General features: G+C 47.3%; 1 protein-coding gene across 3 annotated transcripts; it reads right to left on the bottom strand.

The window, feature by feature from the left end:
* Window positions 1-38,149: 38,149 nt before the first annotated feature.
* On the bottom strand, window positions 38,150-64,392 carry atoh8 (atonal bHLH transcription factor 8). Of its 3 annotated transcripts, XM_072576124.1 has the most exons (4): window positions 63,512-64,392; window positions 61,760-61,951; window positions 44,069-44,159; window positions 38,150-38,393 (listed from the first exon to the last, which is right to left on the bottom strand). In XM_072576124.1, the coding sequence occupies exons 1-3, from the start codon at window positions 64,133-64,135 to the stop codon at window positions 44,124-44,126; spliced, it is 852 nt and encodes a 283-aa protein (XP_072432225.1). In that variant the 5' UTR covers window positions 64,136-64,392; the 3' UTR covers window positions 38,150-38,393; window positions 44,069-44,123. The 3 variants fall into 3 exon arrangements, with proteins under 3 accessions (XP_072432225.1, XP_072432235.1, XP_072432217.1); XM_072576134.1 differs by lacking the exons at window positions 38,150-38,393; window positions 44,069-44,159 and adding an exon at window positions 48,009-48,877 and having other exon boundaries at window positions 63,512-64,376; XM_072576116.1 differs by lacking the exons at window positions 38,150-38,393; window positions 44,069-44,159 and adding an exon at window positions 61,279-61,630 and having other exon boundaries at window positions 63,512-64,391.
* Between the last annotated feature and the right edge of the window lie 7,546 nt (window positions 64,393-71,938).

Below are 71,938 nucleotides of genomic sequence, written 5' to 3'. Positions count from 1 at the left end.
GTCCTCTCCAAAATGGGCTTTGGGGAGGGAATCGGAAATTGGATCAGACTGCTCTACACCAACATTGTCAGTGCAGTCTCAATCAATGGGTGGGAATCAGATAGCTTCCCTGTAAGATCTGGAGTCAGGCAGGGATGCCCCCTCTCACCCGCCTTGTTTGTGTGTTGCATAGAGCCATTTGCCGAATCCATCAGGAAGGATGCGAGCCTGAGAGGGGTGACTATTCCTGGCAGCGGGGGCCTGCAGGTTAAGGCCTCCCTGTACATGGATGACGTCGCTGTTTTCTGCTCGGATCCGCTGTCCGTGCACAGACTCGTGTGCATCTGCGACCAGTTCGAACGGGCCTCGGGGGCCAAGGTAAACCGAGGCAAGAGCGAGGCCATGCTCTTCGGGAACTGGGCCGACCAATCCTCTATCCCCTTCACCGTCAGGACTGACCACCTGAAGGTGCTGGGTATTTGGTTCGGGGGGGCTGGGGCGTGCGCCAAGACCTGGGAGGAGCGGATCAGGAAGATGAGACAGAAACTAGGCAGATGGGGGCAACGGTCGCTCTCCATCGCGGGAAAAAACCTGGTCATCAGGTGTGAGGTACTCTCAGTATTGCTATATGTGGCACAGGTCTGGCCTATCCCCAGGACCTGTGCCGCCGCAGTCACCCGGGCCATCTTCCAATTCATTTGGAGATCAAAGATGGACCGGGTCCGAAGAGACTCTATGTACAAAGACCGGTGCAATGGGGGAAAAAACACGCCCAATGCCACCCTCACCCTGATGGCCACCTTTGTGTGTGGCTGCATCAAGCTGTGCGTGGATCCCCGGTACGCAAACACCAAGTGTCACTACGTACTGAGGTTCTACCTGTCCCCGGTGTTGCGAAGGATGGGCCTGGCCTCGCTGCCGCGGAACGCTCCGAGTAGTTGGACCGTTCCGTATCACCTGTCCTTCGTGGAGAAATTTATGAGGAAAAACACCTTTGACCACAAGTCCATCAGGAAGTGGTCAGCACGTAGCGTCCTTGAGACCCTTCGGGAAAAGGAGAGGGCGGATCCTGTCGAGCGGTTCCCTGAGCAGACTGTCAAAGCCATTTGGCAGAATGCCTCATCGCCAGAACTTTCCAACAAGCACCAAGACGTGGCTTGGCTGGTGGTGAGAAGGGCTCTGCCTGTGAGATCCTTTATGCACGCCCGGACTCTCTGCCGCACCGCACGCTGCCCTCGAAGTGGCTGCGGGGGGGACGAGACTGTCACACACCTCCTTCTGGAATGTGCCTATGCAGAGGAAGTCTGGAGAGGAATGCAGTGGTGCTTGTCGAGGTTCGTCCCGAGCAGCGCCGTGACGCGGGACTCCGTGCTCTACGGCCTGTTCCCCGGGACTCACACCGAGACGAACATTAACTGCGCCTGGAGGATCATCAACTCGGTGAAGGACGCTCTCTGGGCGGTCCGAAACCTGTTGATCTTCCAGCTGAAGGAGTTGACCCCGACCGAGTGTTGCAGACTGGCACATTCCAAGGTCCAAGACTACGTGTTGAGGGACGCGCTGAAGCTTGGGGCAGCTGCCGCCAAGGCGCGGTGGGGAAAGACCACTGTGTAAGATCGGCCTGCCGAAAGAAGAACAGGGGGCCCATACAGATGTTTTTTTGGGCTCTGCTGATGCCTCAGCCAAATATATGTATATATACAAGATTGAAAAAATGCACAGGATTGTAAAGGACAAGAATAAAGTCGAATCTGTGTTTGTAAATATGGACATATGTATGGCATGATCCAATGTACAGACCATCAAATCATTTATGAATAAAGTATATTTTTGAAATAAAAAAAAAAAGTGGACGTGTACTGCCTGTAGGATTTCCCTGGGGCAGGCTACTTTGATGTGACCTGCACAGAGGAACCGGGTTGTTATAATCCATATGTACAATCCCTACGTTCCAGCAGCTGATGTCCTGACCTTCCTGGGAAGGTACGTCCAAGTTGAGGGAGAAGCCACTGATGTGATTGACCCCTTTGGGATCTGGACCAGTAAGAGGCAGGTCAAGGTAACTCTCAGGGCCGATGACAGTGGGAACATCCTCCACCCACCCTCGAGCTTCGCAATCGGAGGGAGCAGAGGCTACCTGACATATGCAGGGCAGCCCAAAGTGTGCCGAACCTGCGGGAAGTCGGGACACGTGGCGGTGGATTGCAAAGTGACCATCTGCAGGAACTTGACTGAGGGTCACTTGACTAAGGACTGCCGGGAGGAAAAGAGCTGCAACCTGTGCGGAGAGGCGGGCCACATGTACAAGGCCTGCCCAAGACGAGGAGCCGCCACCTACGCACAGATGGCCGGAGGTGGCAACACGAGCCGCGGACCGACAAAGTCCAACGAGGTACCGCGAATCAGCAAAGGAACGGTGCCTGGAGGCACCCAGAAGGAAGGGAAAGTTGTAGAGGAGCAGGCGGCAGACAGCGGGGAGATGCAGCAGCCGACCCAAGCTCCTGCAAGACAGACGGAGGAAATGGAAGAGGAGGGATCAAAGGAGGCAGAGCAGTGGATTATCGTTAAAAACAGGAAAAGGAAACCTCTCGAGGGCCCCAAAGCCACCAAGCGAAGGGGGAAGAGACACCTCCAAGAGGAGGATACAGGCAGATCCTCCGAGGGTGAGGACGGGCGCAAGAAGGGTCGCCTCCGGAGGAAGAGGCAGAGCGCCGTGGGGAGAAAGGAGGGCAGCACCGCCCAAGAAGGAAAAGTTGATCCCTCTGAGGGGATGGGTGAAGGCCTCCCCCTACCCGGTGAGAACCAAGGGGTACCCACCGGCCCACAGCTCCAGGGAACTGGGAGCAGCGTCCCAGTGACAGCCCTGCTGTCAGATGGAGAACGGGGCGATGCGGACCCTGGGTCTGACACGATGACACCAGAGCGGGGAAATGACTCCAGCGTGGAGCCGGACAGCTACCTCAGCCCTGGGAAGGTCCAGCAGTTTGCTGTCACCACGGGGATGCACGCAGCTACCCCACTGGAGCAAGACCAGAAGCAAATGGACACTGGGAACCCCGTAAACTGTTAAAATGGGGTTTAAAATTGCCTGCATAAATGTGCGTAGCATTAAAGCGGCTACGCGATGTGTTTCAACGCTGGCCTTCCTGGCCAACGTCAAAGCCGATATCCTGTTCCTGCAGGAGTGTGGGATACCGCACCTCAGCAGTTACAGGAGATGGTCGAGCTTGTGGGCCCACGGGCCGTCAGTGTGGTCGGGGGGGCAACGATAGCCGCCTGGGTATCCTGTTGCGGGGAGGCAACTTCACCATCTCCGAGGTTAAGGAGGTGGTGGGCGGGCGCCTCCTCGTTGCGGATGTTAAATACAGAAACGCTCCCGTGAGACTAATCAACGTGTACGCCCCAGTGGGTAAGAGTGAACGGTTGGCCGTCCTGCAACAGCTTCCACTGCTGCTGGCTACGTCCAGGCTGGTCATTCTGGCCGGAGACTTCAACTGCATCATTGATGCAGATGGACGATCCGGCAGGGGGGACAGTAAACCGGACGCTACATCCAGGGCCCTGATGGAAACGGTCAAAGACGCCAAGCTGCACGACGTCTTCAGCACCCCTGCAGATGGAGCGCAGCGTAGATACACCTGGTCACGGGCAGACGGGTCTATCCGCTCAAGGATAGATTACCTGTTTGTGTCCCGAACGCTCTCGGTCAGATCCACCGACGTCAAGCCGGTGTTCTTCTCTGACCACTGCCTCCTGCTGGCCGACTGTCACCTACAAGCGGCAGGTCAGGGTAACTCTGAGGGCCGATGATAGTGGGAACATCTTCCACCCACCCTCGAGCTTCGCAATCGGAGGGAGCAGAGGCTACCTGACATATGCAGGGCAGCCGAAAGTGTGCCGAACCTGTGGGAAGTCAGGACACGTGGCGGCGGATTGTAAGGTGACCATCTGCAGGAACTGCAAACAGGAGGGTCACTTGACTAAGGGACTGTCAGGAAGAAAAGAGCTGCAACCTGTGCGGAGAGGCGGGCCACATGTATAAGACCTGCCCAAGACGGGGGGGGGGCCCACTTACGCACAGATGGCGGGAGGTGGCAATGTGAGCCATGGACCCCCAAAGACCAGTAAGGTCCACCCGGACAGCAGGGAAACGGAGTCTGGTGGCACCCAGAAAGAAGAACAGGCTGGAGTGGAGGAGGTGGCAGCCAGCGGGGAGACACAGCAGCTGATCCTAGCTCTAGGTGGGCAGATGGAAGCAATGGAGGAGGAGGAGGTAATCAAGCAGGCAGAGGAGTGGATACCTGTTAAAAACAGGAAGAGGAAATCTTGCCAGGCTCCCAAAGCCCCCCAGCAAAAGGGGAAAAGACAGCTGCACGAGGGAGGGACGGCCAGCTCTTCGGATGGGGAAGATGGACGCAAAGAAGGCCATCACCACCAGAAGAAGAGACAGAGCGCCGTCAGTAAAGAGAAGGGCATCTCCTCCCAACCAGGAAACAATGGACCCCCCGAAGTCCACCCTCCACCCAGTGAGAACCAAGAGGTACCCACTGGCCCACAACTACAGGCAACCGAGATCTGTGATCCTCTGACAGTCCCACTGTCAGACACAGAACTGGACAGGGAGGACCCTTGCCTTGGCTCAATGACACCAGAGCGGGTAAATGACCCAAGTGAGGAGCTGGATAGCTACCTCAGCCCAGCGAAGGTCCAGCAGTTCGTGCTTACCTTGGGGATGTAGACAAGCTACCCCAGAGACAGGACAGTCAAATGGACAATGGTAACCCCATAAACTGGGGGTTAAAGAAGTTTAAATTTGCTTTCATATAACAGGGCACCCACTCTTTAGGTGGGTTCCGCTGGAGCCACAGCCAAACACCAAGAGACTGGATAGTTAATAAATGTAACTGTTAATAGGATAACTGTGAATTCGATTAATTCAATTTGTTCTTTGTAATGTTAAGACATGCAATGTATATAACTATGAACAACATGGAAAAATTGTACAAGTACCAGAGATTTATTTATATGAATAAAGTATATTTTGAAATTAAAAAAAGTGCCAGTCTGTATGATGCGAAGCTGACTGATAGCATGGCCTCCCAGGCATTCCTGTCCTCTATCATGGAGGTCTTGGACAACAGAACACGTGAGAGGCTGGACCAGCTGCTATCTCTGGACGAGCCGACCAAGGCCTTTGTGTCCTTTGAAAAGAATAAAACTCCCGGAAGCGACGGCTTACCAGTCGAGCTCTATTCCGCTCTGTGGGACTTGATTGGCCAGGACCTGCTGGAGGTGTATGTCAGTCTGGTTCGGGCAGGTACCATGAGTAAATCCATGAGGAAAGGCATCATCACCCTCATCTACAAGTGGAAGGGCGAGAGCGAGGAAATCAGAAATTGGAGACCAATCACACTATTGAATGCGGATTACAAAATTTTGTCAAAGGAAATCGCCAACTGAGTCAGGTCTGCTCTGGGATCGGCGATCCACCCTGACCAAACCTGTGCTGTGCTGGGCAGGAAGATCGCTGAGAGACTCGCACTCCTCAGGGATACGATCGCCTACGTGCAGGACAGAGAGTTGGACACCTGCCTGATCAGCCTGGACCAGTAGAAAGCCTTTGACAGGATATCACACAGGTATATGAGAGATGTTCTCTCCAAAATGGGCTTTGGGGAGGGAATCTGCAATTGGATCAGACTGCTCTACACCAACATTGTCAATCAATGGGTGGGAATCAGATAGCTTCCCAGTCAGATCTGGAGTCAGGCAGGGCTGCCCTCTCTCTCCTGCCTTGTTTGTGTGCTGCATAGAGCCATTTGCCGAGTCCATCAGGAAGGATGTGAGCCTGAGAGGGGTGACTATTTCTGGCAGCTGAGGCCTGCAGGTTAAGGCCTCCCTGTACATGGATGACATCACCGTTTTCTGCTCAGATCCACTGTCCGTGTGCAGACTCATGTGCATATGTGACCAGTTCGAACGGGCCTCGGGGGCCAAGGTAAACCGAGGCAAGAGCGAGGCCATGCTCTTCGGGAACTGGGCTGACCAATCCTCGATCCCCTTCACCGTCAGGACCGACCACCTGAAGGTGCTGGGTATTTAGTTCAGGGGGGCTGGGGCATGCGCCACGTGCCATGTCTTGGGAGGAGCGTATCAGCAAAGTGAGGCAGAAACTGGGCAGATGGAAACTATGGTCGCTCTCCATCACGGGAAAAAACCTGGTCATCAGGTGTGAGGCACTGTCATTGCTGTTATACGTGGCACAGGTCTGGCCTATTCCCAGAACCTGTGTGCTGCAGTCACCCGGGCCATCTTCCAGTTTATATGGAGGTCAAAGATGGACCGGGTCCGAAGGGACTCGCTGTACAAAGATCTGGGCAATGGGGGAAAAAATACAACCAATGCCACCCTCACCCTGATGGCCAACTTTGTGTGTGGCTGCATCAAGCTATGTGTGGATCCCTGGTACGCAAACACCAAGTGTTACTACGTACGGAGGTTCTACCTGTCCCTGGTGTTGCAAAGGATGGGCCTGGCCTCGCTGCCGCGGAACGCTCCGAGTAGTTGGACCGTTCCGTATCACCTGTCCTTCGTGGAGAAGTTTATGAAGAAAAACACTTTTGACCACAAGTCCATCAGGAAGTGGTCAGCACGTAGTGTCCTTGAGACCCTTCGGGAAAAGGAGAGGGCGGATCCTGTCGAGCGGTTCCCTGAGCAGACTGTCAAAGCCATTTGGCAGAATGCCTCATCGCCAGAACTTTCCAACAAGCACCAAGACATGGCTTGGCTGGTGGTGAGAAGGGCTCTGCCTGTGAGATCCTTTATGCCCGCCCGGACTCTCAGCCGCACCGCACGCTGTCTTTGAAGCGGCTGCCGGGGTGGGGGGTTGGGGGGGGTGGTGGGGGAACGGGGACACGACTGTCACACAACTCCTTCTGGAATGTGCCTACGCAGAAGAAGTCTGGAGAGGAATGCAGTGGTGTTTGTCGAGGTTCGTCCCGAGCAGCACCGTGACACGGGACTCCGTGCTCTATGGCCTGTTCCCCGGGACGCACACCGAGACGAACATCAACTGCGCCTGGAGGATCAACAACTCGGTGAAGGACGCTCTCTGGGCGGTCCAAAACCTGTTGATCTTCCAGCTGAAGGAGTTGACCCCGACTGAGTGTTGCAGACTGGCACATTCCAAGGTCCAGGATAACATGTTGAGGGACATGCTGAAGCTTGGGGCAGCTGCCGCCAAGGCGCATTGGGGAAAGACCACTGTGTAATGTCTACCTGCCAGAGAAGAACAGGGGGCCCACTCAGTAATTGGGCTCCGCTGACGTCTCAGCTAAACATCTGGATGGTCAACGTACAGACTTGTATATACAAATGATTAATTCCGATCTCTGTATGTAAAGAAATGGAATGTATATGTATGTATGGCACAACCAATTGTACAGATCATCGAAATATTTTATAAATAAGTATATTTTGAAATTAAAAAAAAAGTCAGCTGCAGACATATCTGTCCAAGACAGTATCGGTGAGGGTGACCATTGCACAGTCCTTCTGAAGATGAAGTCTTACCTTCACGTTGAGAATACCCTTCATCATCTTACGTGACGTTATCACCGTGCTAAAAGGAACAGACTTTGAACAAGATCGAGCAACTCAAGACCGGGCATCCATAGGGTGTTGAGAGTCATCATCAGCAGGAGAATTGTACAAATCTGTAACCTCATGGCCCGGCATATCCCCCAACCATTACCATCAAGTCAGGGAATCAACCCTGGTTCAATGGAGAGTGTAGGAGGGCAAGGCAAAAACAATGACTGCAGATGCTGAAAATCAACACTGGATTAGTGGTGCTGGAAGAGCACAGCAGTTCAGGCAGCATCCAACGAGCAGCGAAATCAACGTTTCGGGCAAAAGCCCTTCATCAGGAATAAAGGCAGTGAGCCTGAAGCATGGAGAGATAAGCTAGAGGAGGGTGGGGTTGGGGAGAAAGTAGCATAGAGTACAATGGGCCATTGTACTCTATGCTACTCTCTCCCCAACCCCACCCTCCTCTAGCTTATCTCTCCATGCTTCAGGCTCACTGCCTTTATTCCTGATGAAGGGCTTTTGCCCGAAACGTTGATTTCGCTGCTCGTTGGATGCTGCCTGAACTGCTGTGCTCTTCCAGCACCACTAATCCAGTGTAGGAGGGCATCCAGGAGCAGCACTAGGTATACCTAAGACTGAGGTATCAACCTGTGAAGTTACCAACTGGGACTACTTGCATGCTAAACAGCATGTTCAGCAAGTAATAGACAGAATTAAGTAACCCCATAACCAATGTATCAGATCTAAGCTCTGCTTTCCTGCCCCATCCAATCTTGAATGGTGGTGGACAATTAATCTACTTACTGGAGGTGGAGGGTCCACAAATATTCCTATCCTCAATGATTGAACAGCCCATCACATGAGTGCAAAAGATAAGGTTGAATCATTTGCAGCAACCTTCAGCCAGAAGTACCGAGTCGATAATCGTGTCCTCCTCCAGTGAATTGAATTGAATTTATTGTCACGTGTACCAAGATACAGTGAAAAGCTTTGTCTTGCGAACAATACAGGCAGATCTCAGAGTTAAGTAGCATAGATAGTAAATAATAGATAAACAGCGTCAAATCAAAAACACTGGTACAGGTGAACATTCAGAGTTTGTGAGTCCATTCAGTATTCTAACAACAGTAAGGTAGAAACTGTTGAAAAACTGGCTGGTTTGTGTGTTCAGGCTTCTGTACCCTCTCCCTGATGGTAGAGGTTGTAGAAAAACTTTGCCAGGGTGGGATGGATCTTTGAGAATGCTGGTGGCCTTTCCTTGACAGTGGACCTGGTAGATGGATTCTATAGATGGGAGGTTGGCCTTTGTGATTGTCTGGGCTGAGTTCACCACTCTCTGTAACCATCTCCGATCTTGAATGGTACAGTTGCCATACCAGACAGAATGCTCTCGATGGCGCACCTATAAAAGTTGGCAAGGGTATTCGCCGTCATGCCAAATTTCCTCAGCTGCCTGAGGAAGAAGAGACGTTGTTGGGCCTTTGTAACCAGTGCACCCACATGAAGAGTCCAAGAAAGCTTGTTGTGGATGACCACTCCCAGAATCTTGACACTCTCCACTCGTTCCACCTCTGTGCTGTTAAATGTGTAGGGGGGCATGAGTAACATCCCACCAAAGGTCAATAACGAGTTCCTTGGTTTTGCCGGCATTGAGAGCTAGGTTGTTCTTAGTGCACCATTTCTCCAGGTCTTCCACCTCCCATCTGTGGTCTGTTTCGTCACCACCTGAGATCTGACCGACTATGGTGGTGTCATCAGCGAACTTGTAAATGGCATTAGTCTGGTATTTGGTGACGCAGTCATGGGTATACAGTGAGTACAGTCAGGGGCTGAGTACACGCCCCTGGAGGGGCTCCAGTGTTGAGTGTTAGTGAGGATGAAATATTGTCCCCAATCTTCACTGATTGTGGCCTGTGGGTCAGGAAACTGAGGATCCAGTTGCAGAGAGTGGGCCTTAGTCCGAGATCACTAACTTTAGTAATCAGTCTTGATGGGATATCAGCATCACAGATACCAGTCTTCAGCCAATTCAATTCACTCCACGTGATAACAAGAAACAGTTGGAGACACTGGATTCTGTAAAGGCCCTGACCACATACTGACATCACTTTCCTATGCCACACCCTGGTCCCTTCTCCTGCTCTTTGAGTTGGCTTCCAATTCTAATCCATATCTCCAATCCTGAGCTCTGATCTTCCCTTATTTGTCCCAAACTCTCACTTACATGAGGCCACTATGACACAGGAGTGGCCTGATATTAACCTCCTGTTTTAGCATGTGGTTTGTATGACAACAGTCCAGCTCCCATCCTCCTCCTGTAGTGATTGTAACAAGGTCAGCTACAGGGAAATGAGTTCCCTGATGGGGACTGTTAACCTGGACCAGTCATGCAGCCCTGGCTGACTGAGATGAACAGAAGGTTTGCATTGCCCTTTGTGCAAGGCACTGCTTGTCACTGGCCACTCGTGTGTTTTCCCCTTTTGAGAATTGGATCAGTGTGAGTGTACGTACGTGCAAGGACTCTCCTCCTTGAAGGGGACTGTCCCTGGGCTAGCTGCCCCACATTGAGAGAAAGGAAAGGAGGAAGAAGAGGAGGAGGCAAAAGAAGGAGGTGAGAGCTTTTGAGTCTGGGGCCTACTTTTGGAGCTGCAGCCTGAGCCTCACCCCGGCTGCAACCACGACAACCTTCAGGCACCTGACTAAACGCCTGGGGGTCAAGGCCCATCCCCACCCCAATATGTCCATCAAGGCCTGCAGCAAGGCCATGGCTAATGTGGTCGGCCCACTGGCCATCGTCGCTGCGGCCCGGATGTATGGGAAGGCTGTCTTTTTCCTGAAGACTCGGTCCTCCGGGATGGGAAGTATGCGGTATGCTTCCATAAAGAAACCCACACTACCCCGGGAGACGAAGCCACCTGGCTCCTGGAGTGGCGAGGGGGGGTTGTCTACATGAGTCACCTCACCCGCAGATCTGGCGGGGTGGCTATCCTGTTGGCCCCGCATTTTCAGCCAGAGATCTTGGGGGTCAGGGAGCCCGTGCCAGGCCGTTTGCTTCACCTGACGGTTCGGCTGGGGGGCGCGGTGCTTCACTTAGTGAACGTATATGCTCCCCTGGCCGGGCCGAGGCAAGCGAGTTTCTTCGGAGAAGTGTCCGCTCATCTCATTTCCATCGACGAGAACCAGTGCGTCGTCCTCGGGGGAGATTTTAACTGCGTCCTCGAGGGCAGGGACCACGGCGGTGCCCGCACTGGCTGTGCGTTGGGGAAGAGGTTGGGGGACTTGGTCAAGTCCTTCGACCTGGTGGACGTCTGGTGGAATCTCCATCCCGACTCCATCGCCTTCACCTTCGTGAGGCCTGGGGTCGGAGCGTCCAGAATCGACCGCCTGTACGTTTTGCGGGCGTACGCCTCCTGTTTTCCGAAGGCCTCCACGCGGCAGGTGTCGTGCACGGACCATCACCTGGTGTGGGCGGAACTCCTTCCGTTCGGCGCCAGGCTCGGCTCCGCGTACTGGCACTTTAACAACCTGCTGCTGGAGGACGAGCGGTTCCGGGACTCGTTTCGTCGTTTCTGGGCCGGCTGGAGAAGGAAGCGGGGAAGCTTCCCCTCCCTGAGGCTATGGTGGGACGTGGGCAAGGCTCACGTCCACGTCTTCTGTCAGGAGTACACAAGGGGGTCGACTAAGAGGCGGAAATCCAGGATCGTGGAGTTGGAGAGGGAGATGCTCGACCTGGAGTCACGCCTCGGTCAGCCCGACGCGGACCCGGCCCTGCGCGGGGTGTACAAAGAGAAGAAGGCCGCGCTCCGGGACCTGCAGCTCGTCGGGGCTCAGGGCGTGTACGTGAGGTCGCGGATCCAGCTCCTGCAGGACCTGGACCGCGGCTCCCCCTTCTTCTACTCGCTGGAAAAAAGGCGCGGCACCCGTCAGCAGCTCCTTGTGCTGCTGGCCGACGACGGGTCCCTCGTCTCGGATCCGGAGGGCGTCAGGGCCCACGTCCGAAACTATTACACGGCTCTGTTCTCTCCGGATCCGTCCAGCGAGGATGCTCGCAGAGTTCTGTGGGAGGACCTGCCGCAGCTCAGCCTGGAGGACGCCGGAAGGCTCGACGCTCCTGTCACTTTAGAGGAGCTGACCGGCGCTGTCGACCGGCTCTCGAGGGGCAAAACCCCGGGGCTGGACGGGCTGACTGTGGAGTTCTTCAGGGCGTTCTGGGACGTTCTGGGAGCAACTACGCACAGGTCCTGGGGGAGTGTCTAAATGCTGGAGAGCTGCCCCTTTTCTTGGCGCTTGGCGGTCATCGTCCTGCTGCCAAAGAAGGGGGACCTTTGTTCCTTAAAGAACTGGCATCCAGTCTCCCTCCTCAGCACAGACTACAAAATCTTCGCCAGGGTGTTGTCTTCTCGCCTGGCTTCCGTGCTGGCCCACATGATTCACCCTGACCAGTCCTACACGGTCCCGGGCCGGAGGATACACAACAACGTCCACCTGGTCCGGGACCTGATCCATTTCTGTCGACGGGCTGGTCTGCCGAGCGCCTTCCTGTCTCTCGACCAGGAGAAGGCGTTTGACAGGGTTGATCACAAGTACCTGCTCGGGACTCTGCGGACATTTGGGTTCGGGACGCGGTTCGTCGCCCGGATCCAACTTTTGTACGCCGCCGCAGAGTGTCTGGTTAAAGTTAACGGGTCCCTGACGGCGCCCCTTCGCTTCGGGAGAGGAGTGCGTCAAGGCTGCCCCCTGTCCGGCCAGCTGTATTCCCTGTGCGTGGAGCCTTTCCTGCACCTATTGCGGAGGAGGTTGTCGGGGCTGGTTCTGCGCGGCGCGGGCACGGGGGTGGTCCACTCGGCCTACGCCGATGACATGCTCCTCACTTTCAGCGACCCAGCTGACCTGGGGAGGATGCGCGAGTGCCAGGCCATGTACTCGGCGGCATCTTCCGCCAGGATCAACTGGGCCAAGTGTTCCGGACTACTGGTCGGTCCGTGGCGGGTGGACTCTCTGCCGGAGGAGTTACGGGGGTTCAGCTGGAGTACCACCCATCTCCTCTACCTGGGGGTCTACCTCAGCCCGGCTGAGGAATCCTGGCCGGCCAACTGGCAGGAGCTGGAGGCCAAAGTCTCGGCTCGCCTAGGCCGCTGGACAGGACTGCTCCGAGTGCTGTCTTACAGGAGTCGAGCGCTGGTCATAAACCAGCTGGTGGCCGCCATGTTGTGGTACCGGCTGGTCACTTTGGTCCCTCCTCCTGGCTTTGTCGCTGACATCCAGAGAACGTTGGTCGACTTCTTCTGGGACAAAAAGATGCACTGGGTCGCCGCACAGGTTCGGAGTCTCCCTATTGAGGAGGGCGGTCAGTCGCTGGTGTGCGTCCGCACCCAGGTCGCGACGTTCCGCCTTCAGACCTTGCGGCGATACCTTTACGTCGAGCCTCCTCCTAGGTGGTGCGCCCTGGCAACTTATTTTTTCCACCAGGTGCGTAAGCTCAACTACGACACGCAGCTCTTGTTCGTCGACCGTGACGGTTTAGAGGTCGCCCTCAAGACGCTGCCTGTCTTTTACCAGGACCTGATCACTGTCTGGAACATGGTCGAATCGCGTCGCGCCTACCCTCCGGCTGGAGTAGCGGCTGTCGTCAGGGAGCCGTTGCTCAGGAATCCGCACCTCCGTACTCGCGGGTTCGAGTGGCTGTCGGAGGGGAGGGCTGTGGCAGCGAGGGCGACCAGGGTCGGGGACGTGCTGGGTGCCGGGGGCCTGGACTGGACGCTGCCGCAGGACATAGCTAGCAGGGCAGCGGTAGACGTCCGATACGTGGCCACCGCCATCCGACGCCTTAAAACGGCGGTGCTCAGACCCGACGTAGTGCATCAGTTGGAGGACGCTCAGGTGTGCGGTGGGATCCCGTCCGCGCTCACCCCAGCCCGGACGGAATTTCACATTGGCCCCAAGGTCCTGTACTTCCCGCGGGAGCCTGTGCCCCACAACCTGAGCCGCCTCCGGAATTTTCATTTTGTCCCTTTTAAGGGCGTAAAAAGGCGGGTCCTATATCGACTGATGCTGCACACCGTCCACCTCTTCTCCCTCATCCACCGTCCAGACACGCCTTGGCGTGCCCATTTGCCACCGGGCGGTGGGGATCCCCAGTGGAGGGCTCTCTACGCGGGAGTCCTCCCCCTTTCTCTCGGGGATCTGGGGTGGAGGGTGCTGCACGCAGCAGTCCCCTGCAACCGCAGATTGTGATGGTTCATGGACTCCCAGCCCAACTGCTTGTTCTGTGGCGCTGTGGAGTCCGTGGACCATGTATATATTGGGTGTGGGCGTTTGCACTCCCTTTTTGATTTTCTTAAAAACCTTCTCCTCTGTTTCTGGCTGCACTTCAGTCCCATGCTCCTGATCTTCGGGCACCCGGTACGGAGGAGGGAGGGCAGGTCCGAGGGTCTGCTCCTGGGCCTGGCCAAACTGGCCATCAACAGGTCCAGGCAGCGGGCCGTGGAGGGGGTCGTTAGGGCCGACTGCCTGCCCCTCTTCCGGGGTTACGTTAGAGCCCGGGTGTCCTTGGAGAAGGAGCACGTGGTGTCCACCAACACCCTGGAGTTGTTCAGGGAGAGGTGGGCGCCGCAGGGAGTGGAGTGCATTATTTCTCCCTCCAACTCTATTTTGATTTAATCCCTACCCTCCCCTTCACTGTTTGATCACACAGCATTGCCCTTTGATGTGAAGGGCAATGCTTGTCACTGGCCACTCGGCTGTTTTCCTATCTTCCTGGTGGTGGAAATTGAATAAAGATTCGTGCACCTTGTGTCTCTCACTGTGTCTCACACCTGCACACACACACCATGGGGGCTGGGGAAAAAATAAGCACTACCACAGTTAGGCGGGAGTGGGGGGGTTAATATAAAGAAAGGGGGAAAAAAACAGGAGTACCAGACAACCGAAACAATGAACAAGAGATTCAGAGTCTCCTTAATTTAGGGGATTGACTCTGTGCTGGCTGGTGTTACAGTCAGTATGTTACTGTTAGTTTCTGTTTCCCTTTTTTTTGGAGGGGGAAACCTGATCCCTGATCTGGCTGAATTATTTAGCCAGTTTGTTAACTGGCATTCCTTTTCTTTTTTTTTTCTTTTTTCTCTTTTTTTCCCCAGCACCCATGGTGTGTGTGTGTGTGTGTGCAGGTGTGAGACACAGTGAAAGACACAAAGTGCACGAATCTTTATTCAATTTCCACCACCAGGAAGATAGGAAAAACACCTGAGTGGCCAGTGACAAGCACTGCCCTTCAAACCAAAGGGCAATGCTGTGTGAGCAAAATAGTGAAGGGGAGGGTAGGGACTAAATCAAAATAGAGTTGGACGGGGAAATAATACACTCCACTCCCTGCGGCGCCCACCTCTCCCTGAACGACTCCAGGGTGTTGGTGGACACTGCGTGCTCCTTCTCCAAGGACACCCGGGCTCTAACGTAACCCCGGAAGAGGGGCAGGCAGTCGGCCCTAACAACCCCCTCCACGGCCCGCTGCCTGGACCTGTTGATGGCCAGTTTGGCCAGGCCCAGGAGCAGACCCACGAGGAGGTCTTCGGACCTGCCCTCCCTCCTCTGTACCGGGTGCCCGAAGATCAGGAGCGTGGGACTGAAGTGCAGCCAGAAACAGAGGAGAAGGTTCTTAAGAAAATCAAAAAGGGAGTGCACACGCCCACACCCAATATATACATGGTCCACGGACTCCACGGCACCACAGAACAAGCAGTTGGGCTGGGAGTCCGTGAACCACCGCAACCTGCGGTTGCAGGGGACTGCTGCGTGCAGCACCCTCCACCCCAGATCCCCGAGAGAAAGGGGGAGGACTCCTGCGTAGAGAGCCCTCCACTGGGGATCCCCACTGCCCGGTGGCAAATGGGCACGCCAAGGCGTGTCCGGACGGTGGATGAGGGAGAAGAGGTGGACGGTGTGCAGCAGCAGTCGATACAGGGCCTTCCTTTTTATATCCTTAAAAGACACAAAATTAAAATTCCGGAGGCGGCTCAGGTTGTGGGGCACAGGCTCCCGCGGGAAGTACGGGACCTTGGGGCCAATGTGAAATTCCGTCCGGGCCGGGGTGAGCGCGGACGGGATCCCACCGCACACCTGAGCATCCTCCAACTGGTGCACTACGTCGGGTCCGAGCACCGCCGTTTTAAGGCGTCGGATGGCGGTGGCCACGTACCGGACGTCTACCGCTGCCCTGCTAGCTATGTCCTGCGGCAGCGTCCAGTCCAGGCCCCCGGCACCCAGCACGTCCCCGACCCTGGTCGCCCTTGCCGCCACGGCCCTCCCCTCCGACAGCCACTCGAACCCGCGAGTACGGAGGTGCGGATTCCTGAGCAATGGCTCCCTGACGACAGCTGCTACTCCAGCCGGAGGGTAGGCGCGACGCAATTCGACCATGTTCCAGACAGTGCTGGCATTCCTTTTTTTTTCTTTTTTTTTCTTTTTTTTTCTCTATTTTTTTTATATAATACACTCCACTCCCTGCGATGCCCACCTCTCCCTGAACGACTCGAGGGTGTTGGTGGACACCGCGTGCTCCCTCTCCAAGAACACCCGGGCATGGACGTATCCCCTACTTATATATTTTTTTTTAAATTTAACCCCCACACTACCGCCTAACTGCGGTAGTGCTTATTTTTTCCCCAGCACCCATGGTGTGTGTGTGTGTGTGCAGGTGTGAGACACAGTGAAAGACACAAAGTGCACGAATCTTGATTCAATTTCCACCACCAGGAAGATATGAAAAACACCCGAGTGGCCAGTGACAAGCACTGCCCTTCAAACCACAGGGCAATGCTGTGTGATCAAAACAGTGAAGGGGAGGGTAGGGACTAAATCAAAATAGAGTTGGACGGGGAAATAATACACTCCACTCCCTGCGGCGCCCACCTCTCCCTGAACGACTCCAGGGTGTTGGTGGACACCGCGTGCTCCTTCTCCAAGGACACCCGGGCTCTAACGTAACCCCGGAAGAGGGGCAGGCAGTCGGCCCTAACGACCCCCTCCACGGCCCGCTGCCTGGACCTGTTGATGGCCAGTTTGGCCAAACCCAGGAGCAGACCCACGAGGAGGTCCTCAGACCTGCCCTCCCTCCTCCGTACCGGGTGCCCGAAGATCAGGAGCGTGGGACTGAAGTGCAGCCAGAAACAGAGGAGAAGGTTTTCAAGAAAATTAAAAAGGGAGTGCAAACGCCCACATCCAATATATACATGGTCCACGGACTCCACGGCACCACAGAACAAGCAGTTGGGCTGGGAGTCCGTGAACCACCGCAATCTGCGGTTACAGGGGACTGCTGCGTGCAGCACCCTCCACCCCAGATCCCCGAGAGAAAGGGGGAGGACTCCCGCGTAGAGAGCCCTCCACTGGGGATCCCCACTGCCCGGTGGCAAATGGGCACGCCAAGGCGTGTCCGGACGGTGGATGAGGGAGAAGAGGTGGATGGTGTGCAGCAGCAGTCGATACAGGGCCTTCCTTTTTATATCCCTTAAAGGGACAAAATTAAAATTCCGGAGGCGGCTCAGGTTGTGGGGCACAGGCTCCCGCGGGAAGTACGGGATCTTGGGGCCAATGTGAAATTCCGTCCGGGCCGGGGTGAGCGCGGATGGGATCCCACCGCACACCTGAGCGTCCTCCAACTGGTGCACTACGTCGGGACCGAGCACCGCCGTTTTAAGGCGTCGGATGGCGGTGGCCACGTACCGGACGTCTACCGCTGCCCTGCTAGCTATGTCCTGCGGCAGCGTCCAGTCCAGGCCCCCGGCACCCAGCACGTCCCCGACCCTGGTCACCCTCGCCGCCACGGCCCTCCCCTCCGACAGCCACTCGAACCCGCGAGTACGGAGGTGCGGATTCCTGAGCAACGGCTCCCTGACGACAGCCGCTACTCCAGCCGGAGGGTAGGCGCGACGCGATTCGACCATGTTCCAGACAGTGCTGGCATTCCTTTTAGTGAGGACTGATTGTTAAACTCCTGATGCACATAATGTGTTTCAGGTATAACTCAGTTCTCATTAGGGGGTTGTTGTTTCACTGGCTGGTTACAGCCTGTGTGTTACTCTTTTCTCTCCTTTTTTACTTTTGAGAAAAGGACAATGTTAATTTTGTAGGGCTTAGCCCTTGGACTCTAATTTCCTTTGTATGTGTCTTCACTGTATTTGGTGTTTGGACTGAGCCCTTGTGGAAGACATACATTTTACCAGAGGAGCTGTTCCTGTGGGGAGGCCTAGCCCTGGGACTGGGCCTCTGAAGATTGAACACCTGTGCGCATGCTGGGAGGTGAGCACTTGCTGTATCCTGGAGTTTAGGAGAAGACCTTTCCTTCGGGAGTGGACCAAACCCCCTGTGAGTTAACTGCACCTGTACAATGCACTATGTTCCTGTGAGTGGGCCTGGTTCTCCAAGGATGGGCCAGGACTCCATGGACTGTGAACACCTGTGTGCTGTGGGGTGTGTATTTGCTGCCTTTGGGACTGGACTCTGCCCTTGGTTGTGGACCCTGTTTTTAGCAGTGGACTCTCCGGTTGGAGTGGACTCCACTTCTGATAGCGCATGTCATAAACTGGAGTGGATTCTGTTCCTGGGAATGGACTCTATATTTTGAAGACACTATATTTGAACTGTGTACCAGAAAGGACACTGTTTTTTGGTAATTGACTGTATTATGTTGTTTGTTGGGTCTATCACCTGCACTGTCTTGTGCCTCCCTGGGCCTGGGAGGCTCATGGGTTGTCCTGAGAGCCGGAGGGTAGGTAGGCCATTCTGTGAACCTGAAGCTTGGTAGGCTGTCCCGAAAGCCAGAGGGTGGGTAGGCCACCCTGATGCCAGTTGCCCCGAAAGCCAGATGGTGGGTAGGCTGTTCTGAGCGCTGTCGTCCTGAGAAGGGGTGATCGGGACGGGCTGTCCTAGAGGCTGTCAGAGCAGCCGAGAGCCAGATGGCACTTAAGGGCAGGCTGAGATCCGGAAGGCTTGTGGCTACCCTGCACACTGTCAATCCTGGGGAAGGGGACGGGCTGTCCTAGAGGTGGCTGGAGGGTGTGTCAGGGTAGCCCACTGGCCAGAAGGTGCGTCGGGGTGGGTGAGAGCCCAATGGTACATTGGGGCAGACCGAGAGCTAGAAGGCGGGTAGTCGTCCTCAGCACTGTCACCCCGGGAGGGTACCAGGGCGGGCTGTCCTAGAGGTGGTCGAAAGGTGTCAGGGTGGACCGAGAACTGGAAGGAGCATGGGGTGGACCAAGAGCTGGGCTGCCTTAGTGGTTGGAAGGTTGGAGGGATGGGGGCTTGCTGGGTCTGTATTGTATGTGCTATTTTTATGTAACAGGATTGTTTTATGTATAAAGGTCATATTTGAAACAGGGATTTGTGGTTTGTCCTCATTTCCCTGTAAACTGGTTGAACGGTAGGGTTTGGGGGCCTGGCTTTGTTGCTCCTCTCCCTTGTAAAATTCCTGTTGTATACAGCTGTAAATGTTAATTGTTTTGTAATTGCTGAATAAAATAAACAAGAAAAAAAAATGAATAGGAGATTGAGTCTCCTTAATTTAGGGGATTGACTCTGTGCTGGCTGGTGTTACAGTCAGTATGTTACTGTTAGTTTCTGTTTCCTTTTTTTGGAGGGGGAAACCTGATCCCTGAACTGGCTGAATTTTTTTAGCCAGCTTGTTAACTGGCATTCCTTTTAGTGAGGACTGATTGTTAAACTCTTGATGCACATAATGTGTTTCAGGTGTAACTTAGTTCTCATTAGGGGGTTGCGACTGGGGGACCTGACTCTGTCGCCTGGGCACAGTCAGTGTGTCATTGCTGTTGTTGGGGAAGCCTGATTCCTGAACTGGCTGAATAATTAGCCAGTTTGTTCACTGGTATTCCTCCTTTATTAAGGACTGATTTCTAAACTGCCTGATCTACACAATCACTGTTTCAGGTGTAACTCCATTCTCCTTGGGGGATTGTTGTTTCATTGAATGGTTACACCCTGTGTGTTACTGTTGTCTCTTTCACTTTGAGAAATGGACTCTTGTTAATTTTGTGGCAGGGCTTAGCCCTTGCACTCTAGTTTCCTTCACTTTTGTTTTGGTGTTTGGACTGAGCCCTTGTTAGAAAATATATCTTACCAGATGACCTGTTCCTGTGAGTAGGCCTGGCCCTCTGCAAAGACTGAACACCTGTGTGTGCTGGGAGGTGAGCACTTGGTGCATCCTCAAGTTTGGGAGTAGACCCTGCCTTTGGGACTGGACCAAAGTCCTGAGAGTTAAATGCACCTTTACAAAGTACTGTGTTCCTGTGAGTGGGCCAGGACTCTATGGAGACTGAACATGTGTGTACTTTGGGGTGTGTATTTGCTGCCTTCAGAGTGGACTCTGCCCTTGGTTGTGGACTCTGCAGTTTTGAGTGGGCTCCATTTCTGACAATGCACTTTGCATGCTGGAGTGGACTCTGTTCCTGGGAATGGATTCTACATTTTGAAGAGAATATATATGTGGCAATGGACTCTTTACCAAAAAGGTTAGTTTTGTTAGTTTTGTGTTATCACCTGCACAGTCTTGTGTCCTTGGGTCTGGCAGGTCTCACTGTGAGCTTGGGGCTCATAAGTTGTCCTGAAAGCTGTCACCCTGAGAGCCAGAGGGTGGGTCAGCCATCCTGTGAACTTGAAGGTTAGGCTGTCCTGAAAGCTGGAGGGTGGATAGGCCACCCTGACACCGGTCACCCTGAGAGCCAGAGGATGAGTAGACCATTCGGAGTGCTGCCATCCTGAGAAGTGGTGATCGGGACGGGCTGTCCTAGAGGTTGTTGGAAGTTGTCAGAGTGGCCGAGAGCCAGATGGCGTGTTTGGGGCAGGAAATCCAGAAGGCTTGTGTGCTGTCTTCCCATGACAGGGGACGGGCTGTCCTAGAGGTGGCTGGAAGGTGTGCCAGGGCAGTCTGCAGGCCAGTTGTGCATCGGAGTGGGTGAGAGCACAATGAGATGTAGGGGTAGATAGAGAGCTGGAAGGAATGTAAACTGTCCTCAGCGCTGTCACCCTGGGCAGGTGCCAGGGCGGGCTGTCCTAGAAGAGGCCAAAAAGTGCAAAGGTGGGTAGGCCATCCTGACCACTGTCCCCCTTTGTGGGGTGAGGGGTGGGGTGTTGTGGAAGCAGGACGGGCTGTCCGAGAGGTGGCCAGAAGGTGTCAAGTTGTCAGGGTGGACAGAGCTGGAAGGGGCGTAGGGGTAGGCTGCATTAGTGGCCGGAAAGTGGGAGGGACGGGTGAGTTGCTGGGGGTCTGTATTGTATGCACTGTTTTTATGTAATTGGACTGTCTTGTATGTACAAATGTCATTGTTACTGTGTTTTAATGACTTGACACCGGGATTTGAGGTTTGTTCTCAATTGCCCGAAGTAGAGTTTGGGGCCTGGCTTTGCTCCTCTCCCTTGTAAAATTGCTGTTTCTGCATACAGCTGTTAATATTAATTGTTTTGTAAACTGTGTATTGGTTAGTAAATAGAAAAAAAAACCAAACAGGAGCGTCTGAGGGGAGCTGATTTGTGACAGGGGATTAGCTCTGAACTGGCTGCCATAAGACTTACGAGTGGAAGTAAGGCCATTCAGCCCATCGAGTCCACTCCGCCATTCAATCATGGCTGATGGGCATTTCAACTCCACTTACCCACATTCTCCCCGTAGGCCTTAATTCCTTGTGACATCAAGAATTTATCCATCTCTGCCTTGAAGACATTTAGCGTCCCGGCCTCCACTGCACTCTGCGGCAATGAATTCCACAGGCCCACCACTCTCTGGCTGAAGAAATGTCTCCGCATTTCTGTTCTGAATTTACCCCCTCTAATTCTAAGGCTGTGTCCACGGGTCCTAGTCTCCTTGCCTAACAGAAAAAAATTTCCTAGCGTTCACCCTTTCCAAGCCATGTATTATCTTGTATGTCTCTATTAAGTCTCCCCTTAATCTTCTAAACTCCAATGAATACAATCCCAGGATCCTCAGCCATTCCTCGTATGTTAGACCTACCATTCCAGGGATCATCCGTGTGAATCTCCGCTGGACATGCTCCAGTGCCAGTACGTCCTTCCTGAGGTGTGGGGACCAAAACTGGACACAATACTCCAAATGGGGCCTAACCAGAGCTTTATAAAGTCTCAGTAGCACAACGGTGCTTTTATATTCCAACCTTGAGATAAGTGACAACATTGCATTCGCTTTCTTAATCACGGACTCAACCTGCATGTTTTCCTTTAGAGAATCCTCAACTAGCACTCCCAGATCCCTTTGTACTTTGGCTTTATGAATTTTCTCACCGTTTAGAAAGTAGTCCATGTTTGTATTCTTTTTTTTCCAAAGTGCAAGACCTCATATTTGCTCACATTGAATTTCATCAGCCATTTCCTAGACCACTCTCCGAAACTGTCTAGATCCTTCTGCAGCCTCCCCACTTCCTCAGTATTAACTGCCTGTCCACCTAACTTCGTATCATCGGCAAACTTCGCTAGAATGCTCCCAGTCCCTTCATCCAGATCATTAATATATAATGCGAACAGCTGCGGCCCCAACACTGAACCCTGCGGGACACCGCTCGTCTCCGGCTGCCATTCTGAAAAAGAACCTTTTATCCCAACTCTCTGCCTTCTGTCAGACAGCCAATCCTCAATCCATACCAGTAGCTCACCTCGAACACCATGGGCCCTTGCCTTGCTCAGCAGCCTCCCATGTGGCACCTTATCAAAGGCCTTTTGGAAGTCTAGATAGACCACATCCACTGGGTTTCCCTGGTCTAACCTACTTGTCACCTCTTCAAAGAATTCCAACAGGCTTGTCAGGCACGACAAACTAAATCCATGTTGACTTGTTCTAATCCGACCCTGCTCTTCCAAGAATTTAGAAACCTCATCCTTAATGATGGATTCTAGAATTTTACCAACAACTGAGGTTAGGCTAATTGGCCTATAATTTTCCATCTTTTGCCTTGATCCTTTCTTGAACAAGGGGGTTACAACAGCAATCATGCGGGACTTTCCCTGACTCCAGTGACTCTTGAAAGATCTCAACCAATGCCTCCGCTATTTCCTCAGCCACCTCCCTCAGAACTCTAGGATGTATCCCATCGAGGCCAGGAGATTTATCAATTTTAAGACCGTTTAGCTTTTCTCGCACTTTCTCTTTTGTAAAGGCAACCACACTCAACTCAGCCCCCTGACTCCCTTTAATTGTTGGGATATTACTCATGTCTTCCACTGTGAAGACTGACGCAAAGTACTCAAGTTCTCCAGCTACTTCCTTAATTCCCATCACTAGGCTTCCAGCATCCGTTTGAAGTGGTCCAATGTCTACTCTTGCCTGTTGTTTGTTTCTTATGTATTGAAAGAAACTTTTGCTATTGTTTCTAATATTACTGGCTAGCCTACCTTCATATTTGATCCCCTCCTTCCTTATTTCTCTCTTTGTTATCCTCTGTTTGTTTTTGTAGCCTTCCCAATCTTCTGATTTCCCAGTGCTCTTGGCCACTTTATAGGACCTCTCTTTTTCTTTGATAGATTTCCTGACTTCCTTTGTCAGCCATGGCTGTCTAATCCCTCCCCGGATAATCTTTCTTTTCTTGGGGATTAACCTCTGTACAGTGTCCTCAATTATACCCACAAACTCCTGCCATTTTTGCTCTCCTGTCTTCCCCGCTAGGCTCTGCTTCCAGTCAATTTTCGTCAGTTCCTCTCTCATGCCCTCATAATTACCTTTTATTTAACTGTAACACCATTACATCCGATTTTGCCTTCTCTCTTTCAAACTGCAGACTGAAATCTACCATATTATGATCCCTGCTTCCTAAGTGTTCCCTTACTTTAATTTTTTTATAAAGTCTTATTCTGCACTAGGTCCAAAATAGCCTGCTCCCTTGTGGGGTCCATGACAAGCTGTTCCAAAAAGCCATCCTGTAAGCATTGTATGAATTCCCTTTCTTTGGATCCAGTGGCAACATTATTTACCCAATCCACCTGCATATTGAAGTCTCCCATGATCACTGTGACCTTGCCTTCTGACACACCTTCTCTATTTCCCGGTACATGTTGCGTCCCTGGTCCTGACCACTGTTAGGAGGTCTGTACATAACTCCCATTATGGTTTTTTTGCCTTTGTGGTTCCTCAATTCCACCCATACAGATTCCACATCATCCGACACTGTCATTCAGTGCCATAGATTTAATTTTGTTCTTAACTAACAAGGCAACCCCGCCCCCTCTGCCCGCCCCCTTGTCTTTTTGATAAGTTGTAAACCCTTGGATGTTTAACTGCCAGTCCTGACCCCCTGCAACCACGTCTCTGTGATGCCTACCACATCATAATCATTCACGATGATCTGTGCAATTAGTTCATCTACTTTGTTACGAATGCTATGAGCATTCAGGTAAAGTGCCTTAATGCTAACTTTCTTACCATTAGAGATATTGGAAGTCATAAGATAGCCTAAGTTATCCTTCCTTTTTGCTGCATTCCCAGTCTGCCTGCACACATGCTATCCTGCTGCTTATCTTTCCATTTAACTCCATACTCCCTGTCACTTTCACTTTCCCTTCTCTCTCCCTTCTTTCCCCCCCCCCCCCCCCCCCCCCCCACAAACCCCTGTTCCAAAACTGATGCTAATGCCCCATCAAGTGGAATCCTTCTTTCCCACACCAATCCCTTAGCCACTTGTTACTTCCATAATTTTCTTATCCCTATGCCAATTGGCACGTGGCTCGGGCAGTATTCTGAGATTATGACCCTTGAGGACCTGTACTTCAATTTCCTTCCTAGTGCTTGATAATCCCCAAACAGGTCCTCCACCCTAGCTTTGCCTATGTTAGTCCCAACGTGGACCACAACAACTGGATCCTCCCCCTCCCGCTCCAATATCGTTTCAAGCCGGTTGGAGATGTCCCGCACTGGGCAGGCATCACACCATGTGAGACTCCCGATCCGGCTTGCAAAGGATCCCCTATAACAACTACTTGTCTTTTTGCTTCCCCCCTTTTTGAATAGCCTTCTGCACCATGGTGCCATGGTCAGCTGGCTCATCCTCCCCACAGCCCTTTTCCTCATCCGTATAGGGAGCAAGTATCTCATACCTGTTGGACAAGGTCAAGGGCTGAGGCTCCTGCACTCCTGAACTCAGGTTCCCCCTACCTGCCTCACTTACAGTCACACTCTGATATCCCTGATCACTAACTTAATCTCCCAGGTGTGACTGCCTCCTGAAACAGTGTCCAGGAGGCACTGACTTCTAAACTGGCTGATTTACAGGTGTAATTCAGTTCTCATTAGGGAACTGTCATCTCACTGGCTGGTTACAATCTGTTACTGTCTTTTTCTCAAAGTAAAAGAGAAAAATGTTTTTTTTTGTGACAGGGCTTAGCTCTTGTATTTGTATGCATTTTTACTTTTTAGTATTTGAACTGAGCCCCTTTGAGAAAATGCCCCTTTCCAGTTGAGCTGTTCCTGTGGGTAGGCCTGGCCCTTTGTGGGCAACTAGGCCTTTGTAAAGACTGAACACCCGTATGTGTGCTGAGAGGTGAGCAATTGCTGCATTCTGGAGTGGGATCTGCCTTTGGGACTGGACCAAACCCCTGTGAATGAACTGCACCTTTACAATGTACTGTGTTCCTGTGAGTGGGCCTGGTCCTTTGGATGGACCAGGCCTCTGTGGAGACTGAACACCTGCGTGGACTCTGCCTGGGTACTGAACCGTGTTGTGAAGATTTAGTGAATTCTGTTAATGTGGGTTTTGTAATTAATTGTTTGAGTGAAGGCCAGAGTGAGATCGTGGGGCAGCTGGGAGCTGAAGGGTTGATGACTGGCCTGAGGGAAAGTGGGCTGGGAGGGGTCTTTTAGTACTCAGGTGGCTGGGGGCTAGGCAGTTGAAATCATGCCCATAAGAAAGCTGGTCAGCAGAGGGGCAGCCAGTATTTGTGGTGACTGGGAGCTAAATGGTTGCTGACCAGTCTGGAGGAAAGTGGACTAGTAGGGGGCGGGTGGCAGAGTCAGTCAGTCAGTACGCAGGGTGGCCAGAAACTGGAAGGCCAATGACTGTCCTGCAGGAAAGCTAGCCAAGGACGGTCTGATCAATATGTGGTGCGTATGGGTGTCGGGTGTCTTTTTTTTTCTAGCTATATTGGGTTTGTATTCTCATTTGATTGAATTGTCATGTCTGTGTTTGTTACTGTTACCTTTGACTGAAAGTGGGGTTTGAGGTTTGCCTTCATTTCCCTGAAACCTGGTTGAACGGTGGGGTTTGGGGTTTGGCTTTGCTGCCCTGTATATAGTGGATTTTCTGTTATCTGCTACTTTCTGTTTATGGTCTACTGTACTTTGTGCTGTTTAATTTTTAAAGGAAAACCAACAAACAGGAGTGTCAGAGGGTCTGTTCACTGAGAGCTGGCTCTGAGGAAGCCAGACCAGTGTCAAATACTTTGCAGATGTAAATAAAGGGTGACTTGATGGGATACTGGCCTCTGTGGAGTTACTTCACCTCCCATACTCTCTCCTCACTTATTTGCTTTTTCAAATCCCCTCTGAACTTTCCTATTCCAAGGGTCTTATTTTTAAAGTGAAGGGCCAGAAATTTAGAGGGGACTTGAGGAAAGGTTTTCTTATAAATGAGACGTTGGTGGGAATCCTGAATACATAGCTTTGGGAAGGCAGTTCACATGGGAAACCTCAATCTTTAAAAAGGTGAGCACTTGAAATGCCATAATATTCAAGGTAATGAGGTAAAAACAATGACTGCAGATGCTGGAAACCAGATTCTGGATTAGTGGTGCTGGAAGAGCACAGCAGTTCAGGCAGCATCCAAGGAGCTTCGAAATCGACGTTTTGGGCAAAAGCCCTTCAGCAGGAATAAAGGCAGTGAGCCTGAAGCGTGGAGAGATTCCTGATGAAGGGCTTTTGCCCGAAACGTCGATTTCGAAGCTCCTTGGATGCTGCCTGAACTGCTGTGCTCTTCCAGCACCACTAATCTAGATTCAAGATAACGAACCAGGAAGTGGGATTCATGTAGATAGGTCAGCACAGCCTCAATGGGCCAAAAGGTCTCTTCTGTGCTCTATTGACTTTAATGAGCCTGCATCTTAAATGGGAGATGACTGTTTTTAAGATAATACTTAAATATATCAACTCAGTCTACATGATCTTTTAAAACAGTAGTCTTATCCCTAAAGTGGGCAAAGATCTTTGTTATTGAAGCAGTTTATTCTTCAGGAAATCCTCACTGTCACCAAAACTGCATGTCAGGAAAGAGCTGCCTGCACTCGGCTAATGGGTCTTAGATGAGCTACTTGAGTTGTTTTTCTATTTATCTCTTTATCAGTCTTTGTGTGCAGGAGACGAAAGAAAGTTTTGCGTTCTGAAGCAATTAACAATGCTCTATTAATGACTCATTGCACAGAAAATAAAGCTGATGAACAGCATATAATTTGCACTACTTTAGCAGAATAAGTTTGTGCTGCTTTGATTCAGGCCAATTGTATGACTGCCCAGTGTGAGGCACATACTGAGTGAATGATGTACTTCTTCAGAGCCAGGAAACATGTTCCAAGTTGGAAAGCTCCCAATCTCCAAACCAATCCTCGTGGTTTAATGTTATTAGAAATAAGTCCTCTCGATAAATTTGGAAATCATAATGAATCAGCGTGAAATACCTAAAACTCTTGAGGTATGAGCAATGCAGTCATGAGTGTGTTGTGGTTTGAGCGTTTCAGTATAATGTCACATGCTTTATCCATTAGACACTGTTCTCTTTATAATTTAAAAGAGGAATGATGTTCTGATATTTTTCAAGTGTTTTGGCATTTTTTTTAAACGTTTTTAGTGAGTTAAATTGGCCCTTTATCTGAGATTGAAAGAAACAGTGAAAAGCTGTCACCCAATCCCTGAGAACTCTGCTGAAGACAGCTGAGAGGAGTATTGAAAGTGCAGAGGTGAAGTCTGAAAGGAAATTTGGAAAGTAAAGAGAATGTATGCAAGACAATTGTGAAGTAACAACAACTGCTCAAGGATGTAATGTCAATCCTTTAGGAACACGAGGATATCTGAGAACAAATCAGCACAGGAAGCAGATCCTTCAGCCCTCCAAGACTGCACCAACACATGACATAGAGATGGAAACAGACCCTTCAGTCCAACCCGTCCATGCCGACCAGGTATCCCAACCCGATCTAGTCCCACCTGCCAGCACCCGGCCCATATCCCTTCAAACCCTTCCTATTCATATACCCATCCAAATGCCTATTAAATGCTGCAATTGTACCAGCCTCCACCACTTCCTCTGGCAGCTCATTCCATATATGTGCCACCCTTGGCGTGAAAAAGTTGTCCCTTAGGTCTTTTTTTTGTATCTTTTCCCCCCCCCTCACCCTAAACCTATATCCTCTAGTTCTGGACTCCACAACCCCAGGGAAAAGACTTTGTCTATTTATCCTATCCACACCCCTCATAATTTTGTAAACCTCTATAAGATCACCCCTCAGCCTCCGACACTCCAGGGAAAACAGCCCCAGCCTGTTCAGCCTCTCCCTGTAGCTCAAATCTTCCAACCCTGGCAACATCCTTGTAAATTTTTTCTGAACCCTTTCCGATAGGAAGGAGACCAAAATTGCACGCGCTATTCCAACAGTGGCCTAACCAATGTCCTAAACAGCCGCAACGTGACCTTCCAACTCCTGTACTCAATACTCTGACCAATAAAGGAAAGCATACCAAACACCGCCTTCACTATCCTATCTACCAGTGACTCCACTTTCAAAGAGCTATGAACCTGCACTCCAAGGTCTCTTTGTTCTGCAACACTCCCTAGAACCTTACCATTAAGTGTAACTAAAATCCTTGTTCCTCTACAGGGTCCATATCCCTCTATTCCCTGCCTATTTGTATATCTGTCCAGATGTCTCTTAAATGTTGCTATCTGATCTGCCTCCATCACCACCTCTAACAGTGCATTCCAGTACTTACCACCCTCTGTGTAAAAGAAATTGCCTCTCACATCTCCTTTAAACTTTTCCCCTCTCACCTTTTAAATCTAAGTTCTCCAGTAATTGACATTTCTACCTGGGGGGAAAAAAATTACTCCGACTGTTCATTTCATCCATTCCTCTCAATTCTGTAAACTTATATCAGGTTGTCCCTCATTCTTTGTGCAAGTGAAAACAATCCAAGTTTGTTCAATCTCTCCTCAATACCCTCCAAACCGAGTAACACTGGAGCAAACCTTTGCTGCATTCGGAGCTCTGGCTGATGCCTATATATTTTCCCTGACTGTTGGCCCTATTCCTCAGACTGGCCAGTATGAAGTCTTAGGATAGACTGTAACCTCCTCCCCAGACTGTAGAGTCACACACCTCTTTTTTCCCCCCCCCCCCCCCCCCCCGCCTCCTGGAGAACACTTCAGCTGGATGTCTGACTGTGACCGAGCTCCAGGGCTGGAAGCTGCCCATAGGACTTTGGTGAGGATTATTCTCCTAAGACTTTGAGACATGCTGCTTGCCTGCTGCACGTGCTGTGTGCTTGTCACATGGACTACTGTCCATCAGATCTTGATTACGTTTTTTGAGGAGATGACTAGATGTGTGGATGACATTAGTGTAATTGATATAGCCTACATGGACTTCATTAAGGCTTTTGACAAGGTCTTGCATGGCAGACTCATTAACAAAAGCCTAAGAGCAAATTGGACCCACAATTGGCTTAGTTGTAGAAGCAAAGGGTGAAGGTCAAAGGGTATTTTTTGTGACTGCAAGTCAGTGTCTAGCACATACCCCCAGGTTCAGTGCTGTGTCCCTAACTGTTGATTTGGGTCCACTAACAATATAGGAAATACGATCAGTAAGCTCACAGATGACAAAAATTGGTGGTGTGTTAAACAGTGTGGAGGAAATGTTTTGACTGCAGGATAATAGAGATGGGCTGGTCACATGGCTGAACAGTGGCAAATAGAATTTAATTCCACATTTTGGCACAGTGGCTTAGTGGTTAATGCTGCCTCATAGTGCCAGAGACACAGCTTTGATTCCACCATAAAGTGACTGGAGTTTCTTCTTGTGTCTGCATGGGCTTCCTCCAGATGGTCTGGCTTCCTCCCCACAGTTCAAAGATGTGTAGGTTTGGTGAATTGGCCATGCTAAATTCCCCGTAGCTTCTAGGGATGTGCAGGCCAGCTGGGTTATCCATGGGAAATGTAGAGTGATAGGATAGGGGGTCTGTCTGAGTGGGATACTCGCTGGAGGGTCGGTAAGGACTTGATGAGCTGAATGGCCTGTTTCCACTCAGTAGGGATTCCGTGATTTTAGATGGACCAACAACGCACCCCTTGAATGGTAGGACGCTTGGAAGTACAAAAAAAAATCAAAGGGACCTTGGTGTGCATGTCCACAGATCCTTGAAGGTAGTAGGACAGGTGGGCAAGGTGGTTAAAATGTATTATGTGACAATTTATACATTTGAAGTTTTATGGGAGAAACTGTACACAAGTGCAGATATAACAGGGAGACACTGGGGACATATGGGGCGGGATTCAGCTCCTGTCTGAGCTGGAAACATTGGTCATTGTCAATTAAGAGTGGTGCTGGGAAAGCCTGATGAATTCCTGATGAAAGGCTTTTGCCCAAACATTGCTTTTCCTGCTCCTCAGATGCTGCCTGACCCGCTATGCTTTTCCAGCACTACTCTAATCTTGACTCTAATCTGCAGTACCCACTTCCACCTGGATGTCATCTATGGCAATGCTTGGTGGTACATTGGCAATGGCAGTAGTGGTGCCTGGAGCAGGGGCTCCTTGAGACCCAGGACACTGCAGAAGATCTAGAGCTATGTTTGAAGCCTGGTATAGAGGATGAACACTATTTATGTAACTTGTTTTTATTGTTTTTTTTTTGTAACTCCAAATGATGCCAGATTGTGACGATAAAACACTTTTCACTGCATCTTTCTAGATGTGTGTGACAATAAAGAAAACTTTCCTTTGAGTCAAGGCATTGATAGAAAAGTAAGGTGGATATGGTAGAAACAAAAACAGAAATTGCTGGAAAAGTTTAGCATGTCTGGCAGCACATGTGCAGAGAGATCAGAGTTAATATTTCGGGTGAAGTGACCTTTCCTCCGTACCATCCTTACATGCCTTTTCTACTATCCGATTGATTTTCTTCCCCCCCATCCTGCTGAGGCCTGTATATAACTCCCATCAGGACCTTTTATCCTTTTGCAGTTCCTCAACTTTACCCACACAGACTCTACATCTTCCGACCCTATAATTGCTTCTTGCTATTGATTTACTTGGGGCGGCACGGTGGCTCAGTGGTTAGCACTGCTGCCTCACAGCACCAGGGTCCCAGTTTCAATTCCAGCCTTGGGCAACAGTCTGTGTGGAGTTTGCACGTTCTCCCAGTGTCTGCGTGGGTTTCCTCCGGGTGCTCCAGTTTCCTCAGGTCAGGTGAGTTGGCCATGCTAAATTGCCCGTAGTGTTAGATGCATTAGTCAGAGGGAAATGGGTCTGGGTGGGTTACTCTTTGGAGGGTTGGTGTGGACTGGTTGGACTGAAGGGCCTGTTTCTGCATTGTAGGGAATCGAATCTAATTTCAGTTCTTACTAACAAAGCAGTCCTGTGCCATTTTTTCCATTTGATAGGGCTTGTATCCTTGGATATTTAGTTCCCACCCTGATCCCCTTGTAGCATCTCTACTGTGTACATTCAAATCAACATCAATCCATGTTCATCCCTAAATAGGATATTTCTGTTATAGAGTTATAAAGATGTACAGCATGGAAACAGACCCTTCGGTCCAACTTGTCCATGCTGACCAGATATCCCAACCCAATCTAGTCCCACCTGCCAGCACCCGGCCCATATCCCTCCAAACCCTTCTTATTCATATACCCATCCAGATGCCTTTTAAATGCTGCAATTGAACTAGACATCTCCACTTCGTTTGGCAGCTCATTCCATACACGTACCACCTTCTGCGTGAAAAAGTTGCCCTTAGGTCTCTGTTATATCTTTCCCCTTTCACCCTAAACCTATGCCCTCTAGTTCTGGACTCCCCGACCCCAGGGAAATGACTTTGTCTATTTATCCTATCCATACCCCTCATGATTTTATAAACTTCTATAAAGTCACCCCTCACCCTGCTCCAGGCACCACTAAGGAAAACAGCCCCAGTCTATTCAACCTCTCCCTATAGCTCAAATCCTCCAACCCTGGCAACATGCTTTTAATACTTTTGAGCCCTTTCAAGTTTCACAACATCCTTCTGATAGGAAGGAGAGGTCTTCAGTTGTTGCACTGTTGAGCTGCCTTCATAATGAATGCTAGCAGGAATAATAGCCATTTACTAGTTCTCATGGCAGCCATTCCGAGCACAAGGCTTGACTGCTTTACCAAGATTGCATCATACAATAAATGTTTGCGAAACTGACGTTGCAGCATTACAAACAGAGAATAGGAGTAAATGACTCATCCCTTTCAGCCTGCTCCACTATTCAGTACAATCATGGATTCTGCTCTCACTTTCTCTCTCTACCCTTTGATCCCTTTAATGCTAAGAACTATATCCAGCTCCTTCTAGAAAACATCTAATGTTTCTGTGGTTGAGAATTCCACAGGCTCAGCACTTTTTAAGGTGAGGAAATTTCTCCTCCCCTTGGTCCTACTGAGATGGCCTATCCTATATCCAGGTCAGGACGGTGAGTTGCTTGCAGGAGGTGGTGTCCTACTCACTTGTTGCTGACATCGTTCAAGAGGGTAGTAATCGTTGTGGGTTTGGAAGGTGCTTTCTAAGGATCTTTGAATTTCTGCAGTGTTCTGGTTTGCAATCAGTAATTTTCTGATTCTAAGGGGTTCGAATCATCCCCAGATCCCTGGTTTTATACATTGCACTTATTTATGGAATGTGAAATGAAAAGGCAGTAGACAGATGTTTCAAGGCAAAAAAGCTTACTTACAGTACAAAAGGTAAGTACAAGAAATATGGGTAAATGCAATAAGCAGGGAAGTGGACACAATCAACTACACAGAGGGCAGTAGTGCTATTAAATATGCTATTAACTAGAGTCAACATTGTTGGAACCTAAGGACAACAACTTTAATCACGAACTTTAATCAGGCCTCCTGCTTGAAGCCTCCTACTCTTCCCTGCACTGTCACCACCCACCTTTTTCCTTCCTGCTAGCTAGGTCGGAAACATTGGGGTCTCAGCAGTTTCAGCTCATCAGTGAGGGTAATGAAATTTTGAAGTACAAGTGAGTGTTCCCACTTGCATACCTGGAGCCTGGGTGAAGACTTCGGACTGTGTTGGCTTTTTCAGTTTGGGTTGAGTCTGCTAATGCAGCAAGGCTGGTAGTGGATCTATTGGGTAAGTACTAGGTTTCCTTACTTTCTGCTGGTTTTGTGGACCATTTTTTCCTCAAGATGTACCTGAGGCCTTATGGTGTTGGTCAAGTTAGTGGTTTTTAAGAGTTTGACCGTTCTTCACATCTGCTGGTCTTGGTCAGTTGCTGTTGGTTCCCTTTTTTGGAACAGGCCTGTGTCAGTAGCTCTTGGAATTGCAGCTGGGATCCCCCTTCCAGAGATAGCTCTTAGAAATAGCTGCCAGAATTGGCAGCTGGAATTCCTCTTCTGGAGATAGCTCTTTGGAATGCTTCCAGGGATCACTGGTCTCAGGTGAAGTCAGTGCTTGCAATTATAATAGTTATCTTCCTGCTAAATCTGGGTTTCCCATTCTGTTTCTGGTGTTCCTTTTAGAAGTCAGTTGGTTTCCCCAATCATTTAAGAGTATGTGTGAATGAATTTTGATTGAAGTTGAGTGCCCAGTATCTGTGTGAGCCCCATACGGTTTGTGCTGGGTAGCCTGAGGTGTATAAGTTAGTTTCAGTCTAGAGTGTTAGATTTGGTTGATTTATTCTCTTAGTGTGGAGGTGTATATTGGAATTCAAGGCTGAAAAATGGCCCCAGATAGAAATCATTCTGGCGCTGTGTGTGTTTGCATCCTGAGCCCAGGATTTTGCCCAGTATTTTAGATGCGGGAAAAGTCCAGGGTCTTGCCCAGTAATTTGGATGATGGGGATTTTTTTTTGCTCAATTGTAGATGGTATACACTGCTGCTACTGAGCATCAATGATGGAGGGAGTGGATACTTGTAGATATGGTGTCAACCAAACAGGCTGCTTTGTCTTGGTTGGTGTCAAGCTTCTTGTGGTGTTGGGGCTGCACTCATCCAGGGCCAGTGGGAATATCCTGTCGACCTCCTGATCTGTGCCTTGTACCTGGTGAACAGGCCTGGGGTGGTCATGAATTTGGTGACTCACTTTGCATAGGAAGAGTCACTTCTTGGACACTAACTGATCTTGTTGTGCAGTTTCTGACTTTATTACAGGCTTCCTGAAAGCCGATTCACCATTTCTCCCATTAACTGGAGTTTTTTTTACTTTGTTCGGCTGCTCATTAAAGGGAGGTGATGGCCTAGTGGTACTATTGCTAAACTGTTAATCCAGAGACCAAGGTAATGATCTGGGTTCAAATCCCACCAGGGCAGATAGTGGAATTTGAATTCACAAGAAATCTAGAATTAAGAGTCTGATGACCATGAATCCATTTTTTAAGCACCCATGTCATGGGTGTGCAGGAGTCGGACACAATGAAAAACAGCAAGTGTGTAAATCTTTATTTATATTCCACCACCAGGAAGAAAGGAAACACCCAAGTGGTCAGTGACAAGCAGTGCCCTTCTTAGAGGGCAATGCTGTGTGATCAAACAGTGAAGGGGAGGGCAGGGATTAAATCAAAATAGAGTTGGAGGGGGTAAATAATACACTCTACTCGCTGAAGTGCCCCCCTTTCCCCGAAATTCTCGAGGATGTTGGTGAGGTCCAGGCATACCCAGGCTCTGACATACCTGTGGAAGAGGGGCAGGCAATCGGCCCTAATGACCACCTCCTGCTGCCTGGACCTGTTTATGGCCAGTTTGACCAGGCCCAGGAGCAGACCCACAAGGAGGTCCTCTGACCTACCCCCCCCCCCCCCCCCCCCTCTGCACCAGGTGATGTATCCATTATTAATTGTTGGAAAAAGGCCACCTGGTTCATTGATGCCCATTAGAGAAGGAAACTGCCATCCTTATCTGGTTTGGTTTAGATGTGACTCCAGACCCACAATGTGGTTGACTCTTAACTGCCCTCTTTAGGGCAATTAGGGATGGGCAATAACTGCTGGCCTAGCCCAGAGATGCCCTCATCCCTTAAATGATTATTAAAGCTTGGCAAGATTAATGATTTGGATCTTTGAATTTTGTAATAAAATGCTGAAGAAACTCAAACAGATCTGTGGCTCTGTTAGGAGAGAAACCTAGTTAATGTTTTGAGCTCGATGTGACTTCTCTTCAGAACTGAGTTTTATCCCGTTGTTGGTGCAAGGTGTCAGAGGTCTGCCCGTAGAGGGCAGCAGCTTACAGTCTGAAATCCCCCAGGATTATTTGTGCAAGTGAAGCCCGAAACACAAGATGCAGCAGATTTGGAATATGATGCTGAGGGAAGCACAGAGGTGGGAGCTGTGAGACCCCACAGTTCAGCCAAGCGTGTCACATGCTTCATGAGACATATGTGCCTGATGAGCAAAATCTGTGAATAGTCTAACAGCTGTAAATAAGAGGGCTGCTGTGATTCTCTCCTGAATGCTGCCTTAGCTAGAGAGAAAAGGGATAAGGGCTCCACATATAGAATGCGACATGAGGGAGAGGGTACAGAGTGGGAGATGGGACATACAAATATGGAAAGCACTAAATTAAAAAGGGAGGACAGGGGCAGGGTGGACAAGGACGGCAGGTTAGACCATCAGATCAATGAATGAGAAAAGACAGGGCAATGTGTTCTCTATTTCATCCTCTGAATGGAAGCATTATTCTGACAGGGTTGTGTATGGGTCTGGATTTTCCGGAGGAGATCTAGAACTGGATAGGCCCACACACTGATTCCCAAGCCTTCCTGGGTCACCAGAGTATCTACCGGGACAGTGGTGGGATTTCCCTATTGTCCTCCTCCATGCCGATGAAGGTGAGTCCCAAGGACTGGCAGTGAGGTCAGGCCAGTAGCTGGAATGGTGCATGAAATCCTCAAATAAGGAGACAAGGCCAGCATTTGTTGGAAAGGATTTATTGCGACGCAGTTAAAGCCTTTAATCTCTGTTATTGGGGTTGCAACCCTATGTCTCTGAGCACTCACCGTGCCTCAACTGAACTGACAGTGGGATGTCTATCTGACAATAGTGAAATACTGGCACTGATCACAACACCATCCCCTAGTCGTGGCTTTGATTTCTCTATGTGGCTACTCAGCTCTGTCCAGAGGAATCCTGACCCACATCCCTACTGTTTGCTGAGTGTCCAGAGACAGTGATACAACAAGATCTGTCCCATTCTGTCTCCTACCTGTTTTCCCAGTGCTCCCACTGCCTCCACCATGTGTCTAAGTTGCCAGCAATATCTGGCCCAATCCTTGGGTATTTTCTGTATTTTACCACTGTTTGACCATTTAAATTGATGATAGCCTCTTGGCCCAAAATTATTAAGATACATTCCATAAAACATAGGAGCAGAAATTAGGCCATTGAGTCTGCTCTGCCATTCAATCATGGCTGATAAGTTTCTCAACCCCATTCTCCCACCTTCTCCCCATAACCCTTGATCCTCTTGATACTCGAGAACCTATCTATCTCCATCTTAAATACGCTCAATGACCTGGCCTCCACGCCTTCTGTGACAGTGAATTCCATAGATCTGACCAGAGCCTTATAGAGCCTCAGAAGTATGTCCTTGCTTTTATTTTCAAGTCCTTGCAAAATAAATGCCATCATTGCATTTGCCTTCCTAACTACCGACTCAACCCACAAGTTTATCTTGAGAATCCTGGACTAGGTCTCTTTCCTGGAACGCCCAAGTCTCTTCACACGGCAGGCTTCTGAATTTTCTCCCCATTTAGAAAATAGTCCATACCTCTATTCTTCCTACCAATGTGCATGACCTCCTACTTTCCCACATAGGACCTCTTTGCCCAGTCTCCTAACCTGTCCAAATCTTTCTACAGCCTCCCTGCCTCCTCAATACCATCTGTCCCTCTACCTATTCCCTGTGGATATTTTCTCCAATAACAGGGACCGTAACAGAAACACCACCAGGCATTTCAAGTTTCATTAGTTTTGGTGAGAAACAAAGGCAAAAGGATAGTAAAAACAGTTTACAAAAAACAGCATTGCTTGGTAATGAGCATCTTAGTTATTTAGCAACTTTGTGTTTTAGTGTACAGGGACCTGTGTATCTCATTTGTCAGTTTTATTGATTGTTCATTTTGAATAGAAGCATAGAACAGAAGTAGGTCATTCAGCCCTTCAAGCCTGCTCTCCCATTCAATAAGGTCAAGGCTGATCCTCTACCTTGACATCATATTTCTCGCTATACTTGCTGCCTTTAATATATTTAGTGATGACACCTCCACTGCCTTCTGTGAATTCCACAGGTAGAACACTTTCTAAGTATGTCCTGAAATCAGTGGTTGCTATTCAACCTGCTGTGTATTCCTCACCACGGTTAATTTTAATTCAGCTCTCAAGGGTGGCACAGTGGCTCAGTGGTTAGCACTGCTGCCTCACAGCACCAGGGGCCCAGGTTTAATTCCAGCCTTGGCCAACTGCCTGTGTGGAGTTTGCACATTCTCCCCGTGTCTGTGTGGGTTTACTCTGGGTGTTCCAGTTTCCTCCCACCATCCAAAGATGTACAGGTCAGGTGAATTGGCCATGGTAAATTGCCCATAGTGTTAGGTGCCTTAGTCAGAGGGTTACTCTTCAGAGGGTCAGTGTGGATTTGTTGGGCTGAAGGGCCTGTTTCCACACTGTAGGGAATCTAATCTAATCTAATCAAAATGTATTGACTGCCATTTATAACCATATTCTGCAGTGCTCTTCTCTGCTTGATCATCAAGATTATCACAGTAATAGAATTTTTTGAATTTTGTCAATGTAAGGCATCACCTAGTTGGCCTGTAGAGGGTAGCAGAACACTTACACAGCTCAACAAACCCTTAAAAACATCATGTCACTGCTGGATTTACACATCTTGTGATGAACCTTTTTTAGTTTCAGGTAAGCAGAAAGTGTCGACTTGAAGTCCATGTTTGGGCCTACATGGAGAGCGGAGCCTTTAACTGGAAGGCATTAGGTTTGCCTGCAATCAGGCCTCCCATGACAGCTGGTAGGATTTGACCTCATGGAATAAATCATGTAGAGCTGGTTTTGCTGATCATGACTATGAAGCTGGCATCGATTTGTCATAAAATCCCATTTGCTTCACGAATGTCCTGGAGAGGGAAATCTGCCATCCTTACCTGGCCTGGCCTATGTGTGACTCCAGGCCCACAGCAAAGTGGTTGACTCTTGGGCCCCATTAACACAACTAGTGATATTTTGGCACCTGTTGCTTGCAGGTCCTGTGTGGAATCACCTCAACCATTTTAACATCAGGTCACTTATCTTAACAGCAGAGTAAATACCAAGAAATGAGAAGGAAGTGAGAACTGTGGCAATATTATGTGGCAGCTTTATTTTTTAACACGGGATGAGGGCATTGCTGGCAAGACCAGCATTTGTTGTCCAAACTAACTTTCCTTTTGGGCTTAGTAGCTTGCTTTTCAGAAGGCAGTTAAGAGCCAACCACAGAAGTCATGTGACCCCAGTAACTACTGGAACATGAATGACTGTTGCATTGCCATTCCTCCCTGGATGTTGACTGAAGTATAAATGCATCACCCTCACAGTTGTTTCAGGCTAGAAGTGAGATTTGGAAAGTGATTATAACGAGGAAGAACATAGTCAGAAGAACTCAATTCTATACAATAAAACCAACTTGCATTCGGCCACTTTTGGAATATTGCGTGCAATTCTGGTCTTCCTCTCGGAGGTATGTTGTGAAACTTGAAAGGGTTCAGAAAAGATCTAGAAGGATGTTGCCAGGATTGGAGGATTTGAGCTAAGGGGAGAGGCTGAATAAGCTAGGGCTGTTTCCCTGGAGTGTCGGAGGCTGAGGGGTGACCTTATAGAGGTTTATAAAATCATGAGGGGCATGGATAGGGTAAATAGACAAAGTCTTTTCCCTGGGGTGGGGGAGTCCAGAAATAGAGGGAATAGGTTTATGGTGAGAGGGGAAACATATAAAAGGGAGCTAAGGGGCAGCTTTTTCACACACAGGGTGGTATGTGTATGGAATGAGCTGCCAGAGGAAGTGGTGGAGGCTGGTACAATTACAGCATTTAAAAGGCATCTGAATGGGTATATGAATAGCTGAAAAATGTGTCGCTGGAAAAGCGCAGCGGGTCAGGCTTATGCCTGAAACATCGATTCTCCTGCTCCTTGGATGCTGCCTGACCTGGATGGGCATATGAATAGGAAGGGTTTGGAGGGATATGGGCCAGGTGCTGGCAAATGGGACTAGATTGGGTTGGGATATCTGGTCAGCATGGACGGGTTGGACCGAAGGGTCTGTTTCTATGTTATACATCTCTTTGACTCTATTTATATAGCACTGTTAACATAGGAAAGGACTGGAGAGCATTTCAAGTGCATTGACATCACCAACAACTGACATAAAATCATACAGAATGGAAACAGACCCTTTGGTTCAACTTGTCTATGCTGACCAAGTTTCCTAAACTAATCCCACTTGCTTGTTTGGCCCATATAGACTCATAGAGTCACAGAGATGTACAGCACGGAAACCAACTTCGGTCTAACTCGTCCATGCTGACCAGATATCCTAAATTAATCTAGTCCCATTTGCCAGTATTTGGCCCACATCGCCCTAATCTCTTCCCATTCATATACCCATCCAGATGCCTTTTAAATGTTGTGACTGTACCTGTAGGTATGTACAAAAGCCATTTAAGGTGGCAGTACAGGTGGAAAGTGCAGATCACTTGAACAGGGAAGTTAAGCCGAACCTGTATAAGACATGAGTTAAACTTCACCTTGAGTGCAGCACATACAATAGTATACATCGTGCACAGTTATTGGTGCCACATTTTAGGAAGGATGAGACCGTGTAAACAGGTTGATGGGCATGGGAAGATGGAATGAAGAAATTACAGCTGATATCTTTTGGAGAGGAAAAGACCAAGAGGAGATTTGATTGAAGTTCACAAAACCATGTATAGAGCAGACATATGGAAGTGAATACTGCAGATGCTGGAGATTAGAGTCAAGAGTGTGGTGCTGGAAAAGCTGGTCAGGCAGCATTCAAGGAGAAGTAAAATCAACGTTTTAGGCAAAAGCCCTCCATCAGCATAAGAAGTGGGCACTGATTTGCAAAATTAGTAAACGTGTTGAGAGAAAGCCTTTCCATTCGGTGAGTAGTGAAGGTACTGCTTGGAAGTGTAGTGGACAAGCAGGAGGCTAGAAGACAGCAAGCCAGGCAGCATCAGAAGGTGGAGGTCAACACTTCGAGTGTGACCCTTGTTCAGGACTGGGGGTGGGTGTAAGGGGAGCTACAGATAAAGGGGGTGGAGCGGCTGGGTGGTAAAGTGAGGATAGGTGAACGCATTTAGAGTAATATTATTTCATATGAAACTGATGGAGGTTTGCCCGACAAGCATTAATCAACCAAGTGGCGCTTTATAAGTATACTTTATAAGTATGTAAGGAAGGATGTGTTGAGATTGAAAGAAGTTCAGAAAAGTTTTGCAGAAGAATGAAGGCTTGCCAAAGGAGGAATGGTGAGGACTCTGGGTCTGTCCTCAGTGGAGCTCAGAAGGATGAGGGGGTGATCTGATTTGAAACTTAGAGAACACTGATTGGCCTGGATAGAATATACGTTGAGAAGATATTTCCATGAGTAGGAGAGATGAGGACCCCAATGTACACTGAGTGAAGGGATGATCCTTTCGACCTTGTTGGTCAATGGGAGGAATGAATCTGGTTGGTAGCTGGATGGAAGGATCGATGAGAAGAATAGGAAGAGCGTTGGGGGATGGGAAGGGAGTTTATTTGAAATTGGAGAACTCAACGTTGAGTCCTCCAGGCTGTAGGCTGACCGGGGGAAGATGAAGTGTTCCTCCTCAATTTGCGACCTGATTGGTGATGGTAATGGAGACCAATGATGGTCATGTTAGAAAGGGAGTGGGAAGTGGAATTAAAATGGACAGTGACTGGGAGGTCAGGGCTGAGATGCTCAGCAAAACATTTGGCCTCCCCGATGTAGAGAAGCCCAGATTGGGCTCCTGCTTGTTGACCTTGGATTCCAGCATCTGCAGTTTTTTTTTGTCTCTTAAGTGTGGTGGAGGCAGGATAATTTTTAGACAGAAATAATGTGCGATGTCACAGGTGGGTGAAAAGCACAAAGTCCCATTTTGAGAGCTAGTATAGACAGGATGGATTAAATGGCACAGTAACAAACCTGTGATCACTGAAAAATAATGCAGTGAGACATAAGACTCTGAACCCAATAAAACTGCCTATCTCGAGCATATCAAACTTTGGCCAAAGTTGTATCCTGTCAACACATTGTCGGGAGTCCCAGGAGATGCTTGCACGCTAAACATTTTTTTGGAGCACAGGCTGCCAAGAAATGCTGTTTTTTCAGAAGTGGCAGATTTCCTTCAGTACAAGGTGTGCTAGAGGCTCAGGACAAAGATTGATGGTCACTGGTAAAAGAAACCGAGGTGTGATGTGCAGACCTTGATGCACTGCCTGCAAGGTGGACAATGCAGATTCAGGAATAGCTTGCACATGAGTATTGGTTAAATAATGGAAGAAGAATATTTCTCAGGGCTGTGGGAACAGGATAGGAGAGTGGTGTTAATTGGATAGCTCATTCAAAGTGCTGGCTCAGGCATGATGAGCTGAAGAGTGTTTTTCTATGCTGTATCACTCAGTCACCAAGGAGAGTTTAGCATTCCATGATCCAGTATAAACAGACTTGGAAGCTGTATTCCTATTGGCTTTATTTTTCCAAGCCACAGACTCACTCCACTGAGAGCAGGCCACATTTATAACATCCTTGTTCCGGTCTAAGGTAACTGATTTCAGGATACACAGGAGCATACTGTCTGAAGATTAATTGTTTTGTACTTTGTCCAACAGAATGAAAACCTCAGGTGTATTATTCATCACTTGTTTTTAAAAACTGTAATATGTTTCTGTATAAATATGTGCAGTTTCTTGGCAGTCATGTCATAAAACAAATACCATTTCTTTTGATCAATGTGTATCTGACTCGCGTGGCAATCCATCAGCATGTTTATACTTTTAACTTACACTTTTCTTACTTAATCTCTTCTGCATTCAGTAGAATCATAGACCTGCCAGTTAGTTCCTTCCTCTCTTTCCCTACTGGCTTTAAATCTGTAACAGCTCCAACTTGCTTACTTCAGATGAAAAGTTGCTGATTGGAAATATTAACACTTGATGCTTCCAGAGTTGGTGAGGTTGGCAGCAGGAAGGGCACTTCAGAATGCCAGGGAGCGGGTACGCAAACCCAGTCATCTCCTCTGGGTTGCAACCTTCCCACTCTGTCACCAACGGAGGTCCTTAAGTGGCAGATAAGTAACCGCATAAGGGGCTCAACCTGCTACTATTGGGATTAACTCAACTGGAAGTATCACCATGTGTGGGTATCTCATCACCTCGGGTATGAGCAGGTGAATGTTTCTCCCTCGATCAAAGGCCTGATCGTGAGGGACTGAGTCGAACTGTGAGCCACATCCTGACCATTATTTCCAACCGCCTCTGAACCTCAACCTGGGAAACTCCTCACCTTCAGAAATGATCGTCTCCGGTCTTGGCTCCCTCATCATCCAGAAAAACTAGGCATGCTATGCCGGAAAGCAGCCACAGCCCCCTGGATGGTGCTGTGGAGTGCAAGAGGGGCTGGCAGCCTCTGGATGGCCAGTAGGTCATGCCTGAGAGAGCCACACTTGGGAGGAGTTAGGGGGAGGGGTGGAGTTTTGAATGCCCTCCTTGGGGGTCTGCATTCCAGACAAAGTCCTGCTGGTTCCCTCAGCATGATGTGATTGGCACCGGTTTCTGATGGGCAATGTGAGTCTCTCACGGGACTTCCAGTTGGCTGCTGAGACCCTCACCACCTCCACATTGTCACTCCTGGTGAGTGTCTCCAGCATTTTCTGATCTTATTTCAGATACTCAACATCGGCACTATTTTCCTCTTGGATAATGCCGTATGAGTTCTCAGTAGCTGAAGGGAAATCTGCACAGGGAGGATTTCTGATTTCACTGTGTGAGTTATTTACCTCCGACCTGTAGAGCTCAGGAGTCCATTCAGCCCATGGTGTTTGTGCCAGACAACTAAGATCAGACCACACTGATCCAATTTCCTAGCTTTTGGCCCATAGCCCTGGAGGCAATCACAGTGCAAGTGAATATCTAAATACTGTAAATGTAACAAGAGTTTCTGATGACCCCTTCAGGCAGTGAGTTCCAGACATCCACTACTCTCTGGGAGAAAAACAATTACCTCTTGTTTGGGAAGGAAACAGTGCACTGATCTAAACCGTGGACATTAGTCATTTGTTGACCAAGCCAAGGCTAAGAAGCTATGAGGACAGACAGGGACACGTCTGGAGATGACTGTCTAAAATTGAGTGGTTTACCAGTGGGAGATCACTGCTTTCCTCTCCTTCTCAGTCAACGGCCATCCAACCTGATTTATGGAACTATCTGAATAGAGTAAGATGGCATCTTCTTGTTCTGCAGCAAAGCCAAACCTCTCAATGTCCTATAGTTGTTCAACCATCTGGATTGTCAAGTCTACTTAGGGAGATTTGTTATAGGGTTTCCATTACACTATTATGGAGTTACTCCTGAGTCCTCAGTATATTAATACAGAGTAGATATAATTAATTAATCATGGGGGCGTTGGGGGTTGAAAACACCATTTTTGAGATTGCCTTTTCGTTCTGAGGATGATAGAAAAACATTTTTACTGAAATTATCCATAGGATAATATGATATTTATTCCGTGGATGGAATTTTGAAAGCATTTAATACAGATATAATTTCATAGTGTTGGTTCAGCACCGTTTGCAACTGCTCAGTTACAAACCATCCATGTCCAATGTAGTAAGACCTGGCTTGTGCTGCTAAGTGGCAAGTAACTTTTGTGCCACACAAGTGCCAGGCAATGACCAACTTCAAGTTGGAACCTGGCCATCTCCCCTTGATGTTCAATGGGATCTCCATTGCTACTATCAGCATCCTGGTGGTATCATTGACCAGGAACTGAACTGGTCTTCCAATATAAATAAATGGCTACAAGTTCAAGACAAAGTCTCAGAATCCTGCAGCAAGGTGTATGCAACATCTAAAAGGTGGGGATGTGATGGAATGCTGCCTAAATGAGTGTAGGTCCAATAATATTCAAGAAGCTTGTCATCATTCAGGACAAAACAGATACTTGAATCATAGCCCAGTCACCAATTTGAACATTCACTCACCTCACTAGCAATGCTCAGTAGCAGCAATGCAACCCCAGTAACTCATCCATACTCCTTAGACAGGATCTTCCAAACCCATGAGCACTTCCACCTAGAAGGACAAGGGAAGCAGATACATGGGAACATTATCACCTTCAAGTTGCCCTCCAATCAACTCACCATCCTGAGTACATCTCTATGATTTGGAAATATATCTCTGCTCCTTCACTGTTACTGGGTCAAAAACCTGGAACACTCTTCCTAAGAGCATTGTGGGTGCTTGTATACCCAAAGGGCTGCAGTGGTTGAAGAAAACAGGGTAACAAGGGATGGGCAGTAAACATTTTGGTGATTAGTGCATCCACAAGCCTTGAACAAATAAGAAAAAAAGTTAATTTTTCTTTGGTAACTGTGACCATTTTGGGGCATTTTGGTTTTAATCATTCCGCTTTCCTGGATAGCATTTAAGATAAACGTCAACCAGGCATTTAGAGTAATATGATGTCATATGAAGCTGATGGAGGTTTGCTCGACAAGCATTAATCAACCAAGTGGCACTTTATAAGCTTTGGGTCCAATATCTAAGGAAAGATGTGTTGAGATTGAAAGGTTCCAGAGAGGTTTTACAGAAGAATGAAGGCTTGCCATAGCAGGAATGGTTCAGGACTCTGGGTCTGTCCACAGCGGAGCTCAGAAGGATGAGGGGGTGATCTGATTGAAACTTCGAGAACACTGATTGGCCTGGATAGAATATATGTTGAGAAGATATTTCCATGAGTAGGAGAGACGAGGACCCCAATGTATAGTCTGAGGATGATGCTTTCAAGCTGAGATGAAGGGGATTTTTTTTTTTAGCTAGAGGGTGGTTGATCTATGGAACTCAATGCTGCAGAAGGCTGTGGAGGCCAAGGAATTGAGTACTTAGGACAATGCTAGACAGGTTCTTGATTGGTAAATGAATCGAGGATTAAGGGGAGAAGGCAGGAGAATAGGATTGATAAACACATAGCCATGATTGAATGGTAAAGCAGACTTGATGGGTTGAATGACCTAATTTTTCTGCCCCTACATTTTAATCCCTGACATTCCCTTGATCAGTCATCTACTCACATCTTTCTCTATGATGGTGCTGAAGGGTTTCAAAGTTGCCAGGTCCCACTTAGTGCCTCAGCTATGTGGCCATTTGTCCAAGTGTTCTCTACTCATGACAGGTCATAGAGATGTACAGCACAGAAACAGACCCTTCAATCCATATTCGATTAGAGTGGTGCTGGAAAAGCACAGCAGGTCAGGCAGCATCTGAGGAGCAGGAAAATCGACGTTTCGAGCAAACTCCGTTCATTAGGAATGAGGCAGGGAGTCTCCAGGGTGGAGAAATAAATGGGACGGGGTGGGGCTGGGGAGAAGGTAGTTATGAGTACAATAGGTGGACGGAGATGGGATGAAGGTGATAGGTTGGAGCGGAGAGGTGGGAAGGAAGATTGGCAGGTAGGACAGGTCATGGGGACGGTGCTGAGATAGCAGGTTGGAACTGAGAAAAGGGAACAGTTCCTATTCATATACTCCTCCAGATGCCTTTAAGTGTTGCAATTGTACCAGCCTCCACCATTTCCTCTGGCAGCCCATTCCATACACACACCAACCTCTGGGAGAAAAAGCTCTCCCTTAGGTCTCTTTTATATCTTTCCCCTCTCACCCTAAACCTATGCTCTCTAGTTCTGGTCTCCCTCACCCCTGGGAAAAGACCTTGTCTATTTACCCTATCCATGCCCTTCATGATTTTATAAACCTCTAAGATCCACCCCTCAGCCTCTGACACTCCAGGGAAAACAACCCCAGCCTGTTCAGCCTCTCCTTATAGCTCAAATCCTCCAACCCTGGCAACATCCTTGTAAATCTTTTCTGAACCCTTCCAAGTTTCACAACATCTTTCTGATAGGAAGGAGACCAGAATTGCACACAATATTCCAACAGTGGCCTAACCAATGTCCTGTACAACCGCAACATGACCTCCCAACTCCTGTACTCAATACTCTGACCAATAAAGGAAAGCATACCAAACGCCACCTTCACTATCCTATCCAGCTGCGACTCCACTTTCAAGGAGCTATGAACCTGCTCTTCAAGGTCTCTTTGTTCAGCAATACTCCTTAGGACCTTACCATTAAGTGTATAAGTCCTGCTAAGATTTGCTTTCCCAAAATGCAGCACCTCCCATTTATCTAAATTAAACTCCATCTGCCACTCTTCAGTCCATTGGCCCATTTGGTCAAGATCCCATTGTAATTTGAGGTAATCTTCTTCGCTGTCCACTAGACCTCCAATTTTGATGTCATCTGCAAACCTACTAACTATACCTCTTATGCTCACATCAAAAAGTAGTGGACCCAGCACCGATCCTTGTGGCATTCCATTGGTCACAGGCCTCCAGTCTGAAAAACAACCCTCCACCACCCCCCTCTATCTTCTACCTTTGAGCCAGTTCTGTATCCAAGTGTCTAGTTCTCCCTGTATTCCATGAGATCTAACCTTGCTAATCAGTCTCCCATGGGGAACCTTATCGAACGCCTTACTGAAGTCCATACAAATCACGTTTACCACTCGGCCCTCACCAATACTCTTTGTTACTTCAAAACCTCAATCAAGTTTGTGAGACATGATTTTCCATACACAAAGCCATGCTGACTATCCCTAATCAGTCCTTGCCTTTCTAAATACATGTACATCCAGTGGTTAGCACTGCTGCCTCACAGTGCTAGGGACCCGGATTCGATTCCCGCCTCTGGAGACTGTCTGTGTAGAGTTTGCACATTCTCCCCGTGTCTGTGTGGGTTTCCTCCAAGCGCTCCAATTTCCTCCCACAGTCAAAAGATATGCAGCTTAGGTGAATTGGCCATGCTAAATTGCCGTAGCATTCGGGGATGTGCAAGTTAGGTGCATTAGTCAGGGGTAACGGGGAATGGGTCTGGGTGGGTTGCTCTTCAGAGGGTTGGTGTGGACTTGGTGGGCCTAGGGTCCTGTTTCCACACTGTAGGGAATCTAATCTAATTTAATCCTGTCCCTCCGGATTCTCTTCAACAACTTGCCCACAACCGACGTCATGCTCACTGGTCTATAGTTCCCTGGTTTGTCCTTACCACCCTTCTTAAACAGTGGCACCACGTTTGCCAACCTCCAGTCTTCCGGCACTTCACCTGTGACTATTGATGATACAAATATCTCAGCAAGAGGCCCAGCAATCACTTCCCTAGCTTCCCACAAAGTTCTAGGGTACACCTGATCAGGTCCTGGGGATTTATCCACTTTTATGCATTTCAAGACATCCAGCACTCTTTCCTCTATAATATGGACATCTTTCAAGATGCCACCATCTATTTCAACATTCTATATCTTCCATGCCCTTTTCCACAGTAAAAGCTGATGCAAAATACTCGTTTAGTATCTCCCCCATCTCCTTCAGTTCTACACAAAGGCCACCTTGCTGATTTTTGAGGGGCCCTATTCTCTCCCTAGTTACCCTTTTGTCCTTAATGTACTTGTAAAACCCTTTGGATTCTCCTTAACTCCATTTGCTAAAGCTATCTCATGTCCCCTTTTTGCCCTCCTGATTTCCCTCTTAAGTATACTCCTACTGCCTTTATACTCTTCTAAGGTTTCACTCGATCCCATTTAACCATTGGCATCAGAACCAAATTTAATCCTTGCCCTCATGCGATCATCATGCACGTGTTTTTCCAACAAGGATTAGTCTGTGGATATTCATTAGGAATGGTCACACTAGTCAATGCTCCTCAAACAAGCAGAGAGGCCAAGTGCATTGGTCCATCCTTGTGTGAGATGGGTGAACCTAGGGAACACTCCAATCTGCACAGTTAATGCTTCTGAAAAGAAATTCAACAAAACACATTCAAAACTATTTGCATCCCGACTTCCTCACAACACAATAACTGACTTCTAAAAGCCATCTCAAATACTTTTATAGACACTTGTATATTAATGGTAGTGATTAATATGACCCCACAATAATACAAAGAACAGTGTGATTACATAGATCATAAAGTGCATGTCATATCAGTGGGCTTTCTGATTGTCTGACCACTCAATTGTAAGGAGACCCTGCTGTGATTTGTTAGCAGCAGGAGAACACTTGCTAATACACAACCAGAAGACAGCTGAAAATACACGAGATCACAGATAGGGTCATTGGCATTATAACCAACTCACTGAAAATACTGGAGTTTTTGAAATAACTAGCATTAGTTTTTTTAGCTTGAATTCATCAAATTAAGCCAACTCTTTTTACAGCAAAGTATTCCGATTTTATAGTATCAAAAATATGCAATTAATCCTGGCACGCAGATGATTTGTTATAAACTCCTCTACAGCATCATAAATTCTTGTTAACCAGCTACAAAAACAAAATGCATTACATTGTACCCAGTGGGCCTGCACGTGTTGGCTTGATTTTTAACTATCAACATTAAAATTGCATGATTCCTCTTTATCTTGTTCTCTGTGCTGTCAGTGGTGGCTCAAAACAACATCTTCTTTCTTCAAAAGCAAGAGAAAGTGCTGAGCAGATTGCACATCTAGAGACTTGACTGTTCTTAAAGGTCGATATGTATTCACAATAAAAGTGGCTTCATTTTGATTTCCCTCAAATCGGCAACATAGTTTCTTTTGCATTAGCCTCTGTTCTGTGGAAAGTCTCCTGCAATCCTAAATCTGGTCTTCCATGTCTTATGCGTCTGCTTTCCCTGTCAGTGTTGGCTAGACACCAGTTCACTGTGTGATGTTCCTGTGATATGTCGCTCCTTCCCTGGATCATTCCTGAAATGGCAGAGTGTAATTTATGATAGGAATTAGTTGTAGACCATGCAGAATAGGATGAGATTAATTAACCCATAGAGTACTGAGTTTACTAGCAGCTGTTGGCAGTCAAATGTGTTTTGTATTAGGGGCAGACTTAAAGGCAAAGTCAGGCTCACTGAAAGTAAGGCCCATAAAAGAGGCACAGTTTCACTCCATTTCAGTCTGGTGATAAATGCAGAAGTATTTAATTTGCTGTAATGAACTCTGACATCTGAAATGAATTCAGATTTTAATAGACTACATTCAATTTCAACATTGGTGAGTGAAAGGCTTCAACATGGAATATTGTGTGTAATTCTGGTCATCTTCCGATTGGAAAGATGTTGTGAAACGTGAAAGGGTTCAGAAAAGATTTACAAGGATGTTGCCAGGATTGGAGGTTTTGAGCTACACGGAGAGGCTGAATAGGCTGGGGCTGTTTTCCCTGGAGCGTCGGAGGCTGAGGGGTGACCTTATAGAGGTTTATAAAATCATGAGGGCCATGGATAGGGTAAATAGACAAGGTCTTTTCCCTGGGGTGGAGAGACCAGAACTAGAGGGCATAGGTTTAGGGTGAAAGGGGAAAGATATAAAAGGGACCTGAGGAGCAACCTTTTCATACAGAGGGTGGTACGTGTATAGAATGAATTGCCAGAGGCAGTGGGGGAGGCTGGTACAATTGCAACATTTAAAAGGCAGCTGGATGAGTACATGAATAGGAAGGTTTGGAGGGAGATGGGCCGGGTGCTGGCAGGTGGGACTACATTAGGTTAGGATATCTGGTTGGAATGGACAAGTTGGATCGAAGGGTCTATTTGCGTGCTTTACATCTCTATGACCCAATGCTGTTCAGGGCACTTCACAGAGCCCTTATTTATTTTTCGGTTTTCTCCAAAAAGCAGCTCGGGTTAATAATTTGTAAGATATGGGCATCCTTCAAGCTCTACTACTATTCCATAAGTAGAGCTCCATAAGGTGCAGCTCCAGTGTAGGCTCCAACCTTGCGCCCTGTATCTTCTGATCTTTGTGATTAGGCACAGGGAAAGCAAAATGCTGTCTCGGGTAATAACTGTGTTAACCTTGCTCCAAATCTGCTTTCACATTCAAACGAAGATGGACATTGAGAGAGACCTGACAGGAGGTTGTCTGTACCCCTTTTATCCCTTAATCCCTTAATAATTCGAGCATGAAGCAAGACAACTGATGGAAACAACATTGGGTGTGAAGGATCCCCATGCTGTGAAGTTAGCAGGTTTGTTGGTTCATATTTCCACAAATACAAATGCATTAGAAGCAGGAGGAAGGTGTGTAGGTGAAGTGGACGGAGAGAAAGACAATAACCAGCAATAAACAAACATAAGGAAGGTTTGGAAGTACATCACACTTAATCCCAATTATTTGACATTACGCAAAGCACCTGGCATAGAATTAGAGTCATAGAGATGTACAGCACGGAATGGACCCTTCGGTCCAACTAGTCCATGCTGACCCGATATCCCATCCCAATCAGTCCCACCTGCCAGCACCTGGCCCACATTTCTCCAAACACTTCCTATTCATATACCCATCCAGATGTCTCCAGGGAAAACAGCCCCAGCCTATTCAACCTCTCCCTATAGCTCAAAAACTCCAACCCTGGCAACATCCTTGTAAATCTTTTCTGAACGCTTTCAAGTTTCACAACATGTTCATTTTAGAGTTAAAGAATAAATTGATATTTTTGGTGAAACTCTGGAATACAAACAGGAATAGACAGCAGGCTGAGCAGCTTCTGTGGAGAGAGAATAAGAAAGAGTTCAGGTCAATTACTTGTTTTTTCAGTGTAAGCCAGAGTGCCCAAGACAAATAATCAGCTAACTGGTTTTGATAGTATTGGCCAGGATGCCAGACAATGCTTTGCTTTCTACAGTAATGCCCAATGCATTGTGAATGTCCATCTGAACCACAGGAATAAACAGACAGGGTTTCACATTAGCATTTCTGAAGAACAGTGTCCCCTCCCATCATGAAGTTATGTGCTTAAGTCTTGTGTCTGACATGAAATTGTGGCACTTTGACTCAGCAATGAGTTTGCTTGCCATACAACCAAAACTTACCTTTGCGGGGTATCAAAAAGAAACCGCTTCTTTTTACAAAAGAAAAATTATCACAGCTATCTATGGATTGATTCCAGACTGTTGCAAACAATGCAATATTGTTTTGTGTGAGGGCCAAAACTTCTGAGAGGCAATCAAGGACAAAGTTAAAAATCATACATCACCAGGATATAATCCAACACCAGGTTATAGTAGCTGATGAAGGATCACCACTTCAAAAGCTAGTGCTTCCAAATAAACCTATTGGACTATAACTTGGTGTTGTGAGATTTTTAACTTTGTCCACCCCAGTCCAACACCGGCTCCTCCAAATCAAGAAGGAGATACTTTTCAACACACAACAGAATATAATCAAGTTCTAGTGCTAAACTGAGGCTGGAAACTAGATCCCCTTCTTTTACCTATCTCTCCCTCTACCCCTCCTGCGAGTTTGAACTCTGCTAATCCCATTGCCTAAGTGGTCATTCTTCACTTATGAACACAGACTACATTGACAACCGTGGACGGTGTCACAGCCAAGTCTAATCTTGTCCTCATCTGACATCCATATAAACACACATTTCTAGGAAAGATTGTTTAATAACAAGATTACAAATTCTAACTGATATGTTCCTCTCATGGGTCAAATGGTACACCCCAACAGTTGCCTTGACTAAAATCAGTCACCTTGACACACAGACCATGATTGGAACTTAAGGAAAAATATTTTCAATGCATTCCTGGTGAAATATTCTCTTCTAAATGCTGAATTGATGTAAATCACATTTCCAAATCATCATTAATTAGACCAGTTCCACTGTTAATCACTCAGCAATTGTATTCTTTGCTTACTGAGTGCTTAGGTAATTTGTTCTAGACTAAACATGTAATTCTTCCTTAACTTAGGCATTTATCATCCAGTACTCTATAACATACTCTGTTTCAACTATTTATTACGTAACTATAAAACTCATGATTAATTTGGGGAAAAAAGGAAATCTACAGTGAACAAATTCTGTAGAATTAAGGGCCAACATTTTCACACACAGGGTAGTGCATGAAGGAAGAAGACAGCAGATGTAAAAACTTTCAGCATTTTAAACCAAATTAGACAAGGGGAGGAATACTGAATATATGTATTATCTCCTTCAGATGAGGCATTAAGATGAAGCCCCTTTATTGGTCAGAGTATTGAGGTCATGTTGCAGCTCTACAGGACATTGGTTAGGCCACATTTGGAATATTGTGTGCAATTCTGGTCTCCTTCGTTTCGGAAGGATGTTGCAAAACTTGAAAGGGTTCAGAAAAAATTTACACGGATGTTGCCGGGGTTGGAGGATTTGATCTATAGTGACGAGGCTGAATAGGCTGGGTCTGTTTTCCCGGAGCATCGGAGGCTGAAAGGGACCTTTATACAGGTTTATAAAATCATGAAGGGCATGGATAGGGTAAATAGGCAAGGTCTTTTCCCCGAGGTGGGGGAGTCCAGAACTAAAGGATGTAGGTTTAAGGTGAGAGGGGAAAGATATAAAAGAGACTTTAAGGGCCAACGTTTTAAGCGGCAATTGGATAGGTACATGGATAGGTGCTTAAGCTAGGACAAATGTTGGGCACAACATTGTGGGCCAAAGGGCCTGTTCTGTGCTGTATTGTTCTATGTTCTAACGTTTTCACACAGAGGGTAGTGCATGTGGAATGAGCTGCCAGAGGATGTGGTGGAGGCTGGTACAATTGCAACATTTGAAAGGCATCTGGATGGGTATATGAATAGGAAGGGTTTGGAAGGATATGGGCCGGGTGGCAGGTGGGACTAGATTGGGTTGGGATATCTGGTCGGCATGGACGGGTTGGACCGAAGGGTCTGTTTCCGTGCTGTACATCTCTATGACTTGATAACATTAACCTGGATGGGCAGATAGAGTTAAGAGTATCGAGTTCTTCCAATGTCTTGGCTAATATTCCTCCTGAAATGAAAATGTTCATATTGTGGATATTGCCAGAAAAGCCAGTATGCTTTACTCCTAACTAGGTGCTCTTGATTATGGTAAGTCATCTACTTGAACCTTTGCAACAGGGTGAAGGGTGCTCTTGCATTAACCTGGTCTTCAACTTCAGATTGGCCAGTGTTGCTGGAGCCACTGTTGTCTGCCTGGCAGCAAACACTGAATTCAATAATTAATGTAACATGCTAAACAAAAACTTAGATGATCAGAAGCTACATAAATACAGCTGCCTCCTTTCCTATTTAGCTGGTGAGTTAAAATGCATTCGCCTTAAAAGCATTAACACGGCACAGTGTTCATGAAAGTGGAAAATCTTGTGATAGTATGCAGTTGGGCAAAATAGATTGTATGGCAATGCATCACCCATCACTTGTGTGTGTGAGCCAAAGGAACAGATTTTTAAAAAACATTTGGTGCCAGGGCAATAAGCGTTGCCTGGGCAGAGTCCAGAGAGGAAAGTCTTGTGGGAAGCTTTGCAAATTGGTAACAGTAACTGATGGATTTTCCTTCTAATTGAAGGGAAGATCTAGTGGATTCTTAGAGACACTCTTGATCCTTTTCAGGCAATTTCTCTCCCGAGGGATGTTTAGAGTCCGGTTGGAAAGTTATCCCAACCTCTCCATAGTATGCCTCAGTCACTCAGAACTCTCAATTATCATCCTCTATCTCCTTAACAGACTGTCGGCTTCACATTTGTTTTTCATATTGCACCCTGAATAATCGGTTCAGTGTGTGGGAGAGAGCTATGGATTTTAAAAAGCTATCTGCAATGCTGTTGAAATCCAGGAGGTCTAACAATTGAATTTACCCTCACCTAAACAGGAGAGAATAGAAGGTGCATGGAATATGAGAAAGTGCTTCTCCATCACAGATCATATCTATTTTTAAAAACATGACAGAGGGAATAACTAATGCAATGGTAGTACATATCAAACACCCACACTGCAGCTTTTGGGCATTGCGACACTGTTATTGGAAAGATCCCATATCAGGCTAGCTCCTGCCATAGTTTTGTCAATGAATGAGCCTAACACAAAATTGGATTTCATTGTCAATTTTTGCTGCGCTTGGACTGCCCACATTATTCTGACAATTTAACAGAAGTTCTGAGTTAGAAAGTCGCCTATGTGCTCATTTTCTGTAAAAATAAATATATTGCATTAACCAGCAAGAGGCTTTCCTTCTCAGAGAAGGATGGGAAGTGACATTAGTTCAAGGGGAAAAAAACAAGTTGTTCGAATTGGTTGAAGGACATACTTTTTCCAATTACAGTATATCTTTCAAAATGGAAATGTTGGATGTTTAAAAACAGACATGTATACTGTTTAGGTCAATGAACCAAGAGAAACTGGAAATTTTTTTTCAAAGACCAATATGCATAATGATGGGCCAAATGACCTCTTGTGCACTAAGATTTTCTGCTCTAAAGATATTTGGCTATACTTTGACAGATGTATACTGCTGCTCCAAAACAGTTACTAAATGAAGCCATAACATGCTGCTTCCATTTAATAGAATAGAATTAGGTATTATTGTTACATGTACTCAAGTACAGGGATAAGGGAGTAAAACAACAAGTGTACAAAGTCACCATTTTCCTACCATCTTGAGTACAAGGTAAAAACTCTTAGGTATAAATTGGAACAATGAAGAAATAAAGTTAAAAGGTCAGCATTACAGTCCATATAAAGCTAGGTATAAAGATGCCTAGATACAAAATATTAGATATAAATTAGAAAAATGAAGAAGTAAAGGTAAACGATTGGCATTACAGTCCTGAAATTCTAAAGCAGGGAGTCCCCACTGGACTTCACTTCAAGGCTGAGAGTTCCTAGAGTCAGTGCTGGCTCATCTCTACACCACCAATATCACTTGAGGAATGGAGTTGAGTAGAGAATAAAAAAGTAAACAAAAGTCAAAAAACACAAAAAAAAAGTAAAGAAACCAACAGTCCTACTCTGCTGCCATACTCCACTCTGCATTGAGTATGACTGAAGTATCGGGCTCAAGGCGGATCCAAAGGGATCAGAGGATCATAGTCATAGAAAGTCAACAGCACAATAAACGGTTCTCTGGCCCATCACATTCTGTGCCTGGCAAAAACAACCACTAACTATTCTAATCTCACTTTCCAACACTTCCCAGACTTCATATGCCTGGGCATTGCAAATGCCCATCTAAATGATTCCTATATGTTATGAGGGTTTCTGTTTCTACCACTGTTACAGGCAATGAGTTCCAGATTCTCACCACGTTCTGGGTGAAAAAGATTTTCCTCACATCTCCTCTGAACCTCCTGCTCTTATATTAAACTAGTTTAATAACTTACACATTTTATAAAACCAAGCAGATTTCCTATTTGAAATCTGGCATCACATATGTCCCCGACATATTTAATCTAAACATGACAGCCATTTTTTCAGTTGCTGAGGCCCTGAGATCTGAGTCACTCTGTAAGCCACTTGACCTCTATAATGCTCCTTAAAATTTGCATATTTGATCCAGCTTTTGGTCACCAGCCTTTGCAATGATTAAAGTTTGGCCCCTTCAGTCTTGCTCTGCCATTCAATACAAACCTTGGTTGATCTTCCACTTCAGTACCCAGTTCTCACATTCTCCCATACCCTTTCAGTTTAACCCAAAGAATGAGTCCACCATTCACGTGCTGTGAGGCTATGTGCAGGAGACTTCTGGCATTGGTCAGCATGGCAACAGCAGACAGGTTCCTCAGCTGCTCAGACTGGGGTTTCCTCCCTGAGACACAAAGGGTTGGATTTTATCTTTGAGAACCCATAATTGACACCAAGTGGCATGACCTGAACCTGCATGTGTTGGAAACATGTCAGCTGGTGTAACCGTCACATTTGTGCACCTCTGTACTCCCTGTCGTATTAAAGGGGGAAGGGGTAGCAAGCACAGGATGGCACTGGTCCAAGCAGAAGGCAGCCAGCTATACAGCGCAGGCAACCCCAACAGGGAAGGCAGGCTGGCATACTTAAATGAACCAAAGCCAGTAGATCCTTTAGTACAGAAAAGAGCCAATCCAGTGTCAGAATAATTATCTGAGGGAGGGCTGACTTCAGTGGAGAAAGACTAGAGTTATGCTGGTGGACAAGAACAAAAGGATGGCAGGAAAAGCTGTACAAAACATTGGGCAACCTTCAAAGAGGTACATTCAAGGAACATTCTCTCAAAAGGGAGAGTAGGATAAACAAATCCAGAGAGGCTTAGATGATAAAGGAGGTAGAAACAAAAAAAAAGAAAGACCGTGCTTATGGAGAAAAAAAACTTCTTCTTACAGCAAATAATTAGGGAATAGCTCAGTTGGCTGTATGGCTAGTTAGCAATGCAAGTGAAACATTAATGTGGGTTTAATTCTCATACCAGCTGAAGTTGCCATGGAAGACTTCCCTTCTCAACCCCTCTGACTGCCTAAGGTGTCAGGACCCGCAGGTTAAACTACCACCACTCATTTCTAATGACAGAGCAACCCTATGTATGGTCACAGCAGGACTGTGTTGATATTACTAGTGAGGATATGAAAAGCACTGCCTGGAAATGTGGTGGAAGTGGGTTCAGTTGATGATTATTTAGATAGAAGTGGTGTGCAGAGACATGGGGGAAAAGCAGCGGATTGTCACTAGCAAGATTAGTACAGAACTGGCTGGTTAATAGGAAATAGCGAGTCATGGATACTTTACAGACTGGTGTAAGGTTTGCAGTGGAGTTTCCCAGGAGTTGGTACTGGGACCCTTGGTTTGCCTGAGGATCTAGATCTTGGTGTGCAGAGGACAATTTCAAGGTGTGTGATTGACAGAAATGTGGAAGCATTGTGAACGGTGTAGATTCATAAAATACATATACAAGTTGATGGAGTGGGCAGATAGGTGGAGAAATGTGAGCAGGACATCAACATGCTAAGTAAAATAGGGTATGTTATATTTAAGGAGACAGTGAGGTCTGCAGATGCTGAAGATCAGAGTCAAGAGTGTGTTGCTGGAAAAGCACAGCAGGTCAGGCAGCATCTGAGGAGCAGGAAAATCGACGTTTCGGGCCACAGCCCTTCATCAAGGGCTATGTTACACTATGTTACATTTAAGGATGTGCAAGAACAGAGGGACCATAAGAAATAGGAGTAGAACTAGGCCATTCAGCCCATCTAATCTTCTCTGTTATTCAATTAGGATCATAGCTGATGTGATAATCCTCGACTTCACTTTCCTGCCTTGTTCCCTTACAAAGTAAAAATCTGTCTACTTCCGCCTTAGATATACTCAATGATCTAGCCCTGACAGCCCTCGATGGTAAAGAATTCCACAATTCAGTACCATCTGAGGGAAGGGGTTCCCCTTGTGTCTATCTTAAATGTGAGACCCCCTTATTTTGAGATAATTCCCTTTGGTCCTAGACTCTCCCACAAGGGGAAACACAACTTCTGCATCCACCCTGTCAAGTCCCCTAAGAACTTGTTTGTTTTAATAAGGTCACCTCTCATTCTTCAAAACACCAATGAGTACAGGCCCAACTCCCTCAAACTCTCCTCATAAGGCAGTCCCTTTATACTTGCAAACAGCCTACTGGACCTTGTCTGGACTGCCTCCAATGTTAGTATATCTTTATTTAGATAAGGGGGTCATAACTGCTCACATTATCCCAGCTGACATATACTGACACCATACAAAATCTTTGGAGCCTTAAACATAGAGTCATAGAGATGTACAGCACAGAAACAGACCCTTCGGTCCAGCTCGACCATGCTGACCAGATATCCCAACCTAATCTAGTCTCCTTTCCCAGCATTTGGCCCAGATCCCTCTAAATCCTTCCTATTCATATGCCCAGCCAGATGCCTTTTAAATGTTTTAATTGTACCAACCTCCACCATTCAATCTGGCAGCTCATTCCATATATGCACCACCCTCTGCGTGAAGAAGTTGCCCCTTTAGGTTTTTTAAAATCTTTCACCTGTCACCCTAAACCTATGCACTCTAGTTCTGGACTCCTCTACCCCAAGGAAAATACCTTGTCTGTTTACCCATTCATGACAGGTCATAGATACATAGAGATATACAGCATGGAAACAGACTCTCGGTCCATGCCAACCAGATATCCCAACCCAATCTAGTCCCACCTGCCAGCACCCGGCCTACATCCCTCCAAGCCCTTCCTTCCTATTCATATACCCATCCAAATGCCTCTTAAATGCTGCAATTATACCAGCCTCCGCCACTTCCTCTGGCAGCTCATTCCATACACGTACCACCCTCTGCATGAAAAAGCTGCCCCTTGGGTCCCTTTTATATCTTTCCCCTCTCACCCTAAACCTATGCCCTCTATTCTGGACTCCCCGACCCCAGGGAAAAGACCTTGTCTGTTTATTCTATCCATGCTCCTCATGATTTTATAAACCACTATAAGGTCACCCCTCAGCCTCTGATGCTCCAGGGAAAACAGTCCTAGCCTGTTCAACTTCTCAATCTGTCCAACCCTGGAAACATCCTTGTAAATCTTTTCTGAATGTTTTCAAGTTTCACAACATTCTTCCTATAGGAGGGAGACCAGATTTGCATGCAGTATTCCAAAAGTGGCCTAACCAATATCCTGTACAGCTGCAACATGACCTCCCAACTCCTGTACTCAATACTCTGACCAATAAAGGAAAGCATACCAAACGCCTTCCTCACTATCCTATCTACCTGTGACTCCACTTTCAAGGAGCTATGAACCTGCACTCCAAGGTTTCTTTGTTCAACCTTACCATTAAGTATATAAGGCCTGCCCTGATTTGCCTTTCCAAAATACAGCACCTCACATTTATCTAAATCAAACTCCATCTACCAATCCTTGACCCATTGATCCATCTGATCAAGATCCTGTTCTTCTTTGAGGTAACCTTCTTCACTGTCCAATACACCTCCAATTTTGGTGTCATCTGCAAACTTACTAACCATACCTCCTATGTTCACATCTAAGTCATTTATAGAAATGATGAAAAGCAATTGACCCAGCACCAATCCTTGTGTCACACCACTGGTCACAGGCCTCGTCTGAAATGCAACCCTTCACCACCATCATCTGTCTCCTACCTTTGAGCCAATTCTGTATCCAAATGGCTAGTTCTCCCTATATTCCATATGATCTAACCTTGTTATCCAGTCTACCATGAGGAACCCTATCGAATGCCTTACTGAAGTCCACATAGATTGCGTCCACTGCTCTGCCCTTATCAATCCTCTTTGTTACTACTTCAAAAAACTCAATCAAGTTCATGAGATATGTTTCCCATACATAAAGCCATGTTGACTATCCCTAATCAGTCCTTGCCTTTCCAAATACATGTAAATCCTGTCTCTCAGGATTCCCTCCAACAACCTTTCCACCATCCTTGTCAGGCTCACTGGTCTATAGTTCCCTGGCTTGTCCTTACCACCTTTCTTAAACAATGGCACCACATTAGCCAACCTCCAGTCTTCTGGCACCTCCATATGTGACCATTGATGATACAAATATCTCATCAAGGGGCCCAGAAATCACTTCACTAGCTTCCCACAGAATTCTAGGGTACACCTGATTAGGTCCTGGATGTTTATCTACCTTTATGCATCTTAAGACGTCCAGCATCTCCTCCTCTGCAATATGGACGTTTACAGCTTAATTGTTTACTCAACCCTGGAAACATACTGTGGTGGTGGGAATATATTAGGGAGCTCTTGCAATGTGACCATCACCTACTTTCCCAGACACCCCACTTTCCAAATGTGTCTCCGTGGAGTTGGGGAAATACACTCTGAAGAGTCTAGAGCAGAGTTTATAAACCATGATGACAGGTTTAAGATTAAAACTAAAACAGGCACACAGGAAAAAGCTTTTTTTGAGTCTCCAACCCTATTTAATTAAGAAATTAGGTTATAAACTTATAAAATTAACTTTTCAGTGCCACACTTCATGACTGTTTATCATTAATTTCCCTGTTACTACATATTCACATTCTTTTGAATGGCTTGGTTGATGGATTCAGTGAGAAACAAGAGGCTAAGTACCCCAATTTTGTGCCATTAAAACAATTTCACTGCCAAGTGAGCTTTGTTACAGAACACCCTGTGAAGAAGTATCATAACCATGAGGGTGGCTTCGATCTCTCTGCCTAGCTATGCATGTGTGTATGCCAGAAATTGCAGTCAGAACACTGCGAGCTGTGAGGTTTAGATATGGACACTCATCTCCTCATATGGCTTTGTGTTTGGTAATGACTGTATGGAATGACTTGGCATGTTTGACTACTTCAAAGGTGCTCCATGTTGTAGTGAGCATGTGGACACTCTTGGCCATGTGATCAGGCCAGATACTCTGAGGTAAAGTTAGTGTGCACACTGAGGCGCAGAGCTCTTTCACTGTGACAAACAGTGAAAAAGTATTTGAGCTAAGAGGGCAACCACAATGTTAGTAATGTGGAGACGCTGTGTGTCTTCAAAATGTTGTAGCATAATGTGTTGCCTTTGTTTGATTTTTTTTCTGTTTAAAAAAGCAAATAACAATTCAATCAAAACTCTGAATAAAACAGCACTGTTTGAAATCAAAATGAGCAAGATAATCTTACATTAAACATTCAAATTTGGCCAATTTCTTGTGTGTGTGTGTGTGTGTGGTGGGGAGGGGGGTGGGGTGGTGACATTTTAGTAAATCGAACAATTAACACGAAGCAGTTTAAATTTCAACAAAAAAATACGAAACCAATAGCGACTTTCCTGTATTTAAAATTGTAAAAATATTATTCATAGCATTCATATGAGTTTCCGTCTCCCTCTCTCTTCACATGAAACAGCTGCAGTCAGTGTATCCTCAGGAGCTGCTCAGAAAGCAGCTATTAAAAAAAGTTTTCTGGAACAGATGTCCAGCCGAGTGCTGGGGAATGTGCCAAAAGCTTCGTGTGACTGAGTGTTTCTTCCCCAAATCGCGTGCCTTTGTTCTGCCCTCTGCCCTGAGTGGCGCCAGCTCCGCTTCCCACACCAGCAGCTGAACATCTGGAGTCTGGAGCTGCGCAAACACCAAACACTCCCGAAAAAAAAAACCATCTTCTCCCATTCATTCACTCCACAAACAACACGGTGGCAAGATCAGCGTGTGATTTATTAGACACTATCGCGGTTGGAAAGTACAAGAATGCCGAGGGAAGTTCAGATGGAGTTTAAAAATCTCCCATTGTCATAAAGTGGGAATGAAAATCTGTATCACTTTTAATTGTTTCACGAGACTTTTTTTTCATGAAGATTTACTGCTAAAGGATCATCCTTAAACCAAAGAATGACATTACCAATGTTGCATTTTATTTTTAAAAGTTTTTTTTTTAAAAATGGAGAGATAAATCTGCATTTGACGTTTTGCACATTGTGAGTTTGATCGATTTCGTAAGCAAACATGTATAGTACCCGGAGGGTCGGTAACCTTGTCTCAACCCCCTCGCCCTCTCCACTCCCCCCCCCCCCTCCTACACCATTGCAAATCCCAACACATGACCGCACTGTTCTGAAATGTTTCACTTCTCGAGAGTCTCTGCAAAAGGCCAATTCAGTTCCCGTCGAAAAGTAGAGATTAGCAGTGAGACCACAGCATACTCAGGAGGCGAGGGGAGGAGTTAGTGTGGTCAGGAAAGGAGTCTGAAATAAAAAAAACCTCAGCTCATTCCGGCGCCTCGGCTGTGTGCGATCGATTGGGGGGGGGGGGGGAAGAGAGAGAAGAGGAAGGCGGGCTTTTTCTTATTATTTGGAAATGTACTGGAAGCTCACCTTCCTCTTTTTTGATCTGCCCTCTGCTTGCAAGGTCTTGGTGCATTGCTCCACACACTCAGAAAAGCTCATGTTGCTGTGATCGGAGCTGTAATCGAGGTCAGCCAGCCTGGCCAAGGACAGGATGTAATTACACGCTATCCTCAGGATCGCCAACTTCGACAGCTTCTGTCCATATGAATAGCAAGGAACCTGCAGAGAGGCGCCCGGAGTCATGGGGGGCGGGGGAATGAAGAAATGCAGCATGAGTCAGTCTGGCACGGCATGTACTCAACACACCCACACAACCTACACGTGGAGGGAAATAATCAGGTGTAGTCATTCATAAGCACGGTTAAATGCTACCTGAAACGGTTGGCCTCTATATATTGCAAACAAAACTTGTAGCTACTGAGGCATTAATTTCTCCCAACACTGGGTAGACTCTATGAAGCGAAATAACTGGATCTGCACATTGCTGAGGTGGATTTATAAAGGAGACCACGTTGTGTTGACCTAGCGGTTGGATATTGATGAACTGTGTTAAGGTACGACCAAGTTCCGCCGTTTAATGGTTTCAGTGAAACAACAACACAGAACACGTGGCTGGGCTCTCGTCCAATTCCCGCAATCAGCAAAGGTCGCACTTCGGGGCTGAACTCGTTTTGTGCAATCTCTCAGTCATCGATTGGGTTAACCTCCCGTCCACAGAGCAGTATTTGTAAACACTTCCACAAACGCGGCCTTTCTTCTGCTACATTACGTAACTCGGAGGCCAACTGGAGCATAACATATTAAAGTGTTCATTTTTTTACCCCCCCCCCCCCCCAAAATAGTTGCCACTTAATCACTTTAATCCATTCCCAGTTTCCTGGACGCAGTCTTTCTTAACAGTAACCTACAAACTGTTGGATTGAGATTGGACCATCTCACCTGATTCAGAGTCTATAAACTTGCTGAGTTATAACAAGCAATAAGAGATTATCAAACAACAAATGCTGTATTCTAGCGATTTTGAAATTTACAGTGGGATCCAAAGCCTACGAGCGGCAAAAATAGACCATTTGGCCCCTCGAGTCTGCCCCACCATTCAATAAGATCATGGCCAATCCGATTGCGGCTTTTAATTCCACATTCCCACCTACCCCCAGGTAACCTTTGACACCTTGTTTTGGACTGAGTAACTTCTTATGAGAATAAAAGCAAAATGCTGTGGATGCTGGAAACTGGAAATAAAACGCAGAAAATGCTGGAGAAACTCAGCAGGTCAGGCAGCATCTGTGGGGGGTGGGGAGAGAGCGAGCAAGACAGTCCGATTTGACTCTTCAACTGAGTTGGCTCGAGATGTTAACTCTAATTTCTCTCTCTCCACAGATGCTGCCAGGCTTGCTGAGCAGTAACTTCTTGTGAGTGTCTGAACCTTTTTGTGGAATTAACGCTTCCTTTCCGTCCGATTCTGAACGGGACTACAGTAAAACAATCCCTTCATTTGTCAGTTTGCACTGAAGACTGTTCCTGAGAATATTTGACTCCGGTTATTACTGTTAACTCCAGAAGGTAGTGGGAGGCTGAATATAAACACCACACATTGTCATCAATATTTACACTGAGATGAACTATTAACACCTTTTATTTATAGTTAGGCTTATCGACGGAAATACTACGATAGCCGTTGACAATCTGCGTTTCCTTCAAGCTCCCTAGCAGGGGTCTAGCTCATTAATGATTGATACAGCGCTGGTGTATGACATTTCCCCAATACTCTCAACTTACCTGTTTCCTCAGAGCCTCGAAGGCGGCGCTGATGGTGTGCACTCTGGTCCTCTCCCTGGCGTTCGCCAGCAGCCTCCGGGTTTGTTGGATGGCTTTGATCTCGGTGGAGGCGCCGGGCGGCTCTCCCAGCCGCTTCCGAGGCGACGGGCTGTAAGCTGCGGGCGGGAGGCCGGTGTAGCAGCCGCCGGCGGGCCGCTGGCACAGCAGCACGCGGGGCTGCAGGCTCGGCTGCCCGGGGAACGCCGGCGGCTCGGCGGCGCCCGCTTGGGACGTGGGAGGGCGGGGGCACTTCCTCCGTGCGGGAGCGGCAGACTCGGGGCTGAGCCCCTCACCGCCCCCCGCTTCCCCGGGCGCGGGAGCAGCGGGCGCACGGGCTGGGCTCACCACGCCCCGGCTCAGCCCCAGCAACTCGGCGCCGCAGCCTGCAGCCGCCACTGCTTGGAAAGTGTCGCTGGTGTCGCTCAGCCGGACGATCAAAGCATCCCCGAGCCTTCCTTCCTCACCTCCGTAAACTTTCTCCAGTATCTCTCCGTGCCTGCTAACATCCCTGTTCTTCCGTTTCAGCCGCTTTATCGTGCACAGTCTCTTCCACTCTGCTTCATTCAGACTCGCCGAGGTCCTCATTATCACTAAGACATCTGAGGTGTTTTTTGTTTTAATTGAATGATCTGCCGGGAGGGTTTCAGCCCCTTACTCCCGTCTGTACGTGTGTGTGTGTGTGTGTGAGTGCTATAGCAACAGCTCTGTAGCAATGCCTCTAGTGATGCGAGAATGTCATCTCAAGTCCCCTTCCTCTGCCCTGCCAACATTTTTTTTCACGAACGCATTCAGCAATCCATCTGTGTTTGTTTAGCCTCAGCTTACACAGAAGCCCGTGTTAAGTTACATCAGTCATCGCGATGCCTCTTAAAGGGAAGGAAGGCTGCGAAATACGAGTGCCCGAAAGAAAAGGAATCCACCCCGACATGTTCACATCTCACAAGCAGGCTTTGCCTTTGAGTACAGTGTCCTGCACATCCACCCCGTAAGATTAAGGGGTAATTTTTATTTCATTCCTGAGATCTGAGGGTCGAGGGCAAAGCCTGAATTTATTACCCATCCCCAGTTACCCTTCCTGGTGATTCATCTCATTCATTAAATGCGCATTTATTGCCTCACTCTAGTGACATACCAACATACAAAATTGGAGCAGTTCTTCACTTAGTCCCTGAGTCCTACTCTACCATTCAATAAGGTCATGTCTGATCAGTTTGTGTTCCGAATGCCATATTCCCACATACTCCATAGTCCTGGGTTTACTTGCCTAATGAGAAATCTTCGACCTCTAATTTAAAAATATTTAACAACCTCTCCTCCTCACTCCGAGACAGAAAGTGCTAAATGTGTACAACTTTCATCTCTGTCCTATTCCCTTTGTCTCTGTCTTATTTCCCTCCTCTCTGTCCTGTTCCCCTCATCTCTGTCCTGTTCCCGTCATCTCTGTCCTATTCTCCTCATCTCTGTCCTATGTCCCTCATCTCTGTCCTGTGCCCCTCATCTCTGTCCTATTCCCCTCATCTGTGTCCTGTGCCCCTCATCTCTGTCCTATTCTTCTCATCTCTGTCCTATTCCCTTTGTCTCTGTCTTATTTCCCTTTGTCTCTGTCTTATTTCCCTCATCTCTGTCCTGTTCCCCTCATCTCTGTCCTGTGCCCCTCATCTCTGTCCTATTCTTCTCATCTCTGTCCTATTCCCTTTGTCTCTGTCTTATTTCCCTTTGTCTCTGTCTTATTTCCCTCATCTCTGTCCTGTTCCCCTCATCTCTGTCCTGTGCCCCTCATCTCTGTCCTATTCTCCTCATCTCTGTCCTATTCCCCTCATCTGTGTCCTGTGCCTCTCATCTCTGCCCTATTCCCCTCATCTTTGTCCTATTCCCCTCATCTTTGTCCTATTCCCCTCATCTCTGTCCTGTGGTGAAGAAGGGGGTTTGGTATGCTTGTCTTTATAAAGGGTGGTGAAGAAGGGGGTTTGGTATGCTTGTCTTTATAAAAAATGTGGGCGGCACGGCAGCACAATGGTTAGCACTGCTGCCTCACAGCGTCAGAGACCCGGGTTCAATTCCCGCCTCAGGCAATTGTCTGTGTGGAGTTTGCACATTCTCCCTGTGTCTGTGTGGGTTTCCTCCGGGTGCTCCGGTTTCCTCCCACAGTCCAAAAACGTGCAGGTTAGGTGAATTGGCCATGCTAAATTACCCGTAGCATTAGGTGAAGGGGTAAATGTAGGGGAATGGGTCTGGGTGGGTTGCTTTTCAGAGGGTTGGTGTGGACTTGTTGGGCCAAAGAACCTGTTTCCACACTGTAACTAATCTAATCTAATCATCTCTGTCCTGTTCCCCTCATCTCTGTCCTGTTCCCCTTCATCTCTGTTATGTTCCCCTTCATCTCTGTCCTGTTCCCCTTCATCTCTGTCTGTTCTGCTCATCTTTGTCCTGAAAGGATGACTCCTAATTTTAAATCACAGCCTCTTAATTCGGAATTGGCTGACAAGAGGGATCTTTCACTTTGCCACCACCTTTTAGGTCTTGTAACCGTACCTACGTCTGCCACCTCCTCTGGCAGTTCATTTGAAATATGAACCACCCTCTGTGTGAAAAAGTTGCCCCTCAGGTCCCTTTTAAATCTTTCTCCTCTCACCTTAAAAATATCCCCTCTAGTTCTGAACTCCCCTATCTGAGGGAAAAGACCATTGCTATTCACTTTGTCTATGCCCATCATGTTTTTATAAACTTTTATAAGGTCAGCCCTCAACCTCTACTCTCCGGGGAAAAATAATCCCAGCCTATCCATTCTCTTCTTATACTCAAACTCTCCATTCCCAGTAACATCCTTGTAAGTCTTTACTGCATCCTTGCCAATTTAATGTTATTCTCCCAACAGCAGAGTGACCAGAACAATACACAGTACTTCAAAAGTGGCCTCACCAATGTCCTGTACAACCACAATATGGTGTCCCAACTGGTACACTCAATGGCCTGAGCAATGAAAGAAAGTGTGATAAACACTTTCACCATCTTGTTTACCTGTGATGCAACTTTCAAGAAACTATTATATACCTGCATCCCTAGGTTTCTCTGTTTGACAACATTCACCAGGCCTACCATTAACTGTACAACTCCTGCCCTGATTTGCCTTACCAAAATACAATGTCTCACATTTATCTAAATTAAACTGTATCTGCCACTCCTCGCCCATTGATTTGTCTTTCCAAGTGAGTTGAATTACTTTAGAGTAGGGTAATGAAAAGTCATCAACCTGAAACATTAACTCTGTTTCTCTCTGCCTAAATGCTGCGAGACCAGCAGATTAGAACATAGAATGTTATAGTGCAGTAAAGGCTCTTCAGCCCTCGATGTTGTGCCGACCTGTGAAATTAATCAAATGCCCATCTAACCTACACCATTCCATTATTATCTATAAGTATGTCCAATGCCCATTTAAATGCCTTTAATGTCAGCAAATCTACTATTGTTGCAGGCAGGCCGTTCTACGCCCCTACCACTCTCCGAGTAAAGAAATTACCCCAGATATCTGTCCTAAATCTATCACGTCTCAATTTAAAGCTATGTCCTCTCATGTTAGCCTTTACCATCCGAGCAAAAAGGCGCTCCCTGTCCACCCTATCTAATCCTCTGATTATCTTATACCTCTTGATTAAATCACCTCTCAACCTTCTTCTCTCCAATGAAAACAGCCTCAGTTCCCTCAGCCTTTCCTTGTAAGACCTTCCTTCCATACAGGCAACATCCTAGTAAATCTCCTCTGAACCCTTTACAAAGCTTCCACATCCTTCCTATAATGCGGTGACCAGAATTGTACTCAGGTGCAGTGTCTTGTACAGTTGAAGCATGACTTTGTGGCTCCAAAACTCAATCCCCTTACCAATAAACGCCAACACACCATATGCCTTCTTAACAGCCCTATCAAACTGAGTGTGCAACTTTCAAGGACTTATGCACCTGGACACGAAGATCTCCCTGTTCATCTACACCGCTAAGAATTTTACCATTAGCCCAGTACTCTGCATTCCTGTTACTTCTTCTGAAGTGAACTACCTCACACTTTTCCACATTAAACTCCATTTGCCACCTCTCAGCCCAGCTCTGCATCTTATCTATGTCCCTCTAACCCACAACATCCTTCGGCACTATCCACAACTCTGCCTACCTTAGTGTCACCTGTAAAGTTACTAACCCATCCTTCTATGCACACATCCAGATCATTTATAAAAATGACAAACAGCAGTGGCCCCAAAACAGATCTTGCGGCACACCACTGGTAACTGAGCTCTAGGGTGAACATTTCCCATCAACCACCACCCTCTGTCTTCTTTCAGTAAGCCAATTTCTGATCCAAACTGCTAAATCACCTTCAATCCCGAAACTCCGTATTTTGTGCAATAGCCTACCGTGTGGAACCTTGTCAAATGTCTTACTGAAGTCCACATACACCGCATCGATGCTTTACCTTCATCCACCTGTTTTGTCACCTTCTCGAAGAACTCAATACGGTGTTGTGGTTCTGTTCGCCGAGCTGGGAATTTGTCTTGCAAACGTTTCGTCCCCTGTCTAGGTGACATCCTTAGTGCTTGGGAGCCTCCTGTGAAGCGCTTCTGTGCTGTTTCCTCCGGCATTTATAGTGGCCACTATAAATGCCGGAGGAAACAGCACAGAAGCGCTTCACAGGAGGCTCCCAAGCACTAAGGATGTCACCTAGACAGGGGACGAAACGTTTGCAAGACAAATTCCCAGCTCGGTGAACAGAACCACAACAACGAGCACCCGAGCTACAAATCTTCTCACAAACTTTGAACTAAATACGGTTAATGAGGCATGACCTACCCTTCACAAAACCATATTGACTATCTCTAATCAAATTATTCCTTTCCAAATGCATATAAATCCTATCTCTTATAACCTTTTCCAACACCTTACCCACAACCAAAGTAAGGCTCACTGGCCTATAATTACCAGGGTTGTCCCGACTCCCTTTCTTAAACAAGGGAACAACATTTGCAATCCTCCAGTCTTCTGGCACTACTTCTGTTGACAATGATGGCATAAAGATCAAAGCCAAAGGCTCTGCAATCTCCTGCCTGGCTTCCCAGAGAATCCGAGGATAAATCCCATCCGGCCGATTGGTCTTATCCATTTTGAGATCTTCCAAAATTGCTAAAACCTCTTTGTTAACCCCAATCCCATTTAATCTAATAGCCTGTATCTCCATATTCTCACTAACATTGCCCTTTTCCAATGTGAATACTGACAAAAAGTATTCATTCAGCCCTTCCCCTATGTCCTCAGATTCCATGCACAACTTCCCACTACTATCTTTGATTGATCCTAATCTTATTCTAGTCATTCTTTTATTCCTGATATACCTTTAGAAGGCCTTAGGGTTTTCCTTGCTCCTATCTGCCAACAACTTCTCATGTCCCCTCCTGGCTCTTCTTAGCCCTTTCTTTAGATCTTTCCTGGCTAACTTATAACTCTCAAGCTTCGTACCTCATCCCCACATAAGTCTTCTTCTTCCTCTTGACAAGAGCTTCAACTTCTTTAGTAAACCATGGCTCCCTCTCTAGACAACTACCTCCCAGCCTGATAGATATATATTTATCAAGGAGCCACAGTAGCTGTTCCTTGAATAAGCTCCACATTTCAAGTGTGTCCATCCCCTGCAGTTTCCTTCCCCATCCTATGGATCCTAAATATTGTCTAATTGCATCATAATTGCCTTTCCCCCAGTTATACCTCTTTCTCTGTGGTATATACCTATAACTGCCCATTGCTCTTGTAAACGTTAGCAAATTATGGTCACTATTGCCAAAGTGCTCACCTACCTCCAAATCTAACACCTGGCCGGGTTCATTTCCCAGTACCAAATCCAATATGGCATTGCCCCTTGTTGACTTGTCTACATACTGTGTCAGAAAATCCTCCTGCACACATTGAACAAAAACTGACCCATGTAAACTACTTGAACTATAGTACTCCTAGTCAATATTGGAGAAATTAAAGTCCCCCATAACAACTACACTGTTACTCTCTCTCCCATCAAGAATCATCTTTGCCATCCTTTCCTCTGCATCCTTGGAACAATTTGGAGGCCTACAGAAAACTCCCAATAGGGTGACCTTTTCTTTCCTGTTTCTAACCTCAGCCCAAACTACCTTAGTGGATGAATCCTCAAACATTATCTCAGCTGCTGTAATACTACCCTTGATTAACAATGCCACACACCTCCCCCCATCTTTTGCCATCTTCTCTGTTCTTACTGAAACATCTAAACATCTAACATATTTCCAGCCTTGTCTTTTTAAATTTCTTATATGGCTGGTCCAGCAAATGCTTCTCTTGCCTGGATACACTGTCCTGTCTGCACTTGGTCCCTGCTTAAAAGTGTGTTGCTGGAAAAGCGCAGCAGGTCAGGCAGCATCAAAGGAGAAGGAGAATCGACGTTTCGGGCATAAGCCCTTCTTCCTTGTAGAGGGAGGAGGAGAGCTTCTTCAAGGAAGACATCCTTGCAAGAGAATTCACAGTAGGTAAAAATCAACCAGGTGAAAGTGAGGACTACAGATGCTGGAGATCAGAGCTGAAAATGTGTTGTTTCCTTATAGAGGGAGGAGGAGAGCTTGGTCCCCTCTAATTTCCCAGCTCTGTGCTGTCCCTCATTTACATCTCCCTTCAACTGTGAGTTTCAATATGGGCACTGATAAAACCCAGCTTTATCACCACTTCTCTTGACGACTGAAATACCTGCTGCTAAAAGCCTGCTTTATGAGTTTATTATCACTAGACTTGACTCTTCCAATGATCTCCTGGCTGGCCTCTTACGTTCTACCCCTTGAGGTGATCCAGAATTGTCCTGCCCATGTCATAACTTGCCCCATATCCTCTGTTTGGTGATCTATTTCACCCTGAGCTGAGCCTCCAAACCCACAGACCATCAATTTGGTCTCTTTCACATAGAGCCATAGAGATGTACAGCACGGAAACAGACCCTTTGGTCCAACCTGTCCATGCCAACCAGATATTCCAACCCAATCTAGTCCCACCTGCCAGCACCCGGCTCTTATCCCTCCAAACCCTTCCTATTCATATACCCATCCAAATGCCTCTTAAATGTCGCAATTGTACCAGCCTCCACCACATCCTCTGGCAGCTCATTCCATACACGTGCCACTTTCTGTGTGAAAAAGTTGCCCTATAGGTCCCTTTTATATCTTTCCCCTCTCACCCTAAACCTATGCCCTCTAGTTCTGGACTCCCCGACCCCAGGGAAAAAGATTTTGTCTATTTATCCTATCCATGCCCCTTATAATTTTGTAAACCTCTATAAGGACACCCCTCAGCCTCCGATGCTCCAGGGAAAACAGCCCCACCCTATTCAGCCTCCCCCAATAGCTCCAATCCTCCAGACTTGGTTATGTATTTTAATTTCCATAACCCACAAGCCAATGGGTTGAGAGCTGGAAAGTAGGATTTGGCTCACATAGACATTAGAGACTGAATGGCCTCCTCTGTGGGGTGTGTTTTTGTGATATATGGTATCGTAAGAGAGTCTGGTTTCTATAGTGTGGAAAAGCAAGGGCTTGATGTGTCACCCAATGCTTTGTTATGTATGTACATATGTGTTTTTAATATTAGGATTTAACGTTAGTGGGGAGATACATTTGGTGTTATTTTGTTTGGGCAGTGACTGTTAATTTTTTTTTCTTGCCTTTACTGCCTGATATCTGCAAGGCATTTCCTGTGCTGCTGACAGCTGAGACTGCTGAGGAATATCCCAGGAGTGACATTTCCCCTGCTGCAGCCTGACTTTAGTGATTACTTTCCCCTGCCACCGCAGGAACTGTAAAACCTGCGCCCACACCTCCTCCCTCACCTCTATCCAAGGCCCTAAAGGAGCCTTCCACATCCATCAAAGTTTTACTTGCACATCCACTAATATCATTTATTGTATCCGTTGCTCCCGATGTGGTCTCCTCTACTTTGGGGAGACTGGGCGCCTCCTAGCAGAGCGCTTTAGGGAACATCTCCAGGACACCCGCACCAATCAACCACACTGCGCCGTGGCCCAACATTTCAACTCCCCCTTCCACTCTGCCGAGGACATGGAGGTCCTGGGCCTCCTTCACCACCGCTCCCTCACCACCAGACGCCTGGAGGAAGAACGCCTCATCTTCCGCCTCGGAACACTTCAACCCCAGGGCATCAATGTGGACTTCAACAGTTTCCTCATTTCCCCTTCCCCCACCTCACCCTAGTTCTAAACTTCCAGCTCAGTAACTGTCCCCATGACTTGTCCGGACTTGTCCTACCTGCCCATCTTCTTTTCCACCTATCCACTCCACCCTCTCCTCCTTGGCCTATCACCTTCATCCCCTCCCCCAC

Source organism: Chiloscyllium punctatum, chromosome 1 (genome assembly GCF_047496795.1).
Source record: "Chiloscyllium punctatum isolate Juve2018m chromosome 1, sChiPun1.3, whole genome shotgun sequence".
Lineage (NCBI taxonomy): Eukaryota > Metazoa > Chordata > Chondrichthyes > Orectolobiformes > Hemiscylliidae > Chiloscyllium > Chiloscyllium punctatum.
Note: the sequence above shows the minus strand (reverse complement) of the source record. Positions and strands in the feature narration are given on the sequence as shown.

Coding starts and splice junctions, on each gene's coding strand:
- atoh8 (XM_072576116.1), bottom strand. CDS start 64,135: ATGAGGACCTCGGCGAGTCTGAATGAAGCAGAGTGGAAGAGACTGTGC. Junction 61,952..63,511: donor TCGAGGCTCTGAGGAAACAG/GTAAGTTGAGAG, acceptor GCCTCTCTGCAG/GTTCCTTGCTATTCATATGG. Junction 61,631..61,759: donor GCAGATCAAAAAAGAGGAAG/GTGAGCTTCCAG, acceptor TTTTTATTTCAG/ACTCCTTTCCTGACCACACT.